The following is a 72,089-nucleotide window of genomic DNA, read 5'->3' as shown; positions in this document are numbered from 1 at the left end:
TCACCTATCTTTATTTATGACAAAAATGGCAAAATTTTGGTTATTTTTTGCAAAAAGAAAGGGCTAGACCCGACGAGGGTTGCCTATGTATCCCACATCCGGTGAGAATAAAACCTGCATAGTTCAGTCAATTTGTCGTAACAGGAAAGCATGACTTGTTTTTAAATGACTTTTCTCCTTTTTTTTTCTTTTTCCTTTTTTTTTCAAAATTTTGGCGGAGTTTCGGGATATTTTGAACACCGTGTTTTTTTAAAAAACGGGTAATTTTCTCTCTTACCTCAATTTGGTTTTTCTTGACATTTTCTCCCTATTCTAGAAGCCAGTCAACATGCAAACCGTAGCAAATAAATATACAAGTAGCACGTAAGAATGCATCAGGATGGTCTTTTTAATTTGGGTACACCTGTCCTAGACGGACCCAACCCCTATGTTGAGTCCCTAAAGTCAAATGCACGTGATGCAAATAAGCGTTCCTACTAAGGATACGGTATGGGGCTATGTTATTCTAGGTTAAAAACCTGGGTGTATTGTTCTAGACCTGGATTACTCGAGCGGACAACTTGAGCCCCGGGGGGGGGGCAACGTACCGGTAACCAAAAGGCAATCCAGCTTTGTAAGTGATCTGAACCTCGTTCTAAATTAGGGTATGACTCTAACAGAAAAGAAGTCACGCCATCGTGCACTTCCTAGAAGATTTAGAAGACTCAGAGAGAAGAAGGGTTTCGTAACAGTTTATATACAGTTCAAACAATATCAAAGCGGTAAAAAGCGGCATTTAGCACATTAGGCTCAAACATGTAATAAAATTAGATAATAATTAAAAGCCAAGTATAACAGTTATTCTAAGCTCAAACTCTGAACCCTGAACCAGAGATTCTGGGTCTTTTCCCCAGCAGAGTCGCTAGAGCTGTCACACCTTCTTTTTTCCGGGGGGGGGGATAGGGAAGTTTTTCAATTTAAGTGACGTTAATCGAAATGAGATTATTTTATTTAATTCAGAGTCGCCACTTGGAATAATTTATGGTGTCCCAAGTTACCGGTTTATTTTAAATCCCAAATCGAGGAAAATTGACTCTATTTTTGGTCCGCAAATATAGAAGACCGGGTAAGGAATTCTGTTAACCCGAGAGAAGGTGTTAGGCATTCCCGGGTTTCGTGGTTTTAGCACGGTCACCCAACTATTAATAATTGGCCTAATTATCTAATTTATTACATGTTTTAAACCTATTGTGCATTTTTAATTTTACACCGCTTTTAATTATTTATGGAGTTATTTCTAGAACAAGTTACGATTGTCGTACACTTGTTTATTTTTGCACATGTTGCGAATCATGTCACGAGCACTGTACCCATAATCTACAATATGTGTATTTTATTATTGTTCGAAGTTGTGGTCGGATCACATGAAATGTGCACCAGAATTTGAGAATTATTTATCACGACTATGCCACGGTAACCGTACCCATAGCCATGATGATTTACTTAAACGCGCCTAAAGCAAACTACGAATGTTTATGAGATCTTAAGTTACGGTATTTATTTAGGTTACGTTATGTATAATGAATTATCATTGAAACACTTTGTGAAGTAATTTGATTCTATTATTATGAAGAACGCGTCACAGAAGGAGTCTAAGTTCATCTCAACAATATCACCTTTAATAGATATGTCTAGCATTAATTCTGTTTTGGGACAAATGAATTGACATGGATACAAAACATGGATCAATGGTTTGGAAATGAATCTTTGGCATTAAATGCGTCCGAGCTGCAGTAGACTATACCAAGCCTTAATTGATACAATCAGAAGAAGAAACAGAGATGGGCCTCTATCAGAGCCCAAGCAGCATTCAAATAGGTTCCATTTTTTGGGACAACGTACTTCACCTAGGGATTCAAAAGCAATGATCATACAGAATCACATAGGCTTTGAAATAAATAGTTAAAACAAGAAATGACTAACCAAAAGAAAAATGTATAATATGGATAGAAACTCATACGACAGACTTCAATTATATTATAATTAATAATAAGAAATGACATTGCATAGTCCTACTGATTGCACTTGATGCACTAGATAAATTACATTTATGTGAAGTGTTATGGCCTGATTCTGACCCCGTCTGGGCTAATTGATTTAACCAGCAGGGATCCTGATACTCCCTTCATTACTACCCGGTTGGCTTGAAATCTAATCAGTGATAGATTTGATCAATTGGTGATCAAATTTAATTACTGCCTAGCTTTGACCTTCACATGCCAATATCAAATCAAAATTACACACTAATTTCATGAGCTAACACTCAAATAAAGCAATAGCATTATTTCCATTATATGCTTAACGTTTTCTTTTTTCTTAAAACAAATCTAGGTTTTGACTGAAGGAATAGTTTTGAAACACTCTTCATTATTAAATCAAGCAAAAATAATTTAAACCTAACAAAACAACCTTCAGTAGTGATACACCAACTTTAGCCACATGAAACCAAACTTGCACATCTTATGGACACAGAAAAAGGAAGACTCAGATTTTAGAAGTTCATAACTAAACTGACAACATGAAATATTCAATACTACACATAAACTGAATTTTAGTTGAAGACAAAACAGATTCACAACACCTTTTTATCATTAAATATCTGAAATCCACATGTGTCTCATAGGTTGGATAATAGAACCTTTATGTAGTTAATACATCAAACTTAAGCATTCAGCTTACATACAAAGAAGAAAAAGCCAAGCAAACAAGAACAATCCAACCAAAATATAACAGGTAACTCCAAATGGAACAAGCCTGATATTTTCATATAACTCAAAAACAGCAACAGGTTTACATACCTAAGAAACAGCAAGGAGCAAAAGAACACAAGGGCAAAAAGATAAATCTCTGAATTTGGGGACAACTAAACCCAGAATCTCACAACAGCTTGATTCAAAGAATAAGCAAACTCAACAACCAAAACAGTAAATTCCAGCAGAAATCTGATGTTAAAATCAGTAGAGAAGATCCAGATTGAATTCTGAAATTTTCTGTCTAAGTATTTGTGTGTGCCTATTTTGAGAGTGAATATGTTGAAAAGAATTCATCCCCTTATGAGTGAGGGTTATTTCTTTATATAGAGTGTAAGAAAAATGCATAAGGGTAGGAATAATAGAGAATATTTTCTCCTAAAAATCAGAAATGCCAACTGTAAATAAGAATAGTACAACATTTGTTTTCAACAGACTTGGAACAACTGTCCTTTTTACCAATTTTCAGCATCTATCCACACCAAAAAAAGGACAACTATCCAATACTAGAACCTTCTGATATTTTTACCTAAAGTTTATCTATTCTTACTTTCAAATTAACCCCTTTAAGTTCTGCTTAACACAAATAAACACCCTAGTTTTTTGTTTTATATGCCCTAAACTTCCTTATTCTCTTTTAGACCCCCTCTTTTGAATTTCAAAAATAACAGAGACTCAGACAAATCAGAAATCACAGTACAAAACAAATATTCAACTTTTAAAACTATTTTAAGTAATTAAATAATCCAAAAAATATATTGACAAAATAAAATAAACAAAAGGGACATTAATCTGACCGGATTTAACATCCATCCGGTCAGAATAGCAAAAAAGCAAAAGAAAAGGCAATATTAATCCTAAATTATTTTTCAACAATCATGCAATGAACGTTTTAACCTAATTATGCAAATCACAAGACCAAACCAATCTTTTAACATGCTAAACAGATTTTCTACCAAATCAAAACAAAAAGGTAAAATAACAGTTAACCAAAGGAAGGAAAAACGAAGGGCATATTTATTACCTAAGAATGATTTTTGACAAAAGCTTGGCCAAATACGAAGTCTGAACCTCTTCGAAATGGTCCAAAATTAACACTAATCAATTGTTAGCATAAGTTTCGAGCCAAAGACGAGTCTTGAAACTCGCCGAAAAATAAGAGGACAAGGAACTTGATTTTTCTATTTTCTAGATCTGATTTTGAGAAAAACCGGTGGGGATTTTGGGGAATATGATAGTGGCTTGATAATGAGGGGAGGTTGAGGAGTATAGGGTGTTGATTTGGAGAAGATTGGGGTAGTTTAAGGCGGCGCCATCGGCCGATGGAGGTGAAGGATTTGGGGGCGGATAGGGTTAGGAATTTGGTGAGGGAGATGAGAGAATTGAGAGGGTCTTTAGGGTTTTTTATTTTTGGGGGGAGGGGGAGGGGTTCAGACAGTTAAAAGGAAAAAAGTGAGGAGTTGCGATCCGTCAGATCAAAAGAATCCAACGGCTGGGATTAAAGGAGATGAAACGGCGTCGTTTCAGTAAGGGGGGAAACAGGCTGGTTGGATTTTAGTTGGGCTTGAGCGGGTAAGTGAGTAAAAAAAAGAATTGGGTCATTTGAAGTTATTTTTGGTGGCCCAAAATAGGGACCCAAGCCAATTTTCCTCCTTTTCCTTCTTCTTTGATTTTAAAAATCCTAACTTAATTAATTAAAAACCTAAATTAGGTCCTAAATCAAATCTAATTTGTGAAATAAACTTTATTAACTATTTCTAATGTTTGAACAATTAATCAACTTAAAACTAATGAAATAAAATTACTAATTTAAAGCTAAGGCTAAAATGTAACATGAGCAATATATATATTTATTTTTTGAATTTTTGTTTAATGAGTGCAATTAACTTATGCAATTAAATTCTAAATGCAATTAAAGCTTAAAATGCTATGTAATTATGATTTGATATTTTTGATATTTTTTATGATTTTAAAATATTAAATGTGCACAAAAATGAAAACAATTAATTAAGAAATTCCTACAAAATTCTATAAAATTGAAAATAATTTAGAAAACCCTATTTTTTTTAATTTTTGTAGGAGTATTTCTAGTCGGGCAAAAATCACGTGCTCACATCTAGTATTTCATGTTTCAATACTTCAAAATTATCATAAAGATAAGTAGCATGTTTTGAACTTCAGCACGGTGCAACTTGATAAGAACTTGACTTATGAAGAAGAGCCAATAGCTATTGTAGATCGGCAGGTTCAAAAATTAAGATATAAGAATATTTCTTCTGTGAAAGTTCTTTAGATAGGGCAACCAACTGAGGAGGCTACGTGGAAGTCTAAGACAGAAAAAAAAGAGTAAATATCCACATCATTTTTCCAGTTCAGGTACATTTCATGTCCATTAGAGGACAAACATTTCTTTTAGAGGTGAAGAATGTAAGTATACGATATGCCATTTTGAGCTCTAGATTTTTGTGTGGTAATTTGAGGCATTGAACAACTTCATTGATGCTTTATTAATTGTATTCATGGTTCGTTTCAATTTTCAAAAAGTTTAAATGTGATTTATTAGAGAAATTCAATTCTACAACTTTAAAATTGTGGGAGTTGACCGGTCAATATTCTTGGTAAACGACCGCAGATCGGTATTTTGACTATTCCGGTAGGTTCGTATGATAATTTTAGACTTGTGCATATATTTGGTTTGGTTCCCGGGGGACCCGAGGCCATTGTTGCGCTTATAGTTTAACGTTGAAAATTTGAGTTATGAACATGTGAAATTTTTAGTTTTGATGGTTGACTCTTAATTTTTTATGTTATTTTCATGTTTTGAGTTTACGAGCAAGTTTTTGTAAGGTTTATATACTTGTTCGAATGTTTGAATGGAGTCCCGAGAGATTGGGGTGAGTTTCAAATTGGTTTTGAAAGTTTTTGGAAAGTTTTTCCATTGTTAATGCTACAATCATAGCATTTGCGATGACCAGCTCGCAAATGCGAGGTTCGTATTTGTGAATGCTAACTCGCATTTGCGAGTTTTTTGGAAAGGAGCCTAGATTTGCAATTGCGAAGTTGGAATCGCAATTTCTATATATGTAATTGTGAACATTTAGTCGCATTTGTGACTTTAGTGTCTCAGGTGAACCTTCGCATTTGCGACTACTGGTTCGTATTTGCGAGCTTCAAAGTTACAAACAACAAGTCCCAGTTGCGATATTTGCAGCTAGGTAAAAAAGGAGCATTCCGAGATTAGCACATTTTACTCCATTTTTAAAACCTCGACTTCGTTAGGAGGCAGTTTTTGAGAAGATTTTATTCCTAACTTCAAAGGTAAGTAATTTTAAATTATTTTGATTAATTTTCATTACTTCCCATAGACGTTTACCCCTAAATCAAGGATTTTAAAGAGTAAAAATAGGGTTTTAGGATAGTAACTTAAGATACAATTTTTTTTTGAAGATTTAGACCTCGATTTGAGGTTGGATCTCGAAACAAATTACATATTTGGACTTGGTGATGAATGTGTAATCGAAATTTGGTCTTGATTTCGAATTTCATCCAAGTGGGCTCGGGTTGAATTTTTGTTGACTTTTCCAAATATGTTAAAGATCGAACCTTTTTAGACTTAGGAGAGTTCCTTAAGCTTGTTTTGACTTATTTTTGTATGATTTAATTAGATTGGAGTTGTTTGGAGGCTTGTTCTAAAGAGAAAGCGGTATTGGATTATTGATTTATTCCAGAAAGAGGTAAGTATTGTGATTAATTGTAATGACCCTAAAGGTCATCTCTTGTTTTAGAAGTAAAAATTGTGTTCCGAGGCCTTAAAAACCTCTTCTTGTCTCACCTTAATTTGCATGCTCAGTCCGGGCGCGTTTCCGAAAAGCTTTTATATGAAATTTAAGAAAAGTAATGAATTTAACCGTAAAAATTGATTAAAGTTGACTTTGGTCAACATTCTTGGTAAACGGACCCGGACCCGTGATTCGACGGTCCCGTAGGGTCCGTAGTAAAATATGGGACTTGGGCGTATGCCCAAAATTGAATTCCGAGGTTCCAAGCCCGAGAAAAAGAATTTGTAAAGAAAATTATTTTCTGGGAAATATAAAGATTTTTAGAAGTGAAATGATGCAGTTTCTTGATGGTATCGGGCCCGTATCTTGGTTCCGGATCCCGATACAAGTTTAAAATAATAATTAAGCTGAATTTGTGAAATTTGGTAAGAATCTTGGTTTGGTACAAATCGGACCTATAGTTGAGGAAATGAAAATTTCAATGTTCTTGGGTAATTTAATGAATTTGAGGTTAGATTCGTAGTTGTTGATGTTATTTTGATAATTTGATCATACGAGCAAGTCCATATGATGTTTTTAAACTTGTGTGCATGTTTAGTTTGGAGCCCAGAGGGCTCGGATGAGTTTTAGATAGGCCACTGAGTGAATTTAGACTTAGAAAAATAGTTGTTGCAGGTCCAGTGATGTTGCAGGCTCTGATCTCGCAATTGCGAGGTCAGGCTTCGCAATTGCGAGCCCAAAAGGCATGGCAATTGTGAGGGATTGATCGCAATTGCGAGGTCAGGCTTCGCAATTGCGAGCCCAACAGGCATGGCAATTGCGAGGGACTGATCGCAATTGCGAAAAATGCCCTGGCCAGCCTTGCTCGCATTTGCGAGCATTTCTTCGCAAATGCGAAGTTCTCAGAAATTCCCAGTAGTCGCAAATGCGAAGGTAGCAGAAATTCTCAGGGTTCGCAATTGCGAATCCCTGGTCGCAATTGCGACATCTGCACCTAATAAGTGGGATTTTTGACGGGATTTCATCCATTTTTCAAACTCTTTCAAACCCTAAACTCTCTTGGGCGATTTTCCAAAGAAAGATTCTTCTCCAAATCATTAGTAAGTAATTTCTAACTTATATTTTTCAATCTATAACATCTTTTTACATAATTTCATTTCAAAATCAAGGGTTTTTCATGGGAAATTGGGTGTTTTTGGGTAGAAGTTAAGTTTTTTCAAATTTTGGGGATTTGGACCTCGATTTGATGTCCGATTTCAAAACTAATTCCATATTTGAGTTCGGGAGTAAATGGGTGATCGGGTTTTTGTTCGAACTTCGAGTTTTGACCAAGCAGGTCGGGGTTGATTTTTGACGTTTTGGGGGAAACATTTGAGAATTCATATTCATGCATTAGAATTGGTTTATTTAACATTTATTGATGTTATTGAATTAATTATGGCTAGGTACGAGTGAATTGGTGGTGGAATCGAGAGGTAAAGCGGTAGTTGAGTGTTGAATTACCCGTGGCTTGAGATAAATGTTTGGTCTAACCTTGACTTGAGGGAATAAGAATCCCCGACTTATTTGCTACGTGAAATTTCATGTGTGTGGCATATAGGTGTGGTGACGAGTACCTATGCGCCACCAAAATTATCATGTTTAGTTGTTTCCCTTCCCCGTTTCCTATTATATCATTCCTTGTCTTAATTGTTACTTGCTTAATTGTTCTATGCTTTAATTGTTATTTGCCATAAATGTCTCCATGCCTAATTGTTTTATATTAACTGTTGCCCACGTACTTGGAGTGTCTAATTGTTTCATGGTTCCATCTAGTTATATTGTTATCTTGGGTTGAGTTGTTGGTGCCTTATGGTGGGATCGGGGTGCACACCGTATCAGTTATGTTTCTGGGCATCCGTGTCTGTTGAAAATCTATTACTGAGATATTGAAAAGCTCCTAAGGATTGGTTATAGCTGAAAAGTAGTAGTAGTACAGTCGGATTCCAGATTTATTTAATGTCAGTTATTATTTATGTACATTCTATATTTCCTTTCCATTTGGTATAAACTATTGCAGGTTGTTTATGTTGTATGCCCCACCGTAGCCTCATCACTACTTCGTCGAGGTTAGGCTCGGCACTTACCAGTACGTGGGGTCAGTTGTACTGATACTGCACTCTGCACTTCCTGTGCAGATTTCGGAGCTAGTGTCTGATCAGAGTTCGAGGGTGCTACCTTCAGTTTAGGAGACCCAAGGTATACCTGCAGACGTCTGCAGGCCTTGGCATCCCTTTCTATCTTTACTGTATTCTGTTTTTACTTTTCCTTCGGAACGGACGTATATTTTTCTTTCAAACCATTATTTGTAGTAATCGTAGACAGTTCGTGAATTGTGACTCCAGTTCTGGGTAAATGTTATTTTGGATTTTGTTAATATTCAAGTTAAGCTTTTAAATTATTTTCTTCCGCATTTAATTCTATTAATTCATCTTGCTAAATCATTTTTATCTAAAAGAAAAAGGAAAATAGAGCAATAAATTGTGATGTTAGCTTGCCTAGCGAGTTCAATATTAGGCGCCATCACAGCCCCGAAGGTGGGAAATTCGGGTCGTGACAAGTTAGTATCAGAGCTCTAGGTTGCTTATGTCTCACAATTCATGAACAAGCTAGGTAGAGTCTGAGGGATTGGTACGAAGACGTCTGTACTTATCCCCCAGAGGCTATAGAGTTTAGGAAAACTTCACATCTATTCTTTCTTGTCATGCGACTTAATTTCTCAATGCTAATTAAACTTCCACGTTGTTCTTTCGCAGATGGTGAGAACACGTACCGCTTTATAAGCTGATCAGTAGCCCGAGCCCTAGTGGTAGCCCCTACAAGTGGCAGAGGACGAGGCCGAGGCTGTGCTAGAGGCCGAGGCAGGGGACGGGCTCAACCCAGAGCTCGAGTAGCAGCACCAACGGCGAAGCCTCAGGTAGAGTTTGAGGATGAGGTTTCGGCCCAGATAGTTCCAGCAGGACCATCTCAGGTCCCAGAGGGGTTCATTGCCACCCTGGTACTCCAGGATGCTCTATTCCGTCTAGTGGGCCTTATGGAGAGTGTCACCCAGGCAGACTTACTTCCTGTAGCACCAGCCATCTATCAAGCTAGGGAAGGAGCACAGACTCCCGCTACCCCCACTCCGGAGCAGATGGCTCCTCAGTTTCAGACTCTAGTAGCTCAGCTAGTTGGAGTAGTGCAGCCGGGTGTGGTAGCTCAGACCGGTGATGGAGCAGTTATGTCTGCCGATGCTCTGTGGGGGTTGGACAAGTTCACCAAGATTTTCATACTACCTATGGTGGTACATCTTCAGAGGATCCCCAGTACTATTTGGACAGTTGCCATTAGGTTCTTCGGAACATGGAGATATTGGAGACCAATGGGGTCAACTTCGCTGCTTTTCGCTTATCAGGTTCCGCCAAGAAATGGTTGAGGGATTTTTGTTTGGCTAGACCAACTGGGTCGCCTGTTTTGACTTGGGATCAGTTTTCTCAGCTGGAGAAGTTTCTTCCTGTCACTCAGATGGAGAACTATCGGAGGCAGTTTGAGCGTCTCCAATAGGGTTCTATGACCGTCACTTAGTACGAGACCAGATTCATTGACTTGGCCCGTCAGGCTCTTCTTATACTTCCCACCGAGAGAGAGAGAGAGAGAGAGAGGGTGGGGAGGTTTATTGAGGGACTCGCTCAGCCTATCAAATTGCAGATGGCTAAGGAGACCAGGAGCGAGATATCTTTCTAGGATGTGGCCAATGTGGCCCGACGAGTTGAGGCAGTTCTATCTCAGGGGAGTGGTCAGGGGTCTGATAAGAGGCTTCGTCATTCGGGTAGGTTCAATAGTGCCTCGTTTGGAGGCAGGGATTCTTTTGGTAGGGGACATCCTCCCAGGCCATTTCATTCAACACTTCAGGCATCTCATGGAGCTTCAGGGGGCGTGGTTCTTATGTACCCCCTTCAGGATAGTCAGCTCCTATCAGAGCACCTCCTCTTCAGAGCTATTATCATGGTCAGTCGGCCCGCTAGAGTCAGTCTCAGTTTCCTCAGCCGCAACATTTAGGTAGATGTTTTGAGTGCGGTGAGTCTGGTTATATCTGGAGGGCTTGCCCGATATTAGTGGGTATTCAGTCGCAGTAGCAGAGTTCTCGTGCCATGATTCTAGCACCACTCGCCCAGCCAGATAAAGGCAGGGGTCAGGGAGCCAGAAGTAGGGGTCAGCCCGCTAGAGGTGGAGGTCAGACCGTTAGAGATGGAGGCCAGCTAGTAGGAGGTCATCCCAGAGACATAGTTCAGAGTGGTGGGGCCAGTGTTATGCTTTCCCAGCCAGGACTGAGGCCGAGGCATCTAATGTCGTTATCATAGGTATGATTTCAGTATGCAACAGAGATGCTTCAGTCCTATTTGATCCAGGATCTATATACTCATATGTGTCTTCTTATTTTGCTTCGTATTTGGTTGTGCCTCGTAACTTTTGAGTGCTCCTGTTTATGTGTCTATACTGGTGGGTGATTCTATTATGGTAGATCGTATCTATCATTCATGCGTGGTTGTTATTGGGGGTTTTGAGACCCGTGTAGATCTCCTACTTCTCGATATGGTAGACTTCGATGTCATTTTGGGGATGGATTGGTTATCCCCTTATCATGCTATCTTGGACTATCATGCCAATACCGTGACCTTAGCATTGTCGGGGTTGCCTCGTTTGGAGTGGAGAGGGACTCCTGGTCATTCTACCAGCAGGGTTATCTCATATATGAAGGCTCGGCGTATGGTTGAAAAAGGGTGTTTGGCCTATTTGGCGTATGTTCGCGATTCTAGTGATGATGTTCCTTCTATGGATTCTATGCCCGTTGTTCATTAGTTTCTAGAGGTATTTCCTTTAGACCTGACGGGGATGCCACCTGACAAGGATATTGACTTTTGCATTGATTTGGCTCCGGGCACTTAGCCCATTTCTATCCCACCATATCGTATGGCCCCGCCAGAGTTGAAAGAATTGAAAGAACAGTTGCAAGACCTGCTTGATAAGGGCTTTATTAGACCTAGTGTCTCGCCTTGGGGTGCGCCAGTGTTGTTCGTCAAGAAGAAGGATGGGTCGATGATGATGTGTATAGATTATCGGCAGGTGAACAAGGTCACCATCAAGAACAAGTATCCATTGCCGAGGATTGATGATTTGTTTGATCAGCTTTAGGGTGCCAAAGTATTTTTGAAGATTGATTTGAGATCTAGCTACCACCAGTTGAGGATTAGGGCGTCCGATGTCCCTAAGACAACTTTTCGCACTCGGTACGGGCATTATGAGTTCTTAGTGATGTCATTTGGGTTGACAAATGCCCCAACAGCCTTTATGGATTTGATGAACCAGGTGTTCAAGCCTTATTTGGATTCCTTTGTGATTGTCTTCATTGATGACATTTTGATCTACTCCCGCAGCCGAGAGGAGCATGAGCAGCATCTTCGAGTCGTTCTTCAGACTTTGAGAGATAGTCAGTAATATGCTAAGTTTCGAAGTGTAAGCTCTGGTTGAGTTCAGTAGCATTCCTGGGTCACATTGTATCAGCAGAGGGTATTCGGGTGGATCCTAAGAAGATTGAGGCAGTCAAGGACTGGCCTAGACCCACATCAGCTACAGAGATCCGGAGTTTCTTGGGTTTGGCGGGTTATTACTGTCAGTTTGTGGAGGAGTTTTCATCTATTGCATTTTCGATGACCAGGTTGACCCAGAAGGGTGCCCATTTTAGGTGGTCGGACGAGTGTAAGGCGAGCTTTCAGAAGCTCAAGACAGCTTTAACTACGACACCAGTGTTGGTTTTGCCCACGGGTTCAGGGCCATATATAGTGTATTGTGACACATCTCATATTGGACTTGGTGTGGTGTTGATGCAGAATGGTAAGGTTATTGCGTATGCTTCGCGACAGTTGAAGATTCACGAGAAGTATTATCCAGTTCATGATTTGGAGCTAGCAGCCATTGTTCACGCGCTAAAGATTTGGAGGCATTATTTATATGGAGTGCCATGTGAGGTGTTCATGGATCACAAGAGTTTGCAGTATTTGTTCAAGCAAAAGGATCTCAATTTGAGGCAGAGAAGGTGGTTGGATCTATTGAAAGACTATGATATCACCATATTGTATCATCCGGGGAAGGCCAATGTAGTGGCCGATGCTTTGAGTAGGAAGTTAGCCAGTATGGACAGCCTTGCGTATATTCCAGTCGGTGAGAGACCGCTTGCTTTGGATGTTCAAGCTTTAGCCAATCAGTTCGTGAGGTTGGATGTTTCTGAGCCCAGTCGTGTTTTAGCTTGCACAAACGCTCGGTCTTCATTATTTGAGCATATTAGAGATCGGCAGTATGATGACCCTCATTTGCTTATCCTCAGAGACATAGTGCGGTACGGTGGTGCCAAGCAGGTCACAATTGGAGATGATGGAGTTTTGAGGATGCAGAGTCGTATTTGTGTGCCTAATGTGGATGGACTTTGTGAGTTGATTCTTGACGAGGCCTATAGTTCCTGGTATTCTATTCATTCGGGTGTCGCTAAGATGTATCAGGACTTGCGGTAGCATTATTGGTGGAGGAGGATGAAGAAGGATATTGTTGCATTTGTAGCTCAGTATTTGAATTGTCAGCAGGTAAAGTGCGAGCATCAGAGACCTGGTGGTTTGCTTCAGAAGATTGAGATTTCTGAGTGGAAGTGGGAGCGTATCATTATGGACTTCGTTGTTGGACTCCCACGGACTCAGAGGAAGTTTGATGCGGTATGGGTTATTGTTGATAGGCTGACCAAGTGAGCACATTTCATTCTCGTGGCAGTCTCCTATTCTTCAGAGAGGCTAGCTGAGATCTATATCTAGGAGATTGTTCGTCTTCATGGTATGCTCGTGTCTATTATTTTCGACCGAGGTACGTAGTTTACCTCGCATTTTTGGATAGCAGTTCAGCATGAGTTGGGTACACGGGTCGATTTGAGCACATCATTTCATCCTCAGACGGACGAACAGTCTGAGCGTACTATCCAGATTTTGGAGGATATGCTTCGAGCATATGTTATTGACTTTGGATTTTCTTGGGATCAGTTCTTGCAATTAGCGGAGTTTTCCTACAACAACAGTTATCAGTCGAGCATTCAGAAAGCTCCTTATGAGGCATTATATGGTAGACAGTGTCGATCGACGGTTGGGTGGTTCGATCCGGGAGAGGCTCGGTTGTTGGGTATGGATTTGGTCCAGGATGCCTTGGACAAAGTTAAGATCATTCAGGATAGACTTCGTGCGGCTCAGTCCAGGCAAAAAAGTTATGTCAATCGTAAGGTTCGTGATGTGGCATTCATAATCGGAGAGCGAGTGTTGCTTCGGGTGTCGCCCATGAAAGGCGTGATGAGATTTGGGAAGAAGGGCAAGCTAAGCACTAGGCTCATCGGTTCTTTTGAGATTCTTGATCGAGTGGGAGATGTGGCTTATAGACTTGCGTTGCCACCGGGTTTATCAGTTGTGCATCCAGTGTTTCATGTGTCCATGCTTCGGAAGTATCACGACGATCCATCCCACGTGTAAGACTTCAGCATTGTCCAGTTGGACAAGGACTTGACCTATGAGGAGGAGTCGGTGGCTATTTTAGACCGACAGATTCGTCAATTGAGATCGAAGAGTTTCCCTTCAGTTCGTGTGCAATGGAGAGGTCATCCTGTTGAGGCAGCGACCTGGGAGTCCGAGTCCGATATACGGAGCCATTATCCCCACCTTTTCACCGACTCAGGTACTTTTCTATGTCCGTTCGAGGACGAACGGTTGTTTTAGAGGTGGAGAATGTGATGACCCTAAAGGTCATCTCTTGTTTTAGAAGTCAAAATTGTGTTCTAAGGTCTTAAAAACCTCTTCTTGTTTTACCTCAATTTGCGTGCAAAGTCCGAACGCGTTTCCGGAAAGCTTTTATGTGAAATTTAAGAAATGTAATGAATTTGACCCTTAAAATTGATTAAAGATGACTTTGGTCAATATTCTTGGTAAACTGACCCGGACTCGTGATATGACGGTCTTGTAGAGTCCGTAGTAAAATATGGACTTGGGTGTATGCCCGGAATCGAATTTCGAGGTCCCAAGCCCGAGAAAACAATTTTTAAAGAAAATTGTTTGTTGGGAAATATAAAGGTTTTAGAAGTGAAATGATGCATTTTCCTGATGGTATCGGGCCCGTATCTTGGTTTCGGAGCCCGGTACAAGTTTAAAATAATAATTAAGTTGAATCTGTAAAAATTTGGTAAGAATCGGAATTGGTTTGGTACAAATCGAACCTATAGTTGAGAAAATGGAAATTTCAATGTTCTTGGGTAATTTCATGAATTTGAGGTTAGATTCGTAGTTGTTAATGTTATTTTGATGATTTGATCGCACGAGCAAGTCCATATGATATTTTTAGACTTGCGTGCATGTTTGGTTTGGAGCCCCGAGGGCTCAGATGAATTTTGGATAGGTCACGGACTGAATTTAGACTTAGAAAAATAGTTGTTGCTGGTTAAGTGATGTTGCAGGCTCTGATCTTGCAATTGCGAGGTCAGGCTTCGCAATTGCGAGCCCAACAGGCTTGGCAATTGCGAGGGGCTGATTGCAATTGCGAAAAATGCCCTGGCCAGCCTTGCTCGCATTTGCGAACATTTCTTCGCAAATGCGAAGTTCTCAGAAATTCCCAGCAGTCGCAAATGCGACAATTCCTTCGCAAATGCGAAGGTAGCAGAAATTCTGAGGTTCGCAATTACGAACTCCTGGTCGTAATTGTGACATCTGCACCTGATAAGTGGGATTTTTGACGGGATTTCATCCATTTTTCAAACTCTTTCAAATCCTAAACTCTCTTGGGTGATTTTCCAAAGAAAGATTCTTCTCCAAATCATTTGTAAGTAATTTCTAACTTATTTTCTTCATTCTATAACATCTTTTTACATTATTTCATTTCAAAATCAAGGTTTTTCATGGGAAATTGGGTATCATTGGGTAGAAGTTAGGTTTTTTCAAATTTTGGGGATTTGGACCTCGATTTGAGGCCCGATTTCAAAACTAATTACATATTTGAGTTCGTGAGTGAATGAATGATCGGGTTTTGGTTTGAACTTTGAGTTTTGACCAAGCGAGCCGGGGTCGATTTTTGACTTTTTGGGGAAAACATTTGAGAATTCATATTCACGCATTAGCATTAGTTTATTTAACATTTATTGATGTTATTGAATTAATTATGGCTAGGTACGAGTGAATTGGTGGTGGAATCAAGAGGTAAAGTGGTAGTTGAGTATTGAATTACCCGTGGCTTGAGGTAAGTGTTTGGTCTAACTTTAACTTGAAGGAATAGGAATCCTCGACTTATTTGCTACGTGAAATTTCATGTGCGTGGCGTATAGGTGTGGTGACGAGTACTTATGTGCTATCAAAATTACCATGTTTAGTTGTTTTCCTTTCCCATTTCCTATTACATCATTCCTTGTCTTAATTGCTACCTGTTTAACTGTTCTATGCTTTAATTGTTATTTGCCATAAATGTCTTCATGCCTAATTGCTTTATAATAACTATTACCCTCGTACTTGGAGTGTCTAATTGTTTCATGGTTCCATCTAGTTATATTGTTAGCTTGGGTTGAGTTGTTGGTGCCTTGTGCACTTTGGTTGGACCTATTGTTTAGCCTTCATAGGTGAAGTTCGTAATCATAGTGATAACCCATTTATACGAGTTGAAGTGTAGAAATGTGAAAATTGAGTTAACTTGTGAAATTCTTAGTGTTTTCTCTTTGTGATTGGTGTTGATATATTTATAGGTTGGGATCGGGTTGCACGCCGCAACAGGAGGAATAACGGAGGAAAGTGATTGTCTGGTGGGATCGGGTTGCACGCCGCAATAAGGAGTAATAAGGTAGGACATGTGGGATCGGGTTGCGCGCTGCAACAAGGAGGAATAAGGGAGAATGTTGATATTGTTGTTGTTGAATATTGATATTGTTATTGTTGGATTTTTGTCATTGATGTTGTTTATATAGTGAGATCGGGATGCATGCCGCATCAGTTATATTTCTGGGCATGTGTGTCTGTTGAAAGTCTATTACTGAGATATTGAAAAATTCCTAAGGATTGGTTATAGCTCAAAAGTAGTAGTAGTAGTAGTATAGTCAGATTCCGGATTTATTTAATGCCAGTTATTATTTATGTACACTCTGTATTTCCTTTCCATTTGGTATAAACTGTTGCAGGTTGTTTATGTTGTATGCCCCGTCGTAGCCTTGTCACTACTTCGTTGAGGTTAGGCTCGGCACTTACCAGTACATGGGGTCGGTTGTACTGATACTGCACTCTGCACTTCCTGTGCAGATTTCGGAGCTAGTGGCTGATCAGAGTTCGAGGTTGCTACCTTCAGTTCAGGAGACCCAAGGTAGACCTGCAGACGTCCGCAGGCCCTGGCGTCCCCTTCTATCTTTACTGTATTATGTTTTTACTTTTCCTTCGAAACAGATGTATATTTTTCTTTCAGACCATTATTTGTAGTAATCATAGACAGTTCGTGAATTGTGACTCCAGTTTTGGGTAGATGTTATTTCGGATTTTGTTAATGTTCAAGTTAAGCTTTTAAATTGTTTTCTTCCTCATTTAATTATGTTAATTCATCTTGCTAAGTCATTTTTATCTGAAAGATAAAGGAATATGCAGTAATAAACTATGACGTTGGCTTGCCTAGCGAGTTCAATGTTAGGCGCCATCACAACCCCGAAAGTGGGAAATTCGGGCCGTGACATTAATCTTGATTTAAGGGAATTAGGTTGTAAATGTTTTACTTGCTATGTGCTAAATATGTTACGGACTGTGTATATGCATGGTGACGAATGTATATGTATTTGTCGTGGGTTAAAGCATGCAGGTAGAAGTAGTTTATCATGTCCTTGTTTAATTTTTGTGTTATTCTCTTACGCTGTGTTGGAATGTGAGACTCCTTGATTATTTACATGTTATTGGCCGTGTTTGAGTCTGTTGGAATATATGAGCTATTGGCTCTTGAAATATTGAATTGTCTATCATCTTTGTCATTTCCTTGGTATATTATGCTTAATCGTTTTGGGATCACAATTGAACTTATACCCTCTTTGCACAAAACTTTGCAAGCCTACCCACTTTATGATCAACTTCAGACTTATCCGGTCTGAAGTTCTAAAAAAAATAGTCTGAAGTACAATGCACTTAAGGCCAATTAAGTCTAAGGTGCAAAAATTGACTTAAGATGCACTAAAGGCCAAATAGATCTGAAATGCGACCAATATTTTCATGCACTTAAAGGCCAAATACGCCTGAAGTGAAAAAATTGCACTTCAGATGCATTTAAGGCCAAATAGGTTTGAAGTGCAACCAATGTTTTCATGCACTTAGGTCATGTAGGTCTGAAATGCAAATTGCCCAAAAATAGAAATTTGTTCATCGAATTTCAGTAATCTAATACACAATTTAACACCTAAATCTACTCCAAAAGAGCTCAAATTTGAAACATAACCTCCAAATATCATCAAAAACAAACTTCAATCATCAATTTGTCAAAACAACAATAAATCTAACCAACCCATTTTGCAATTAAGAAGAAACCCTAAGCAGTAGTAAAATATAAAGCGCCACAACAGCTCGCCACTGTAAAACACCATAAACTACCTTAAAATATGCTCACAAATACCATATGAATTCACCGTGAGGAGTCATCTAAACTTTGGGTACTAGTTTTAAAAAGTAAGTTAAATGAGGACGACCAAATAGGGCACTCCGTACGATTTTTACGACTATCCCTGCAATTAGCCCATGTCCAATTTGTCATTTCTCGAGTAATAGTAAAAACAAAAGTCACAACCTCAGTAATCTATTGTACTGATCTATATCTGCAATCTATTGTACTAATTTATATCTGCGCGCTGCTGTTGACGAGACCATGCTTCTACACTTCTGAGATCCGTTTAAGGGAATTCAACAAGAAAATGGATGTTGTCTTACGATCAAATACATGAGTTTTTTTAAAATGACAAAAGTAATGGCACTTTTATATAAAAGAAAAGCCAAATCTGCAGTCGTCAAGATTTAATTGAATGGATTTTTTAATTTGTGTTCTTCAAGCTTTCCCTGTCCTTTAGTGAAAAATGTTCTCAAGTTTCAGCACAATCAAACTTTTCAATTCAAATGAAAAAATTCAGTAATTTTCTCAATCAGCTCTATTAATATGCACAGAAAATGGATGCACAAAGTTAAATAGTATATGTTTTTGTATCAATGTGCGACAACAACAACAAACCCATTGTAATTCCACAAAGTGGGGCCTAGGAAGAGTAATGTGTACACAGACCTTCTCCCTACCTTTGAAGGTAGAAAAGCTGTTTCTGATAGACCCCTAGCAATGTGTGAAAAATGAACCAATAAAAGGGGGTAAAAGTGTCATGACAGATGATATCAAACGATATAAATGTATGGCAACACGGTTCCGCAATGTTTGGTGTTATGAAACCAATTGTAAAGAGGAACTGCTAACAAATACCAACACAACTATACATTAACAGCAACACGAGAATAACAAATCTGAGCATTCATAGACAAAAGCTAACCACTTAACAATTAAGGTAGAAATTCCCTAAGATAACAATTAAAATAGAAATTCACTACGATAACATTAAAGATATGACCTTTAAACGAGTATTCACTACCAGAAATAAACCAAGATAACAACCAAAGATATGACCTTTGAACGAGTATTCACAACCAGAAATACACCAAGATAACAGTTAAAGATATGACTTTGAACGAGCATTCACTATTAGAAACTAATTGTAATCTATTCTGCACAGTAGCACATTTCTATCTCCATTTGCTACATAAGATACAGTAAGTATAGATGCAAATGTAAAATCTGCAGAAGCTCTATTGCATCAGTGACATGAAGCCCCTGGATTTTCTCGAGTGGGGAACAAAACCCTCGAACAGTTTCTGAATATATTGCAAGTAGAAAAGACATAACAACTGATTCAAGTAAAGGGCGCAAAATAGGAAGAGGGCAAGAATCCCAATAAGAAATACTCTTTGAAGAGAGAGTTTATATATCTCAAGCGTGCACAAATCTTGAATGGCATCTAATTTTAGGACTCAGCTTCTAGATAAAATTCTATTCCCTCTTACTGCTACCATAACAGCCGTTGTCAAAAGCCTCCCATTCTCATTGAAACACATGAATATACCAAGATCTTCAATTGAGCATCAAAATGGACGTATCAAGTTCCTGAAAACTAGAAAACCAACATGGGGGAGGGGGTGCGATATGTTTCCTCGGACAATCCACTGGAGACCCTTTCTTCATCTCAAACCATAGGGAGAAAGAAAAAGAAGAAACACTATTGTCTGTACAAGAGCTTAGACAGTTGCAGAAATGCCCAAAAAATAGAGATTCTTGGTGTGAAGTAACTTCATGAAGTAACTATCCAACATGTTCCTACACAAAATATACAAAACTCATGCATAAGAAAGGTTGAATAGAATTATACCAAGACCACTCGGGGCAAATATCTTGCAAATTTTCTGATCTGATATTTAAGGATCACTTCATGTAGGCCCGCTTGAGACTTCACATAGATTGGCTTGGGATCCACTAGAATTGTCTGTTGATGAAGACCATTGATCTGGCACCATCAGAAAGTATGTCGACATTGCTTTCCTGAATCTCGTTTTGTATTGCTTTGGAGAAATCACTGTTGGGGATGAATTCTTTGGTCCACCTAGAATGCCTGAAGCCTTTACCCACGTCTCAAGATGTTTGTCCCATGTATACTGTCTCATGAAATCAATAATACCAAGCACCAGTTCGTGCTTTTCCTCATCCACTCCGACCAGTAACGAGTAATCCATCACGTCTATTGACTGCAAAATGGTAACTGTATCAATATAGCAGACCAGGGACTGGAAAATGCTCTGCATTTAATAATTGTGTTTGAAGAGCACGAAGTCACACTTTGGAGACTTCAACATATACTTGATGCTGGCTGGCATCGACTAACGAAGAAACGCTTGGAGAACGTACTAAAATAAAGAGAACTACTGCAGCGACAAAGTCAAGTGCATCTTGCAAAAGAAGGGAGAAACAATAAGAAACAACGTAAAGATAAGGGGTATGGTGAAGAGAGAGAACAGGGAGGCGTCCCTGAAATCATCTTATTTGATCTTTACTGGAGCAGAAATGATAAACTAGTAACCCCAGACAGAACTAAGAAATACAGAACGATGTATAGAACACAATGCAACAAAGTAACTAGTCATAATAGGATTCTGTTTCAAAGCTTACAGCTAGAAATGAAGTATCATTCCACACAGCTCTCAGCAGCAGCCGCTTAGCCTTCGTTCCCACAAAAATCGGAGAAGTTGGCATCGCTTCAATTAAGTTCTGATCAAGCAAAACTTTGTTACTTCCACTTGAATCTGGATTATAGCGTGATCGAGAAGACCCTTTGAGGTCATACAGTTTAGTGATGTTGCGCTTAAAAAGAAGATTTTCCATAACAAGCACATCCATTCTTGATTCTTTCCCCCCTTTGAGATGCTTTGATGTAACCTAAAAATAATATTGAAAAACGAAGTGAGCATCATGGTAAAAAGTATAAGGGGGAAAAAATGAACACATATAACTACCAAAATGCTGTTAAAGATTGGAGAAGAAAATAAATTTCAGAGAATCTTTTAAGGGAAGAGCAAAGTACAGAAGTTAGATCTGTCCTGCTGAACCAATTTAAATGACCTTTATGGGAACCTTTTAATTTCTTTTACGGTACATCGAGGAGCACCTCTAAAGCACAGGACTGACTATGTTGGAGAACTTAGCTCTATCAAGAAATTAGGTCCACATAAAATTTAAAATGGGAGGCTTAACAAAGATAATTTTACAAATTTTTCAAAGATTTTGACAATAAATGTTTGCTTCAGGAAGGTCAAATGGAGATATAATAACCCACAGATACAACCTTAGTTACAAACCTGGACTGGTTCATCGAAATAAAAGTTGCTCCACAGCACACAGATATCAGAAAGCTGAAATACCGACTATAGCAGTGACTTTGGTTAAATAGAAATAATATACAAAAAATGATACCTGGTAGATCCCCAAAATCTTTGCCAAGCAAGTTGGGCTCCCACTAGCTATCGATTCAGATAAATACTTAAAGTAAGCTGGTGCAAACTTGATAAATGAATCCAACTCTGTCTTTGTTACCTGCTTGATGATAAATCGGTCGTCCAAGGTTTTGGCAAAGAAAACATTGCTCTTGCCACCCTGTGCACCCCATTTTTTACATCGGCTAAGGGACCGTATGAAGTCTAATTCATAGGGGCAACAAGACTTTCTTAAGGTCTCAAAATGCTTTGCATAATAACAGGTGACTGTGTACTTAACCTTTCCCAGAGGTCCATCATCTGAGAAAGATATTCGGGCATGCAAAGCATTAATATATGCAGGTGGATCCATGTTTGAGTTGCGAGAACTAAAACTCGATGGCATGCTTTCATCTGTAAATCCAAAACTTCTTGAAGAGTTCGAAACAACTTCATCCACAGACGAGTGTGAAAGTAAATTTAATGAATCTAGAAACGGCAGAGACGCTGAAGATTTGTGATCTTTCAGATTTTGAGGTTCATCTGACATTTGATTGTGGTAATCTGGTGAGACAAGTGCATATGAGATAATACTTGTTGGCTCATCATCATAAACTGGCACAACAATGTCACTAACACCAACAGCCATCAGCAGCCTGGCACCACCTTGATGTAGCAATTCGCTAAATGACGAGATATAAACAGGATTATGCTCGCCCAATTTACCAACAAATTGTGGATCTGATGTGATATTCTTGTTGAAGGAACGATAGAAATTTGAAAAATGTGCCGTTGCCCAGGTCAAGTAGTCTGCATTATCAGACTTTGCAGATAAATGAGGTGTTACAGCCCCGCTTTTGCCACACATAGACCTTTCGACGTCTGAGTTTGCTGCAACTCCAGTCAAAGCAGAAGAATCTACAAGGAAAGAATCTGGAAATGCACTGTTATGCTCCTTAATAGCCAGGTGGCCTTCACCAGTCCATGCAGCATCAAGAGTGTCAGATAAACTTTCCACAGAAGGGAACTTTCCATCTGAAAGTACACTTCTGACATTTTTTCCAGGTTCCAGTACATTTCCACCTCCTGTAGTTCTTATAGAACAAAAAACCTCAGCGTCTTTCCCACGAGATAAGTTCTCATCAATATTCAATCTTTCATGAACCCCATGAGGAATCTGACTGTCTCTTCCTTCATTAGATGTTATTTCAGTCTTCACATTCTGAAGAACTGAATCGCAGCTACCTAAGCTTTTGCCAGGTCTCGGAATTGTATTCCTTTCAGAAAGTTCCTCGCTAGAGCTGAAGCATTTCTCCTTCAGTTGTGGTGTCAAACTGCCCTGAGTTTGGGAATTTTTACCATGAGAACTGGAAAGATGTATCAAGCGTCTGTCCCATAGATAAGCATGAAAAACCAACTGCCTTCTGAGTCGATTTATCTCAAGGATGTCAACTGCAGGCTGACCAACTTTGACCTCCCCACTAAGTGCCCTGCATAACAATCCCTGGAACAATGTGCACACCAGTAAGAAACAAGTCAAAGTCATTTGAAGCAACGTTGCAGCATTATCCAAAAGAAAATGGAAAGTGTAAACAGAAGAAATAAAAGACCTGCCCTTTCTTTCAGAAGGGAAGGAAACTCGAGGTCTGATGCCTTAATGACAAATACCATCTGGCACGCTTTCAATTAGACGAAAGAGTTCTATTTCGAGTGATGGATCCCTTTACACTAAAGCTTCCAAATCAGTACATCTACTGAGCAAATTAACAGCAATGATTGAAATGCGGCCCTGAGGAACACTCCACCAGTTGAAGGAGTTCCTAATTGCCCTGGCAGAAGGGGTAAGGTCAAGGACCTAGCCCTAAGAGTTGTATGGTGTATGGTCTCAATGGCTCACGAGGAAGATATGCGAGGCAAAGCGTGAGGAAACCTATCAAAAGGGAGGGTTCTATATCACACATTTAAAATGGAAGGTTTTCTCCCAACTTCTGGGTTGACCACCTAGTCAAAGGATTAAGCATATGGATAATGGAGTTACCAAAGTCGACCTCTAAGTTGGTATGGAAAGCTCCTTTCAGAACTTACTAGGGACACATGTTCATCTTGGGATTGATGTCTCTCTTCAGTCAATACACCTTGTTTCCCTCTCTGTCTCAGATGGTCTTATGTATTCTTACAAGTCTTTCTTGTTTTTACCGTCTTGCTTAGGGATGGAAAGACACGTCATTTTCTTTTTTCCTCCTCTAATCGGTCTGGAAAAACTTTTTTCTAGTTGCTACACTAAGGCTTAGCTCCTCTCATATTCTTTTTCTACTGCTACTTCTTATTAGAGAACCTTGATTATTTCTGTCTTCTCCAACTCGTTGCTGCATTAATTTTCACATATCTTAGAGTGAGAGAACGCACCTGTGAATTTTAAACACATACTTCACCAAAATTCTCAGTCCTAAAAAATTAGAGGTTTGAGACATGTTATCCACACCCTACAGAGAGAAATTACTCGGGCTGTCAACTTTACAAACAGTTGAACATCAAAAAGGTAACCAATATCTATCTTTTAGATCAGCCATACTGACAAATTTGTTTATACCTCACCACCAATGCAGATGATACAACTTAGTATCTAAACAACAGGAGGGGAAAATAAAAGAATCACCTCAAACTCAGTTTTCTCCTTCTCTAATATTTCTTCCATCGCTACAATCTGCTCACTTATATTCGGTGCTTTCAGGCTACTATCAACAGAAATTTTTTCCAACTTTGCATGAAGAGCTTTGGACACCTCAGCAAACAAAGCATTCGCCCTGCTGTGCACCTTTTCTTGCAGAAAATAAGTACATCAGGAAAGAAAAAAAAGAGTAAAATATGGAGGTAACAAAATTGAGGCAAAAATTCAGTCCAACTGTACCTCATCACCTTCTTTCTGAATCCACTCGTGATTATCATGGCTAAATTCTAGCTTTGGAGGTGGGAGAAATACAGAATAAACACCAATAGGAGCATATCGAAAACAAGCTACCATTGTCCCAAACCTGAGGCAACAAAACCAAATATCAAGTGCAGAACAAACCATTGCTAGGGCAACAAGGAAAAAAGAAAAAAAAAAACTTAGTGGTGCCATCACAGAAATAAATCCAAAAAAAAAAAAAGATTGGACCAGCAACACCAGTTAATTATACATGCACCATAACCACAATCATGCACAAGATAACACAACACCAACTGAGAATATTAACCCAGAACAGGGGAAACATCATCATTGAAGAACTGCAAGTGCAACAGTAGTAAAACTGACAAGAAAATCATACACCTGTAAGATTTTCCTAATATAGGCCTTTTCTGTGATGTGATTATTTTTTGTGTAACTTATCCATTTGCCAAGTTTTCTGGGAGCATCATCTTGCTGTAATGTTCTCTCTTATAATGATGTAATTCAATCAAAGGCAAGAAGAAATAGCATCACATGCTCAGTCAGAGAGCAACACAAGAAGTCCCCAATGTGAATCTCCTTCACAAAAACATTGGGAAACGACCAAAAATGATTCAGTAAAACCAAACACAAAGCCGTCACGATAGCTGATGCATGCTGATGAGCTACATCATCAGAGTATTCATGCAGACCACTAAAAGCTAAGGACCCATTCAAGTCAACAAACTTTCACATAAAGTGGGGTTAGGCACTGAATTTAACAATGTAGAAGGTAATATTCCCACTACTTTATGTGAGAGTCTGTTTATTTGTAAAATGTACTTGATTACAGATACCAACTTTAACCATATTGAGGAAACGCATCCCAGCTGATTTCATGATAATTTTTCTGATGCTTCAGGTTTCTGTCTCTGGATACTTTACAGTTTAAATGATATTCAGTAGTTGATTAAAGAAAATTAAAGTCAGGTGAAGGCATTATAATCCCAGTGTGAAAAGTTAATGCATAAAAATGCCATATAGGAAACAGAATACCCATAGAACCGGAGACAATCTCGGTGAAGAAGATGACCACAACTTGCGACCCTGCTCGCTGCTGCATGATTTGAAAAACTGAGTTCCAAAAATTTCCCAAATGACAATCCCCAAGCAGCATCAGACATCAATACTCTCCTGGTTGGAGGAGGGAAACCATTGGTCCGAGGACATCGCAGACACCTGTGCCACATCCATATCTTTCCTTCCCGTTCTCCTGGCAAGATACGTTCAGGTAGGTTCTTTACAGAAATTGTGAGGCTGCCTTGCCGATGAGTATAGCAACGAACATGTGCTTCTGGCGGCATTTCACATGAGGGACACCTATAATTCTGGTAAATGTATTACATATATCAGAAAAGATTACCAGAATAAACCACGATTGCAAAGAATGTATCAAGTGTAACTTTAAAAGAGGAAGAGAGATATTACCTGAGCAAACAGCTGGTCCCGTAAAAAACGGCCCAAAGGCATATCAGAGAGTCCATAGTATTTTATTCGAGAAATATGAGCGCGCTCACAAACAGTTCCTTTCCAAACACAGCGTGTTGAATGGGAGACTAAAATACTCTGCTGATCGGAAGATGAGGAAGGAAACTCTTGCTTCAGTGAGCCTAATTCCTCAAAGTAACTATTACCAAATTCCGGTAGCAACAATTCTGAAGTTAAGTGAGTAGTGCGTGAACTTTCCACAACATGAGAAAGGCTACCAGCATCCCTCAAAGCATTGCTAGGAAAATTCAGTATATAATCATTTCCTGCAACTTCACCTCTGTCCAGTGGAGATTCTTCATGAGGGTCATTTGGAGCCATTTTATTCCTCTCATCAGCTTGATCTGAGAACTGAAGCCTTGAATGATGAGAGGAATTAAGACAATCAGAAAGGTCTACCTTATTTGAGGCAGTTGTAGCACTAGCTAATGAGTTAGAACCTTCAGGGAAACTTGATTGTTCAACAAGCATTGGAGTATTGTTGGATGATGATGTGATACCAGACAACAAGTTGGTTGAGGAATGAGATGACATGCCAAGGCAATGGTGATCGAGCGGTCTCTGGGCTATGGGTAGAGAGAAACCAGGAATCATAGAAATGGATCTTTGAATAGTTGATGGTTTATCAGGCAATGCAACTTTAATTGGGGACTTCAAGGGGAGCTCTGGCAAGGATGCACCTTCATCAGCAAGAAAAGATGTCTCCAGAGCCAGGTGATAAGCAGCAAAAACTCCATACTGGATAACACGTTTTATCTTCTTCAAATCATCCCCGTTGGCGCCCTTGAGCAAAATCTGAGACCCACCAGAAACAAAAAGAGGAGATCAGCTTTCCACACTTCTGACACTTGCACCAGGAAACTGTTAAATTACAGAATGATAGGTAAAAGATTTCCTTTTATTTTTTTTTTAATGATGGTGGTGTCGGGACAGTTTGCGCTACCTCCCACCAGCATAGGAGCAACATTCACATTTTCTAAGATCATGCATAAACAGTACCTATAAGCTATAGCGGACATGTCTAAAGCCGAAGTTGAATAATTTTGAGCATAATAATTTACATACTGCTTGATGAACAAATCATATTCATAGCAAGTTTATTTAAACATTGAGATGAGTGGTCAACTGTAATATCATATCCTACCAGTGAGTATCTATACCAAAGCATTATTCTTTCTTCTTACATGGTTATATTTCTTCTTTGTAGCTTTAAACATTGAGATGAGTGGTCAACTGTAATATCATATCCTACCAGTGAGTATTTATACCAAAGTATTATTCTTTCTTCTTTTATCAGAATTTTCAACTAAGAATAGTTTTGGTTATTAGTTGTTAAAGCTACAAAGAAGAAATATAACCATGTCCGCCATAAAGAAATTGGGTGTAAACTAAACCTGTAGAATGTAGTATGCTACACAATTCAGATTTATTTCATGCTCCAGTTAACATACAACTGAGCAAGCCATTAAACATGTGACTTACAGTACAACCAAATGGTTTTGGGCATCCCTCGAAAAACATCAAGGTCTTTGTCAATTTTTTTCCAGCTTGCCCAGCACTACCATGCTCTTCTACGAACTTATCAACATGGAACGAATCACAGTACCCTAACTTTGGCGTTGTAAGATTATCAATTGAAGGGACTACTTGTGCACCTGTACAACGGGCAATACGCTCTAAAAGTGACCGCTTCACATTGAGAACCAGAGATATGTCTTTCGCAAGCAGGTATTCCTGCGCAAATCGAGATACTGACTTCTCTACTAACAGAATGCTTGGATGATGAGCATCAATCTTTGCAACAGCCATCTTTAGATGGTCCATTTCCTAGAAGAAAGAATGTCCAAGTAAATGTTATGAACCAAACAATGTGAATCCAAATAAAAGTGATGAACCAAATAATGCAATTGGGCCTCCCTAGTATGCCTTTCTCAACACCATGGATAACAAAAAGTTAAGAGTATTCCAGCTTACGAGAAACCAAAGAAACACCTCCAATGATCATAAAGGGCACCGTAGCCCCTAATAATCATTTCAGTTACTCCCTTGAAAAATATTTTCTCCCTATGGTCTCTATTGTATTACATTGGGCTGTTGTTGGTATCTATTGTATTATCCCGTGAATACTTAGAAAGTACATTGTAAAAGTCATCGCAAGAACCAGTCTACTATTTTGATGAAAAGAAAAACAAAATCAGAATAAACTGATACAGAATGAAACAGAACGTGTATATAACAGAATTTATAGAAAAACGTGAAGTACAATACCGAAACACTTGCACATAGAAGAGACCTCCTTGAGCCTACCCCCTGCACCATCATAGACTCACTAACCAGCTTCCCCTGACTTACATCCTCTCGTTTCCTCGTCCTTCTCATTCCCCAACTTCCCCATACTTATTACCTCCCCACTCTGCACTCCATCCAAGATCTTCCATCAGCGCAGACCATATTTTTCTATGTTACAACAGATACAATTGCAACTTCTCGTCAAATATAGATTAAGCTGATTGACAATACGCATTGGCCTAGAAGATTCAAATTTAGGTCTAACACTCCGTTTAACTCGAAAATGAGGGGAGACTTTGTGAGTTACTTCCATCAAGGGATGTATCTTATAGTCCCTTTCAGTTTTTCAGTACTAGCTGGAAAGGAACTAGTAAACATTTGCTTCTTCCTTTTTGTCCAATTCTGGAAGGATCAAAAGAATGATGATGAAAGGAAGTACGACCCTCCACTTTTACCTTTACTTCTCTTTCACTTGCTAATCAAACAAGGGAAAATACCTCTTACCTTTCCACTCTTTCTCCCCCTCAAGCAACTCTTCCTCTTTCCAGCCCAACCAAAAAAAAGACTAATCAAATCTAAGAATTTCCTAAAATTCAAAGTACTCCCAGCAAATAAATGTACAGGAAATGGTAAATTTTTACAGCACTTACGTGTTGCTGAAATCAATACTTTTCCTTGGACAATCAAAAAAAAAAATGTACAGGAAATGGGTCCTAGAAACTCAAAAATCTCTCCAAAGCAATAGCAATGATATTATACATATTCGATTGCCCAGCTTCTTTTAAATAGTTCACTTCAGAATCTTAAAGGAAACAATTCCATATGATGGACCAGCCATTATCTTATCCGTGTATTTCAGTCGTTAATTTTGTTTTCATGATCAGTATATGATACAAAACCACTTCAAACCTTTTCTATGAGGCAAAGGCTGTTTTATTAAGTAGATAGAACTATTAGTTTGAGTTGATGTGCAAGGAAAAAGAACAAGAGAGATGGTGCATTTTGCACAAAAACTTAATATGTAGACGAACTTCAAAAATGTCTAGTGAAGGACAAAGAGTGATAAGGAGGTATAGCTAAGAGACAAAACGACAACCAGGTGCTGAAAACGAAAAAGATCCTGCAGTCTGGGGCAGAATTGCATTTCCTCATCCTATCAACAACAACAACATACCCAGCGTAATCCCACAAGTGGGGTCTGGGGAGGGTAGTATGTACGCAGACTTTACCCCTACCTTCAAGAAGGCAGAGAGGCTGTTTCCGGAAGACCCCATTTCCTCATCCTATCAAGTAAATAAAAATTATCAATAAAGAATTTGATTGAGTGAAAACCTGCTGCAATAAAGTGTCAAAACTTGACAAATGGTTAGCCACCCGTTGATATTCCAGTGCTCCTCCAAGGAGTAGGAGTCTAGGCTTATCTATTTTTGAGGTCATTCGCCGGTGCGCCACATTTTTCTTACAAACAATGCCTTTAACCACCATACTAATAAATAGCATAAAGGAGAATTTTATCAGCAGAAGGAAAATAAACTTAAGAAAACTTGCAGAGTATGACCAATTATTTAATGGAAAAATAAAGCACAATGATGCCAGAAACCAAGTGAAAGAATCATTCAATAGGATTGCTCCCGATGTAAAATTAACATTAGGCACCAATTTAAACACATCACTTAGAATCAGTGCAAGCATAAAAACAAGCAACTCAAAAATCTGATTCCTGCATGATGGAGCCTGCAGTTATTTGGTTGACAATCAGAAGTAATTGCAGCACAGAATAGGAGTCTAATCAAAGACAAACGGAAAGTCTATAACTAAAATAAGCAAGAATCAAGTTTGAATGCAGGGGAAACACAATTGAGCTGCAACGATACACAACAGCAACATTTTGTTTAGGTGTCGAACGTTAGGTTTATTTGTAGTTCTTATATAGAGAAGATGAAAAGAAGTTATATGATAAAGTTTGTTAAGGTCAAAATAGGAAGCCATATAATCTGATGTAGAAAAACCTTTCTCTACGATGTCCACAGGCAATGCATTTAATCTTCACATATCCACAAGGATCCATTCCTCCATTTTGACTCATGTCAGGCTTTAGGAGTGTAGCAGCTTCCCAGGATAAAGATGTGATTATCTCCGACCAACTCTCTTTATTATCCTCCTCAGCTGGAGGAATGTTTTCAACTTGCAAAAGCTGCACAATCAAAGCTTTAAAATGTCCATCAACTACATTTTTCATGGCATTTCTATGCTCTTCGGTTGACCTATACCTACTATGGTACTCTCCACCAGCTAAGTTGCACGATGAATCCATGTAACCCCACTCCCCTTGGGCTTCTTCACCACCATCATCATCCTCGTCAAATAAAAGAGATTCTCTGTCATCCTCCTCTGTTTCTGGCTCTGGTGGCAACCAGAGTAAATAACTATTCTCAAAGTCAACAGGTGCATTATCTGTATCATTCACAACACAGGGAGGAGGACCTTCATGCCCGATACCATTGATACAAGTATCTGCTTCATTCCCAACCTCTTTCATCCCTTCTGAGTTATGCCATTCACTTTTCTCTGCCAATAATGAAGAATTTACACTATTTGATTCAATTTCAGCAGGTTGTGCATTGCTTGGTCCACAAATATTATTCATCTCCTTGTAGTTGAAAGCACCATAATAGACATCTGGTGGAGTAAAGTGCCTTGGCTCCGAATGTGATCCACAAACACCATAATTATCATCCTCATCATCACTCCTGCCATAGCAATGCTAAGTAAGATAGCTAATTGAAACATACACTGAATAGATGATATTTTCCAAGAAATAGTACATGAAATTATACGTAGGAGCAGGTAAAGTAAAGGTCTGATTTCAAGTGTCTCATCTATCGGTCATGATGATACTATACATGCTTGGCCCATACAAAATAATCCAACCTGCAACTCAGAGGGTGCTCCTCAAAAAATATAGCTCTCCCCTCCCGAAAATCCTTAAACTTGTAAACAAGGCAGAGCCACAAGGAAAAAAAAAAAGACCCTCCTGTTATGGGTCTTTAGTAATTGGATAGGTTATGGCAGGGTTATTATACCTTTGTATTATAATATCGGAGCTACGAGCGGCCTTGAGTTTCTATAATCCCTTAACAACAGGTTTCAAATTGGGAATAACCGAATAAAGAATTAGTCGCAAGAAGACTCTTGACCTAGAGATAACAAATAAATCACCCTTTTTTATTCCAGAAAGATTTTACTGGACTACAATATGATATAGCAGTAAATGAACTGACATATCTATTAGATAGTTATGTGTAAATAATCCTAGTCTCATATGTAGTAGGAGTAGAATATGTCCTAGTCTCATATGTAGTAGGAGTAGGATATGTATTATATATAGGACTCATTGTATCATTGTTAAAAAATATATTTTTCTCCCATGCATTCTCATATGATATCAGAGCTTCAGTGAGAAAATTATTGTTGCGCGTCATTCCAACGGAATCCGGGAAGAAAGATCTCGTCTCCATGCAATTTTTCGGCAACTTCGTCTTGTTCCCAGGGTTCATCACTGTTACAGTGATACTGTGCATATACCAGTACCACCATCAGATCCGAAACCCTTGTGCGACCAAACCCCAGGGCCCAGAAATCCCAGTCTCATCGGAACAGAAAAGTCAGTCACCGTGCGTCTTTCCAGTTGACGACTCAAGATTGATTTGCATTATCTCCTCAATGGTAAGTCTTGTGCGAAAACCAACACTAACATCTTGTTCGGAAAAGTTAGGCGACAAAACCCCGGTCAATCGCTCTAGCCGGAAGTCCCTCACCTGCCTCCACGCGCCACCAAAACTAGGGTTCCGGCGAGCGCGTCTAACACATGCGCCAGCGCGTGGAGCAATTTCCAAACATAATTTTCAAAAATTTCTTTAGGACAGTTGTTTCGTGGGGTGATTCCAAATCCACCGGGTATAATTTCCTATAGATTCTGAGAACTTTGGAATTTTCTGGCGAGCTACAGCAACTTTTCCGGCACGTGCGAGCCATTTCGGCCACTTTTTGACAAAACTTCTTCAGGACAACTTACTCTTCCAGTGATTCCGAGCCTAGCTATACAAATTACATCAAATTCTGACAACTTTTATTTTTTCCAGTATGAACAGTGCATTTTTCGGGCATGCAGTGATTTTCCGACCTGAACAGTAATTTCCAAAAAAGTTTCTATTTTCTGGTAGTGTTGAAGAACCTATTTTATAGTGTGGAATTCAGCTTAGTCTTACTAATTTCAAATTTCCGCCAAATTTTCGGCCAACTTCTATTTATCAGCAACCACCTGGTTTTGTTGCTAAGGGATAGTCTAGTGGCCTTGTATGTCGCTTGCGCCGGTTACTTGATGGTCTAGAGCAGTCTCCTCGAGTCTCGTTTGGTAAGTTCAGCACAGTTATCCGGGAGTTTGGCATGACTCGTAGTGAAGTCGAATGATCAGCTTACAAATATTTTCATCAAGTCCCTCATTGGTCCTCGTATTAGTTACATATGTAACAAGCTCGGTCCATATGATTTGTATGCACCGTTTGAGGGGGAGTGTTAGATAGTTATGCGTAAATAATCTAAGTCCTGTATGTAGTAGGAATAAAATATGTTCTAGTCCCATATGTAGTAGGCGTAGAATATTATATATAGAATCATTGTATCACGGTTATAAAATAGATTTTTCTCCCGTGCATTCTCACAATATCCAAGTAAAGCTTGCTCGGCTCCTACAAGCTCAAACTTGGGTCATTTATATGATTAAGAAACAGAGTAAATCCTATTGGCAAGCTCTTGTACACGGACTAAGGTACATAACTATATCCGATATGGGTCACTCACAAGTGTTCAGTACAGTTCCAGTTTTTGGCTAATTTTATCTGAATTAAGAACCTATTCCAATGTCACACCCTCTCAACACAGGTATATCAAGGCCAAAAAAAGATCCATGTTAAAGTTTATCAAACAGAACAAACTTGCAAAAGCTCAACCCATTTAATATTCGCGAAAACTCAGGATACTTTCCACTTTAGTGTTTCCAATTTGTCAACCCTTCCGGCTTCCGAAATCCAAAACCGCGACCACCGGGGCTCTCTTCTCTCCTCCTCCATTTCATCATCATTATTTCAATTAATCGTCTTCAACATCACCAGTGACCTCCACAGGCCACAGCTCCTATTAACCTAGGCCATATGGCCATCAGATTCCCCCTCTCCCTTTTTTTAATAATGTTGAGCTTCTGAGCAGCAAGTTCAGATCAAAGGGCCAGCAACTCCACTCACACAGTCTTCCTTATCTGGCGAACTTTGCTTCTCTAGTTCTCTTTTTCTGGAAATTCCATTCCTCATCATTTTCTCCGGTGAAACCAGCAGCAGGTAAACCCCAGCACCACCCCCACCACCGGGGGCAAACACAGGTTAGCTCTCGTGAGATTAAAACTGCAACCCCTTTCTTCCTATGGTTCGAATATAGATTTTTAACTGAGTTATTTGCCTATACGGCATAAATCCAACGACAACAACAATAATTAACCCTCAATCTCAAACTAGATGCGGTCAGCTATATACATCCTAAATATCTGATGCGCTCCAGTTGGACACATTCATTGCACTACTCCACAATGTGTCCTAAGATTATCTAAAACTAGGGATCCTCTAAATCTTAGACATATCCCTACATTTTCGTAGAATCTGCATTCAGGCTTAGTGTGCTTACAACGACTAACCTAAATTTCAAGTAGTTGGTGTTGCCTTTAAGGATATTTTGCTTCCAATATATTTTGTTCTTTGCTAAGTCCACATGAATTCTAAAAAACTGTACGTCTTTCCAGACATGCTTCGCCCAACATATAGGTCTATCCCATTGTTTTAAAATCTTCAGTCAACAGATGTCACACCTACGATCTGGTGTTGACATGGCATAAATAAAACCCTATTTCTAATTTGTCCAAATGACTTGATACCAACTAATTATATGAATGAGCTCGAGCTTAGTTTGTTATACAAAAGGCCGAGCTGAGGCGAGATTGAGCTCGTAAAAACTTAATCCAAACAAGGTTAAGCTCAATTCGAGCCTTGTATATATATGCTAAAACAAGTTCAAACCTTCAAAGCTGGTGTGATTCAGCTCATATCCAGCTCTAAATATAGCAACAATGGGGTGACATTAAGTTTCTTATTCTTTGTTCGGTTTACCAGATCAAGACCAGTATTGGATTTACCAACTGGGGTTTAAATTTGTTTAGCTAGAGAATACCTTTGATCAAGTTTACCAATCAACTTTTATCCCAGAAATTCTTTACATAGCACAATCAGCAACTAAATACTGATAGTTATTCTAAGGCAGTGAGGCTTTACAACTCACAAATGGACAGACAATAAATTCAAAGCACTAATAGAAGAGCCATAAATCAAAAAAACTAAAAATTGTTAAAAACCCTTGAAAAAGTATCTTTTGTTAATTGAAGTACTGTAATAAGCCTCGCTGCTCGGAAACACCCAGTGCTGACCACACTGAGAGACACGAAAGCGCAGGTAACGCCAGTTGGCGAAGTGGCGTTAAGCATCCCTAGCGGTACGAAAAGAGGGGTCGTGATGATATCATCTACGTCCGTACCGCTCCTCGTGGAGTAGATCCCGCATCCAACCAAGTCTTTGACCAGGGAACGGGAGAATTCCCACTACCGCTGGCAGGCCAGCGGGGCCGTGAGCGCGGCGGGAACGGGCGGTTTCTTAATCCAGGATCACATATAAAGATCAGCTAAAAGCTAGTGTCTGCTGTTCCATATGTGGATCTAGCAACATGCAAATTAGGCTTTTGATCATATATTAAATAAGATTGCAGCGATTACAACAACAAACCAGTATAGTCCCACAAGTGAAGTCTGGGGAGGGAGTGGGGTCTCGGGAGGGAAAGATTGCAGCGATTACGCAATTTAAATGTGTCAGCAAACTAGCAAGAGGGGCGTAAAGGAAATGAAATCCTGTTTATACATGTTGTTTGTCTATACATATGACACTAATAATAGATACCTGTAGCAAGAGACAAAATGACCAAAATCTGGATTCCCCGGAGATGTTTCTTGGTCTAACTGGAGAGCAGCAGGACCCATCTGAACTGATTGAGAAGCGCTTTCGCATGATCTGCATGTTACATGCTGATATGGCCCGGTAGGGTAAATAGTTGAACTGCCACTGCTACCACTGTTACAAGTACAGCCCGACTGGTTGCTGGCCAAACTTGTGGTAGAAGGAGATGGGCTGAGGCCTGGACTAGAAAGGTTCATCCTACTATCAACCGTGGCTAACCCCTGCTGCCACTGCTTAAAACAGAAGTTACATACTCTTATCCTGTCTCCATCTTCCCGGCCAGCCTTGGGCTCCTCATTTGGGATAGGAACAGAGTTTGATGCACATTTGGCACAGAAAACTCGGCCACAGAGACGACAATGATGCCTGCGGTTAAATACAGTAAACTGAGAGTCGCACTCGTAGCATACCCTACAGCTCTGGTCGGGCATCCAGAAATCCCTGGACACACTCACCTGCTCTGTCCTTCTCGGGATCCATGATTTTACTATGTCAACTATCTCATTGAGCTTCTTATTTTCAGGTGTATCCATGAATGCAACTTCCAGGATATCATGCTCATCATTATCTAATAATCATCTGCTACTGCTCGTGCTACTACCAATATGTATGTGTCTCCAATATATACTGCATAGAGAAAAAGGGAACTCAGCGCACATTCAGATTATCATACACATCACTGCCTACTATCATCTGCTAGAGATTATATAACTACCAATTCAAATATTCTCCAACATCTAAAGAAATGACAATCAAGCTTTAATTGGGATATCTCGTATCTCACAGCAGGTGTTCTTTTAGCTCAGACTTCTATTTTTTTGGCCATTAGTGGAGACTGTTAATATGAGACAAAGCAATCACAACCGAAAAAGGCAAAAGATAATAAAAATCTAGAAAAAGCAATCACAATTGGAAAAGGTAAAAGATAATAAAATTCTTAAATCACAAAAGAATATCAATCGATAAGCTACGCCTCAATCCCAAACTAATTGGAGTTGGCTATATGAATTATATACCTGCTCCGCTCTATTTGGACCTATTCATTCCAATACGAACTAATTCTCCTTTCAAGGCAAAAATCACAAAAGAAAAATGATAAGTACCAATTTTATTTTCTCCATCCCAAATCCTCACCACAGCACCTACAAGAAGTGAGTTTAACTCAAACCCTTTTCAAGATTTAGCTAAACTTTACAATGGAATTGCTACTTTACCATAAAAGAAACATCTTTTATTTTTGCAGCTCTCTCTTCAGCATCTTATATAGACTGAAACCCAAATTACTGCGGATAAATCAAACAACACAGATTCCGCTACACACCCAACAGTGTGGCCTAATGGTCAACGAAATGGGTTGAGAACCATGAGATTTCATGTTCAAATCTAAGCGTAGTCAAAAACACTAAGTGATTTCTTCTCGTTGTTATCCGTACGTGTGCTGGTACCTGTGGAATCGGTCTAGGTGCGTGCAAACTAGCCCGAACACCACGATTATCAAAAAACACGGATTACACTGTTTCCTTACATTACATAACCATTAGATATTACTATACTACAAACTTGAAGAGTACAATAGCAATTCAAATAGACATTAAATCAAACAAATGAAGTGTACCTGAAAATTGCTTTACTAATTCCAGCAGTTAACAGAATATAACCAATTTCAGATCCTCTATACACCGAACCCACCACCGGCCACCGCCTCCTTCTTCTTCTTCTTCTTCTTCTTCTTCTTTAAACTTGTTATTTCAGTTAAAATTTCTTTCTGATATTTTGTTTTGGGTTGTAGAGAAAATAATAAGAATGTGGAATTAAAGTTGTGGCTGATAAATTGGAGGCAGTGATTAGGATTAAATTAGATGTGCATGAAATACACTAATCATTTTGATTTTTGTTAAGGAGAAAAAAAAAAGCACAAGAAAGTTAAAAAAGAAAAAGAGAGTCACGAAAATAATATGAGAGTAAGACAAAGACACAAATAAAGGTAGTGAGGATTTTGTGTGCATGCATTTCTTTGAATTCTTCATCTTTCAGTTTCTTGCCACGTGCCCACTTCAATTTTTTATTTTTTGCTTTTTTTTCTTTCGTCTATTTAAAAACAGGAAGAAAGAATTACACGTACATCATTGTAAGTATCATATTTAGCACATCTTATCTTCTTTGGAAAATGACTTTCCTATCAATTAGTATTGTGACATGAAATGAAAGAAAAAACTATATTATAAAAGTATGTAATATTTTAATAGCATATTGTGGTATAATTTTTTCAGAGGATAAATGAAAGTAGAGACATTTATGTATATACATAGTTGAAATTACTTAGGATATATGCGTAAATATCTGAAAAATGTGAATAGTTCTCTTTAATAGTGTTATTGTTGTGCTTTTTGTCTCGCTAAACCACTTCGAAATTTAACTGCTATTCATTCTATTTTATCTTACTACCTAATCTAATTATTCCAAAAGAAGAAAAAACCTTGAAGTGTTAACTTTGTCCACTTATTTATTATTGAACAAAATATTCATCGAATCGTTAGAATCACGATTACTTGGTATAAACATATATGTTTGTTTGATATAAAAAGATGTTACTTGTGTGCAATTAATTGTCAAATCTATATCTATTTATATCTTTCTATATCTATTTATCTATTTATGGTCTATTATTTCTCTAATATTTAAGAATACTTATTTAATTAATTTTCTACTATTTAGAAATAATCATTTAATTATCTCCTAATATTTAGAATTTTGATTTTTCAATTCCCTTTCGGTTCTTTAGAATTTGAAGCACTTTCAGTTTGTACTAGGACTTGGGTAGGTGGGGCTGGGTTTCATGTCCTTGGCAGGCTCGACCATCGGAGATTTGTTCATTGCGAACGTTTTCTTCTCGATGTGGACCAAGCTCCGGCTTCTTTTTTAGCTTTGGCTCGGAAGAGGTCGGCCTTTGAGCCCGTATTGGAAGGGAATCTTATTTTTTCTTTTTTATTATAAAAGAAACCCCAAGAGTTACGTCTTATTCCCGAGGAGATGTTTGATCTCCCTAGTCCAAGGACTTCTTGTAAGGGCCCCTTATTTACGTAATGAGTAAGGTGTTGAAGGATAGCTTAGGTACTACAGTTGGTTTGGAATTAGACTAACTTAATATCAAATATCAGAGACAACACATATCCAAGTCTAAGACTTGAGTGATAATGCTAGAGAACGTATCCTTCTTGGCAATGCAAACAACCTTTGCCAAGGTTCCGAAGGAAAGATAGATCTGAACTAACACAATCACTATAATCATCCCTCTTGTATGTATATAAGTTTTTCGATAAAAAGAGGGGATTATGACCCTAGGAGCGTGTCAGAAAGATGGGTTCGCGATCGAAGTGAGTAATGGTTAAATTCTCTACCACAAGTCCTCTGAAGCGAAGATGCACACTGCTTTAAATAGAAAGTACAATGCAACATTTTCGAACGTCAGGCCGTATAATATTACTAATTTCGTCAGATCGAACGGTTACCATGATTCTTTCTTTATTTTTGTTTGAATAAAAAATAATACCTGCAGTAGAAAGAGTAATTAGTTATTTCTTTCATTCAAACCTAGCAATGGAGGGAAAGGGGAGCGGGTAGTGGGCTCCTTTCACTTGACTGGTTAGTTAGGTTAGTTAGGAGTATTCTTTTTTCACATATCTCTACTCTTTTTCTCTTTCAAACTAGGTAGAGTAGCTAGGCTGGGAAGTAAAACTAATCCTTGTTCAAACATAGTCTTCTCTGATACGAAATGGGCCACTTCAAATATGTAATCAGATATAATTTGAAGGATCTTGTAGGTTCATTGATCAAGGTTTGACGGAAGAACTTTATAAGTTTCCAAACATTGAAGATACAGATCAATAAATTAAATTTTAATTATTTGTGGAAATATATCAATTGGTCGAACCATTGATAAAGGAAAGAGATGTTGTGTATGAACCACTCACATATTCTTTTTAATTATACGTATCCGCGAGATTAATTTGGAAAACACTAGGGAGGTGAAAAACTCACGTACGGTTCTGTAATAGTGACGGGCACAATGATATTATCATCGATTATGATTATTTAACAGTTCAAATACAGTTGATAATAGTGGAAGCACAGTCAAAATATGATTTTTGGGAATAGAATTTGTGGCGTCAACGCATCGGATTTATCATTTTTTTAATTTTTTCTCTAGCTGAGTGTGAAAGATTACTACCCTTTTTAATTTAATTTAATTTAATTACACGTCATAAATCTATACAACAAGAATTATAATTATTGACCAAAATTCTTATATTCAAATTGTTTCTCAATCCTTTACTTGACCCTCAAAACTCACTATGGAGTTGTAACCGAAGCAGATCAAGAGAAGAGACAATGCCCAGATGACAGATTTGACCCAATGTCAATCAGGCCAAAGACTCAGAATGAGACGAGACAGGGATCCAAAATGACTTCATTGACTGATCACCGAGCAAGAAAGACAAGCCGATGTGCACTATAATGAGTTCAAATGCTTTCCTTTCTCCATATCTCCTACCCTCTGAACTTCCTGAATTGAGCTGGTCCAAAGTGTTTCCGGCAAAACTAGGAACGTGCATCAAACCTTTCGGCACCGTGTTAACCATATAAAAGAGACGATTCGTTTTATTCCCTCGGTTATATTTGACTAAAACCTATAGGATATCCCAAAGTGGGCATTCGGGCTCATCCCACCCTTCACTGTCGCAGTCCTCTTAGCCATAGAGTTTTCTTGCTCGCTTATAACTCCTCTGTTGGCATTGGTTCATTCTCGATATGGCTACTGAGGATTTGATTCAATACAGCGGATGAGGAAAATCCAGCGAGCTTAGACAAGATAGAAGGTAAGGAAAATAGAAGGTGAGTTGCGAGGGAGAAATCCAATAGCCTACACACTTCGTTGACTTTTATTCCAGTAATATTTAGGAGTATTAAATTTCACTTCTTAGGTTTAGGATATTTATTCTTAGTTAATAAAGTTTTGACAAACTAATTCATACTAGGAATTAAAAGCACGAACGCATAAAATTTTGAGAAATTAATTCAATCTAAGTCTTATTAGTTAAACATTATTTTCCCTATGTTATATAATTAATAATAATACTAAGAGTCTGTTTGGAAAGCAACTTAGGAATATAATTGAGTGTAATTGGATGTAATTACACAGTTTGACATGTTTGTCCGGCCAAGTAATTATTTGGTCAGCATTAAATTGGGTGTAATTGGAGAGGTGTAATTACACTTTCCAATTTTCAAGGGGATGTGAGAATTGGTGGTAATTACACTATGTAGTTACAAGGTTACTTTTTGATTTCTTTCTTTTTTGCTTTTATTTTAATTTATTTTCTTCGTAACTTTTTATTCCATTAGTTTAATTTCTTTTTATTTTATTTTTTCTTTTTAATTTTAAAATATATTTTTCTTTGTACATTATTTGTCTTTTATTTTTCTACCTTTACTTCTTGTGATTCCATATAATTGATCGTATATTTTAATTCTTATTTGTCTTATTTTCTTCATTTAGCGTGATTGTGTAAGTATTCTAGTTTTTTAAACTACACCTTCTAATATTAGAAATAATGAGTCATTAACAAACTTGGCATATAATGAGTAATGTCATTAAAGGAGAATTTTGTTGTTGAATGAGGTTATAAACTTAGAATGTTTTCTAATCTTAAGTTGTATTGGAACTTATTTTTTTATGTTGGAATTTGACATATGTTAATTTATTTTTTTTGGATTTTGAAATTGTGTTATATTTTTTATTCTAATTTACATGTTTTAGTAGTATTGATTTGTTATTTCACATTGCATGTTGTTCATTATTTAGTTAGAATTAATAGATTAATTTTATCAAATATTTGAATAATGTTATGACGTTATATTTATAAATATTAACTTATTTTATCAAACATGCATTCCCTGATGTTCTTATAAAATGTATGTTTTTAGTTTTTTTAATTAATTAAATTAAATATTATTAGTTTAGAAAATATATATCAATTATTTTTACAATATTAGCTATAAATATATGATTACTAATTAATGTATATTTAAGAAAAAATATGCATCTTAAATACCAAATCTAATAGCATTTATATGCATATATTTATTATATTAACTTTTAAGTTTTGATAATTACTTCATTTAAGATTTAATTTAATCGTGTAAATTAAATACAATTGTGCAACCAAACAGTATGCTTGTAATTACATTGTGATTACGTTATGACAAACAAACAGGTAATTACTATATTGTGTAATTTACTACCCTAGTATTTATACCAATTTCAATTACCGGGTTGCTTTCCAAACAGACCCTAATATTTAGAACTTTGGAATTAATTAAAAATTTGGCTATTCTATATTCTTTTATTTGAATTATATGAAGCACACAATATTTTACTTATATTCCTATTAGAAATTCAAAATTGTGTACTCTTGTGTCAATCACGAAAGAAGAATACGTAGTTTTTTTTTTGGCCATAAAAAAAAATCTGTAATTCAATAGAAGAACTCTAATTTAGATTTACTGCAAAATGTTGAAAAGCCCTAGCTAGCACTTTAGTCGCATCAAATATGTAACCGAGGAAGAGGAATGTATATGGGGGAAGAGGGAGGGCACCGAGCTGGGTAGGAGATAAATAAGGGGTATTATCACTTTTAATCCGCGCCAGAAAATTATTTACATCCGGTAATCGAAAAAGTATATAAAATTTATATCATTTTTGTATATAACATCCATAATGTATATATATACACAAAAAAAATATACAAATTTTATACATTTTTTCGGCTATTATTTTTACAGCGGCTATATAGTGCAATTTTTCCGATAAATAAAACACAAAAGGCAGGGGATCTAAGTTTGGATAGGAAGTTTGAAAGGCGGTCAGCCTAGGTTGTTGTAGCTCTATCGTCGAGTTGTATGTCAATTAAATCATATATTACGTGTATTTATGTTGTCAATTTTGCATTATTGCCTTGGGGTCATTTACTTAAACTTTTTTTTAATTGATGTAGACTGCATAGCATTATGATTAGGTAATATGTTTGATTCTATTTTCAATTATACTGACATATTTTTTTGATAATTTGATACATATGTTGTGTTGTGAGTTGGACTGTTTGTTTGAATAAGTAAATGATGAGCCACAATTTAAAAATCTGTAGCAGTATTCTGAATGAAGACATTCAACTTTGTTTGTGAACCTTTCTTTATGAATCTAATTAGCATGGTTGATTTCGGCATCGGCCGATCAACAAAAATAATATAAGTCCGTTAGGTGTTGCTTTGTGCTCACTATTGTCTGACAAGAGATTATCTAAAAGTTTTTATGACTTTGATCTACTGATATAATGCCTTTGTATCTTGATTAGCATTGCTGGTTTATAATTATTGAGCGCATATTAAATTTGTTGACAAGCATCATATATGGGTTGCATATTTTTGGACAGCAAATAAGAATTTACTACATATGTGTTTCATACCTCTTTTATTATTTTATATTCTTTGATTTCTATGACAATTATAAAAGTGAAACGCTCAAAATAAAAAGCTAAAATGCCAAAATGTTCATGTACAGATGAATGATCTTTTCACCTTTCATGCAAACACTATTCCTAATGTTTTTATACAATGTATCATACTATCATGTACTGAAATGGTGAAATGGTTCGAGGCTGAGATTGTTTGAGCAAGTGAAAAGGAGAGACATAGATGTTTTCAGTCAGGAGGTGTGTGAGATTGTTCATGGCGGGTCTCAGAAAGGGAAAGCGTTGGCCTAAGAAGTATTGGGGAGAGGTAATTAGGCAGGACATGTCAATGCTTCAGCTTACTGGGGTTATGACCCACGATAAGAAGGTGTGAATGTCGAGGATTAGGGCCGTAGGTTGACAGATAGTAGTGTGTTCCTCCTAGGCCGACTAGTAGTGCTAGGACTATTTTTGTAATTTCCTATTTATAATTCTTTATTATGCATGATGGGGTTGCTCTGGTGGTAAGCAACCTCCACTTCCAACCAAGAGGTTGTGAGTTCGAGTCTCCCCAAGAGCAAGGTGGGAAGTTCTTGGAGGGAAGGATGTCGATGGACTATTTGGAAACAGCCTCTCTACCCCAGGGTAGGGGTAAGGTCTGCGTACACATTACCCTCCCCAGACCCCACTAAGTGGGATTATATTGGGTTGTTGTTGTTGTTGTTGTTGTTGTTGTTGTTGTTGTATTATGCATGATGTGGCATTCACACTCGTTACCATGTTACATTGTTGCTAATATTCTTTGCTACTTGATTGCTTTATTTTCACTGTTTCTTGAGCCGAGGCTCTATCGAAAACAACCTCTCTATTTCTATGAGGTAGAGGTAAGGTCCGCGTACACACTACCCTTCTCATACCTCATTTATGAGATGATACTGGGTTTATTATTGTTGTTGTTATTGTTTTTGTATCATGTACTGAAACTAAAAGAAGAATGATTAGACCCTAAACATGATTATATTATTTTCAGGAACTTGTGATGCTTTGTTAATTTTTATTTCTATTTTAAAAAAGCAAACACATCTTTTAATATTATTATTTTAACTTTAAAAAGTTTGTTCTCGTTGATACAAAGTACACACGCAATACCTTAAGACTAATATATCGATAATTTTATAAGAGAATATCTTACAATTCACTCAAACTGCCTCTATTATGGTAATCTACTAGTATCAGAATCTTTACGTCACAAACTTTTAACCTAAAGTACTATTTTAGAAAGTCATTTCATAATTATAAGAGCCACTGTTCAAATAATAAATTTGTATTTAAAATACCCTCTTTTGTAGGCTAAATAGTAAAAAAAAGTTATTTGTAATTTTAGGGGACTGATATCTTCGACTCTTATTTTTTTAAAAATGTTTTAGAAATGTATCAATTGCTGAAACAATTTTGAAAAGTGATTATTTTAACAAATTAAATGTTACCCCCACTAGTATATATTATAGGACACGCATTTTTTGTTTACTTTGATGATCACATGATCATATACAACAACAACAACAACCCAGTATAATCCCATTTAGTGGGGTCTGAAGAGGTTAGTGTGTACGCAGATTTTACCCCTACCCTAGGGTAAAGAGGTTGTTTCCAAATAGACCCCCGACATCCCTCCCTCCAAGAACTTCCCACCTTGCTCTTGGGGAGACTCGAACTCAGAACCTCTTGGTTGGAAGTGAAGGTTGCTTACTATCACATGATCAACAACAACAACAACAACAACAACAACAACCCAGTGCAATCCCACAAGTGGGGTCTGGGGAGGGTAATATGTACGCAGACCTTATCCCTACCCGAGGGGCAGAGAGGCTGTTTCCAGGAGACTCTCGGCTCAAGAGAGCAACAAGAGACAATATATTAGTACTATCAATAGACTCATAGTAAATAACATAAAATACATAACATAAAATAAAAAAATAATAACAATATAAGAAATATAGGAAATACGAAAAGGATGGAGAAAAGGATGTAAGGTATACTAATATCCAACAGATACAGTCCTGCATCAGTAGCTGATCAGTAACATCCTAAGACTTAACTCCTAAATGGCTAGTTTCACTCTAGTGCGCTGTAGTAATATTCACAAACTACCCTCTAACCTACAACCTTAATGCTCGACCTCCACAATTCCCTGTCAAGGGCCATGTCCTCAGAAATCCTAAGTCGTGTCATGTCCTGCCTGATCACCTCCCCCCAATACTTTTTAGGTCTCCCTCTACCTCTCCTCGTGCCCACCATAGCCAGTCGCTCACACCTCCTCACTGGTGTATCAGTGCTCCTCCTCTGAATGTGCCCGAACCATCTGAGTCTCGTTTCCCGCATCTTGTCCTCCATGGGGGCCACGCCCACCTTCTCTCGAATATCTTCATTCATAATCTTGTCCATCCTTGTATGCCCGCACATCCACCTCAACATCCTCATCTCTACTACTTTCATCTTCTGGATGTGTGAATTTTTAACCGGCCAACACTCGGCCTCATACAACATAGCAGGTCTAACCACTGCTCTATAAAACTTACCTTTTAGTAACGGTGGCACTTTCTTGTCACACAAGATTCCCGCTGATAACCTCCACTTCATCCACCCCACCCCTATACGATATGTGACATCCTCTTCGATCTCCCCGGTCCCTTGAAACTACCCCTCTTAGGGATGACTTGAGAGTCGAGCCTCACTTCCACTCCTGCTTCCGTCGGCTCGGCCCCAAATTTGCACTCGAGGTATTCCGTCTTCGCCCTGCTCAGCCTGAAACCTTTAGACTCAAGGGCATGTCTCCAAACCTCTAGCCTCTCGTTGACGCTGCGTCGTGTCTCGTCAATTAGGACTATGTCATCAGCAAATACATGCACCATGACACCTCCCCTTGAATATGATGCGTTATGGCATCCATCACCAGGGCAAATAGGAAAGGGCTGAACGCAGACCCTTGGTGCAACCCCGTAACAACCGGAAAATGGTCGGAGTCGCCTCCTACTGTCCTAACCCGAGTCTTAGCTCCATCATACATGTCTTTAATTACCCTAATGTAGTCAACCGGGACCCCTTTAACCTCTAGGCATCTCCTCCCTAGGAACCATGTCGTACGTTTTCTCTAGATCGATAAACACTATATGGAGATCCTTCTTCTTATCCCTGTATTGTTCCATCATCCTCCTAATAAGGTGGATAGCTTCTGTGGTAGATCGCCCCGACATGAACCCGAACTGGTTATCTGAAACAGACACCGTCCTTCGCACTCTCATTTCTACCACTCTCTCTCAGACTTTCATGGTATGACTCAGTAATTTGATACCCCTATAGTTGTTACAGCTCTGAACATCGCCTTTGTTCTTATACAACGGAACCATTGTACTCCACCTCCACTCTTCAGGCATCTTATTAGTCTTGAATATAACATTAAACAACCTAGTAAGTCATTCCAAGCCTGCTCTACCCACACACCTCCAAAGTTCAACCGGAATTTCGTCTGGCCCGGTAGCTCTGCCCCTCCTCATCTTACGCATTGCCTCCATGACCTCATTGACCTTAATGTCCCTACAATCACTTAATTCATGGGGGCTGTTGGCATTCCTCAATTCACCTAGCACAATATCCTGATCCCCTTCTTCATTTAGAAGTTTATGAAAGTAGGTCTGCTATCTCCTCTTAATCTGGTCATCCCCCATCAAAACTTTGCCGTCATCATCTTTTATGCACCTCACTTGGTCCAGGTCCCGAGCCGTCCTCTCTCTCACCTTAGCGAGTCGGAATAACTTCTTCTCCCTTCCTTTGTTCTGTAGTTCCTCATACATACGAGCAAAAGTTGTCGTCTTAGCCTCCATTACTGCCATCTTCGCTTCCTTCCTAGCTACCTTATATCTCTCACTGTTCGCTCTCTTCTCCTCCTCTCCAGAGCTCCCTACGAACCGCAGGTACGCCGCCTTCTTCGCTTCCACTTTATCTTGGACAACTGCATTCCACCACCAGTCTCCTTTGTGGCCACCGGTGCGGCCCGAAGATATCCCTAACACCTCTCTCGCCGCCTTCCTTATACAATCAGTCATCGTCGACCACATAGTGTTTGCGTCCCCACTACTTCTCCAAGCTCCCATTGCCGATAACCTTCCTTCCAACTCCCGAGCTTTATCCTTAGTCAAGGCGCCCCACCTAATCCTCAGACAGCCTCGTACTAACCTCTTCTTCCTCCTTATCCTAATACCAATGTATAGGAATAAACTCCATTGCATTATGAATCCATATGACTTGGCAAGTTTTACATTAGTAAATGACTAAAGTTTCAAGTCATGTGATTTCCCTCATCCTTTCCTCCTATTTTAGTGATTTCTAAATAGTTGTTATCACCCTTACTCTTCTCCAAGATTGTTCTATTAGCCAAAAGTACTCAAATGTTAATGATATTCTACTATTAGTTGAGAATAGGTGTGCATAACTTTGAATGTCTGTCACGGTAACAAGGTCCAACAATGAATCTAACATGAAAAATGGACCAATGGCTCAGTCAATGCCAAGTTCTTGCCACTATTTTGGCTTCGATGATTCACCCCACTCACGTCACTAGTCGCTACTAATCACCAAAGTTCTCTATTTAACCAAATCTCCGATGGATGTGATTAGCAAATAGATGAAACCATCTGGGCTTTATAACTAATGATGCAAATACTTCGAACCGAAATCTAAACATTTTTCAGACATATTGGAATTTCCGGTTTATACTGCGGTCAGTTGACCAACAAATCTCTATATAATCACAAATTCTGAAACATAAAAATAAGAATCTGTATATTTCCTTTCTTTTCGTTCTGCTTATCGATTGTTCGTGACTCATGCTGCTTAACCATTTGTGAATCTTACTCTTAAATTTGTTGTTTTGCATTTGTGATTATTCTTCTAAGATAATGTGGGCCAATATGACCAAAAGAGAATCAGCTTTTGGCAGTCTCTAATCTTACAATAGTTTTTGGACTCCTTTCAATCAAGCAGATATAAGTCAATCATGCAAATGTGGTCAATCCGGTAAGTCCTGGATTGTTCACTTATCTCTAGAGCAATCTAATCATTATCTCATCAGTGGAAAAAGTGCAATAAGAATCTTAAACATGTACCCTTCAATTATTATCACCTTTTTTCATCAACAGAAATGAAAAAGTTCATGAGACAGGAATACGCTATTCCTAAGCTATCTACCTACAATTTCAACAGCTTGATGTTCCTGCTATTGAAAGAACCATACCAGAACTGCTGCGTTTTCATGTTATGTTCCTATTTTTCTACAGGAGAGTTACAGTTACCTCTGCCAGCCTGCAACGCTTGCCACATTAGAAGTCATCTACAGCAACAACCACCAATTTTAGCACTTACCAGTTCCGTCATACCCTAGCAGTCTATCTGATAAATATCCATACCATGAAAATTAACTCCAAATTATCAGAATCATAACAGTATATTGCAACTGCTATTTATGTACAAGTATATTGTTTATGTACAAGGGAGAGAAGCTATTATCCTGGTTCGAAAGCACATTCCTCTACCCTATTAAACCAAATACTTCACATTTCTTCCAGTATGAACAAGGGACTGCAAGAGCCAACACATCTCACCATTTTAATCATGGACTCCTTTCAAGCGTAGTGGAAAGCTTTCATATAGGTCTCTGAGTGCAGCATACAAGGGTTCTCCAGCTTTGGGTCTCTCCACTGTCCCAAGAAGGATGTCAGCTGTAGTAAGGTACGGATCCCCATAGAATCGGAGATTTGTATCCATCCGTGTCGTGACGATGTTCCCCTCAAGTGAGACTCCCACAAATGCACCTGAAGCACACAAGTCAAACCCAACGAGAATTAAGCCATCACAGTTTTGCTGATAACCCTCCCTGGTGCAGGAGACAGCCACCAAAGAGACAAAACGGTAGTAATGTGCCTGCCCGCTCCGTTTTTTAAAGAGTCATCAGCATACTTTGGACTAATTCATTTGAATCTCGATATATCTATGGATACAAAATAAGTGCAATTTGCATGAATAAGAGGTCTTTTATTGTATGACTTTGGATTTTATCTTTTCCTAAGAGTTTTCACATAGGCACTGGCTTGTGAGGTCGCCCTTACTATTTTGACAAACTTCTGAAACAAAATTCCAGACACAGTTAAAACAAAAATGAGACTCGTGTCCCTTTTCATATTTTCGAATTTTAACATATGAATGACCAAAGATTATTAATAGCTCCCATGTCTGCACATGATTATATCAAGTAATTGTTGTATGACCCAAGTCATGGCACAAGGCCAACCTTGAATAATGGAAATTCAAAACAAACTTTCATGATATGTTACAGAAAAGCTAGGCCCAGAAGAAGCTACTTACCTTTACTACAACTGTAAGTATAGCATATGCCAGAACCTCTCTCTCCAGCTCGAAGATCTGCCTCCACAGCTCTCCCAACTGGACCAGCTGCAGCACTGCAACCAGCACCAAGAGAAAAATGCATGCGGCTGCAAAATGTCTTCACAGCCTTAGAGTCATGTAGCACAATAATGAAGTCCGTCAACTCGCCTCCAATCTACACAAAGACAAATATCAATCTTTTGGACAAAGGATGATGAAGACAAATTTAACAAAAAAGTAGCAAAAACCAAATCCAATAAATATGTGCTCTACTATTCAGTTAACAGGAGAATAAGCCATTCATTTTAGAAGAGAGAAATGGATCAAATTCTTAATTCCGGAAAAACCAAAAAGTGTTTGTCAATTAGGGTAAAGAAAAATGCCGATTACATGCCCATGGATCTTTTTGTTCCACTTTGACATAAAATACTTACAATTCAGACCCAACCTTTGGCAGAAAACAGAAAATGAATCTGATTAAAGACAGCATGGTCAATCACTCAATTCATCTGAATTCCGAAAATTTAGTATTCTATATTAGCTAAACTGACTGCATTCTCAAACCTGAAAAACACTGTCACTAGCAAAGACCGTTAATTTAGAGTATACCTGCGCACCCCATCCCAAACCGGCTGATATTATAGCAGATGGTGCAGACCATGAACCATCAGACCTTCGTGCAACCACCAGGCCAGTACCAAGTTTATACGTAAGCAGCACCCCAGCTTTTGCAACCGTTAATATTGCCAGACCTTTAGCTCCTTTGAGAACTGCACCAGGTATGGACCTCTCAGGATTCAACCGAGCAACCTGTGCATTACAAGATTTAGTCAGCATCACAAGGCAGAAGTTGCACGATAGGGACAGCAAGTCAAGCACAAACGAATCTAAAGATTCTGATAGGATCTTCTATCAGAATCTTCTGGAACTAATTCCATTCCTGTATACGCCTTACAGGAAGAGAGGGACGACGGAATGCCATATGAGCTCTCTGTGTGTGTGTATGAGAGAGAGAGAGAGAGAATATCCAAAGAAAAGAAAAAAAGTTGTCAATATTCATCTCAATAGTAACAAAAGGCACAGTGCTGATCTGAGGTTAGAGCCAACAGAATTAGGAAAAGAAAAAGTAGTAAATATAATAGACCTGTGCATAAGTCCTCAATGTGTTTGATGACTTGTATATCTCATACTCCATGGATAAACCCACTGGAAGATTCAACCAACCTCTCGTACAAGTCCAGTCCATAACATCATGCTTTGCGGCCTGCACAGCATTGCTGATGGTGTTGATGAGAACGCCTTGCACTGGATCAAGCCTATCATAGCAGGAATCACACACTCTCTGGGGGTTCTTCTCCCGAAACTTCATGGGCAACAGGCACCTCCCTTTTGTACATGTCCTACAAAAAACCCCTCCGCAAAACCGACAATGATGTCTTCCACGAGTAAACGCCGTGAAAGGCGCAGTGCACTGCATGCAAACAGTTGTAGAACTGTCTGGGAGCCACTCTGGAGGCTCAGCTTCCAACACATCCTTGTAAGCACTATAGTTAAATGCACTTGGTTCAACTAGTGGGGGAGCACTTGGTATGTAAACTGATGAGTGCAAGAAAGTATCTCCATTCTTACTAGATCCAAGAAATGAAACATCAGAACTAGGCAACTGAGGAACTGCATCTGAAACATGACCTTTATTCTGCCCAGTTACGATAGCAACTAGCCCACTCAAGACATTTTTTAAATTGACCTCGGGAGGACGATTTTGTGGCACAAAGTTATACGGGTCATTACCAGAATCGTATCCCCTATCCAATACATCATCAGATTCGATCGAAGGGTACCCACAGAGATAATTTTGACCTGCAGACTGAGAATCTTCTGGGAATCTCCCCCATGAATCCTCATCAACTTCGTCTTCAACAAACTGAAATTTCACATTGTCCTTTTCCAAATTAGCAAGCGAAGAATATGCAACTTTGCCTTCTGATTTCACCATGCTTCCAGCATAATCAGTACAGCATATCAACAATAGATGGGCTGCAAATAGGTAACATGACACCAGTCAAAAGAAAATTTAACAAGAAAATTCAGAAGGAACAGTCAAAACTTCAACTCTGTTATCTAACGAGATACTCATAATAGCCATGAACCACTTTAAAGAACCCCATTCGCCCTAAAATGCTTCTCCTGATTTAAATTGAAGGTTCTAAAACATTTTAAATACCGTAAAAAGTTTTATGATACGCACTTTAACTACTCACATTTTTATCCCCTTTTCCATTCTTCTAAAATGTTACAGAAAATATATACCCGGGCATGTTTCTACACATTCCGTTAATAATTGTGGCAGGCCAAAAGTTCACAAGCAAATAGGGAGGACAGTAGCCCAATTAACAATCAAATCAACTAAACCTCAATCCCCAAACTAGTTGGAGCTGGCCCCAATTCCAGTACTAAAATTGAACTTATTCACCCAAAAGCAAATTACTTCCAGCCAGTAATGAGAATTAAAGCATTAATTAGAATAGTAAAAATGAAGAATCAAGTCCCATAACCGAAAAATGCACCCAAGGGTGTGCTCGACAATAAAGTGGGAGGACCACCATGAAGTTTCAGGTTTAAATCCCAATGAAGTCAAAAAGCAATAGGTGATTTATGCCTATCTACCTAAACATGGGTTGACAGAGTTACCTACCCGATACCGGGTGGGAGATAGCATGTACCCAATAGAATAGTAATGTGGGCACAAGCGGGTCGAAAATATCACAAAAATAAGCAACATTACACAATCAAAGCAATAAATAGAAAACCCAAAAAGCAAATCGCAAAGAAAAAGAGATTTGCACAAAAGTACAGCCCAACACACTATATTGCACGCCATGTTTTAAAGTTCACAGCCGAATAGCCCATTATTTTTTTGCAACAGTGTTTACACCAAGTATACAACTTTATCCACTCATTATAATTGTATAATGTCGTATAATGTTGCATACAAAATCTGGCTTTCGTCTCCTATGAACTTCAACTCACGAAAAATATCACCGCTCAAATCTTCACCGAATAGCTTCAAATTTTAACCACAACTTAAAAATGACATCCCAGCGAACCCAATCTTCAATTTGTCAAAAACTTCAACAAATCACAAAACCCATTTATGAGTTTAAGACTTTAAAAACACCAACCATTACATTTTAAATTTTCACTTTAGTTCACCCTACAATATTTAAATTTGTGATGATAAACATAAATATCACCTCAAACAGTTTCTAACACAGATCTTAATACAATTACGTCGTTAACAGTTGAAAAGAGGTTTCAAATTATATACAAAATAAGCTAAATTAGGTAAGAAAAAAGAATATAGGCTATAATTGGTTGGGGAAGTATACTTTGCCGTAATTGTTTTTAAAAAAATACTAATTTGGAGAAACGGAATCCTGGGTTTTCAGCTCTTTGCTGATATGTATAAAGCGAGAGCTTACTAGCTAACTACTAGAAAACTTCAAACAATAGGGAGGGAAGTAGTCATATTAACAATCAAATCAACTAAAGCCTCAAGCCCAAGCTAGTTGCTGCCTGCCCCAACTCCAGTATTATAAATGAACTAATTCACCCAAAAGCGAATTCCTTCCAGCAGAAATGAGAACTTAAGCATTATTGAGAATATTAAAAAAGAAAAATCAATCCGAGAACCAAAAATACCACAAAAGTAAGCACTTACAGCAGAACATACACAATTAAAGCAATAAATAAAATCCCAAACAGCAAACAGCTAGAAAATAATAATTTGGAGAAACAGAATCTAGGGTTTTCAGCTAATAACTGATGTGTATAAAGCTAGCGTTCACTAGCTAGCTACTACAACACTTCAACCTACAAAATAGCATTCCAATATCAACTTTCTCTATATCTAAGGTTATCTTGTATACCAAAAAATTCATACACACAGAGACAAAGACAAAACTGAATATTGAAGAGAGAAATTAATCAATTATACTGGAATTCGATCGGAAGAAGTTCGAAAAAAAAGGAGTAAAATTACCGGATCTTGTCTGTTGTCGGTGAATTTGTATAAGGGTTGAGTTTGTGGGAGGAAGGAAGAAGGCGATAAGTTTGTGGTTTCGTGAATTCTCTGTTTGCTTGGGAAACCGGACAGACGCTTCGGAGATATCACCCTTGTTTGGATTGGGGCTATTCTAAAAAATATTTCTGTATTTATACTTTCGTGTTGAAATACTATTATCTATTTATATTTATACCTATTTATCTATTTATATTTATACTATATTAAAAACACGAAATCCTTAGCAAAATGTATTCGTATTTTTTTCGCTTTAAAAATATAATTTCGCACTAGACAATATAGTCATTTACTTATTTTACTAATTTTTAGGACTTGGTAATCAAATAAAAATTGTCTTATTAAATCATTAGTAATTTGATTTTGATTCGTCCACTACTATTGCATGTAGGTTATTCAATTTATTATATTCATTATTTTCCTTATCAAATTTTACTTTGCCAAGAATTTCGTCCAACTCATTATCACGTAAACTTGGTTTATGTTGGAACAATTTCTTAAAACCTCTTGCTTCTAAGATTATGTTGGAAAGATCTTCTTAAAACTTCTTTGCCTATCTAAATATCCATACAATAATTTTGCAACATAAAGATGTTAGTATACAAAGACTAAATATAATTAAGCTATGACTTGATGATCAACAAAAAGGGAGTAATAAGAGAAAGAACATGAGAAAACATGCTAATTAATTTTATGGTTATTAATTTGCCTATTTCACTATTCACGACCCAATTTTCGAACCAACAAGTATATTAATTAAATACATTATATATTGATCATTTTTTACTATTTAAAAATAAAATATGACTGAATAAAATAATAATTACTAAATACTTGAAATTTGGGATGAGCTAGCGTTAACTATTCGAATCAACAAGAAAAAAAATATTTTCTAATGTGAGAATAAATAATTAATCTTTAGATTAATTAATTATTTATTAATTCATCATATATATAAAATTATTTTTTAAAATACATAATAGGCTACATAAATTGTGCCCTTAAAAAAGAGAACCAAAAATTAAGGAATTCAAAAATAAGAAAAATCAGTTATAGTATGATATGAAGAGTTAAATTGCTATTCATTTAACTAAATCAATATTCTTCATTTACCTAACACGTTTTTTTACTTTCTTTTTTTTAACCCAAATATAAATTCTTAAGAAAATACTTATGATTTTAAAAAAGTTTATACTCATTGAATTAGGTACACGTGCAACGCATGTAGCCTAATACTAGTTATTATTGTGAGCACTTAATCTTTGACTATATTTGAGTTTTTTATCATCTTTTAGTATGTAAATATATTTTAAATTTAATCTACATAATTTAGCTCTTATTTATTCTTTTATATATTTTACTTAAAGAAAATTGAAAACAATTAAAAAAGAGACACATTTTTAATATAAGTTTTATCTTCATTTACAAATAAAGAAATGTTTTTCAAAAAATATATTAGTTTGATAAGTAAATTTTGAGTGATTAGTATTTTATCTTGCTATTCAAGTTTATGAGTAGTATTTTTATTTTCATCTATTAATCAATAAAGAAAATCAAAATCACAAAAAAAGATTTAATTTGGACTAGTTCTCCTAAAGTCTTGCTTTGTTCAAATGTCAAGTCATGACCCAAATTGGGCCAAACTTGAGCCAATAGCCAAAAACACATCAGATATTCATCCCCCCTCCCCAAAACCCTACACCTTTTTTTATATCTCATTCTCTCGTGAAAAGAGAAGGCATCCCCTTCCCAAAAAGAACACATTCGATGCCTTCATTCCCTCGATCAACTCCAACACACCGTCATCTTCCTTCTAAAAAAAACCTCCGTCAAAATCAGCTTGATTTCCACTCCAAAACCCCAGATAACAACCCCAAACCATAGCTGAAAAAAAAGTCCTTAAACACCCGTAAACCCACCTCCAAATCACCCCCACTTCAGCTCTAAAATCTCACGTTTTTTGCACCCAAAACATCCCCCAAAACGACTTCAAAACAATCTCAAAAAATGAGCTGAAAACTTACCACGAACCAATCCTAAAAACGCACTAAAATCCAGCTCAAACCCGCCATAAAAGCCAACCGCTAAAGCTTCCCGAAAAAGTCCAAAAATGCAGCAAACAAGCTGCGAAATAAGACCAAAAATGAGCTGAAAAGAAGACCAAAATACAACTCTAAATAGCAGCAAAACCAGATGCGAAACTGCTAAGAAACACCCAAAAATCTCACCCCAAAACAGCCACCGAAAAGCCATGAGAATCGGCCCGAAAACCAGCTGAAACGACCACCCAAAACTAGTTGGAACGCAGCACCAACCACCCCAAAAACAGTCCTCGTCACACCATATTTGTCGATAAGTAGAGCTTCGTTTCAATTGTGTAAGACCACCCATGTTTAGTTGATTTTTTTTTTTGGAGTCGAGTTCAAGTCTTCCGGAGCGAGTTTTGATTTGTGGTTCCTTTGGTGCGAGAATTCAGGAGTTTTCTTTGCTCATGTAACTGAAGAAGTTTCCATCTATACAAAGGTCATTTTTCTCTTTATATTATTGTTTTAATTGATACTTTGTTGTGATTGGCCTAGCTAAAAGTTTTCAACTGCTTTGTTTGTTTACATCTCTAAGAATGTGTGTCGGATGTTTGTTTTGTTTGCTAATTCTTGAGAAGAAGAAGTATGACTTGAATCTTAATCCTTCATAATGCATAAGTTTAGTATTCTGTTTGTGAATTCAAAGGTTTAAGTGAATGGAATTTTGTGTTTTTATGAGAAACATGCCATTATGTTTGTACCATTTTAGCTTGAGTCAATATTTTAAGAATGGCAAATTTAATGTGAATTGCTGCGAATGAGTTTGGAACGCGGGGTGCACTAGGAAAATTCAAATGGGCCATTTGATCGACACTAGGCCGATAAAAAATTTAGTCTTGCATAATATAGTTGGCCCATCTTTCCTCGCCTTACAATAATCTCAAACCTTAGGGAAAAATAAATAATTCATAAATAATCGTAGTTTGCTTTAAGCACGATTAATAAATTATCGTGACTATGAGTATGGTTCCCGTGGTATAGTCATGATACGTAATCCCCAACTCGAGTGTGCGTTTCACGTGACTCGGCCATAACTTCAAATATTAATAAAAATAAACATATTGTAAATCACATGAGGATTAGACAAGTTGCAAATGCGATAAAGCTTATGTATTTCTGGTACGCTGTCACCCTTCGGTTCGAGTTGTCTGCTCGGGTAAGCCTGGTCTAGAACAATACATCTAGTATTTAAACCTAGAATAACATAGCCTCATGCCAGATCCCTAGTAAGAACGTTTGTTTCCATCACGTGCATTTGACTTTGGGACTCAATATAGGGGTTGAGTCCGTCTAGGAATGGTGTACCAAAATTAATAAGATCGTCCTGATGCATCTTATGTGCTACTTGTACATTTGTTTGATCTGATTTGTATGTTGACTGGCTTTTAGTATAGGAAAAGAAAATTGAAAAAGAAAAGAAGAAAAAGAAAAGAAAAAAACCAAGAGAGGGAGAATAAGAGAGTGAAATTCACCTGGTTCTCATAAAATCATTGTGTTCAAAAATCGAACTGTGTCTGGTTTCACTCAAAAGGTGTTGAAAAATAGACTAAGATTTTGAAATATTCCCCGCTTTGTGCCGAACTACGCGGATTTGATTCTCACCGGATGTGAGATACATAGGCAAATCTCATTGGTTCCAGCCCACCATTTTTTAAAAATCCAAAAATATTTTCTTTTACTTCCTTCTTTAGAACGTCTTTCTTTTAGACCCCAATTTTTAAAAATATAAACATATTTTCTTTTAATCTCTCTTAAAATCCAAAAATATTTTCATTCTTCTTTCGAAAATTCAAAAGAAAATTCAAGATCAAAAAATATTTTCTCTTTTCTTTCGAAGTATTTTTTTCATAAATTTAAAGTAAAAGTCCAAAAATCCAAAAAATATTTCCTTTCTCCTTCAGAAGTTTTTCTTTCAAAATTCCCAAAAAAAGGAGTTAAACTTCAAAAAAAAAAATATTTTCTTTCTTCTTTAGAAGTCTTTATTTTCAATAATTCTTACAAAAAAAAAAGAAAAAAAAATCAAAATCCAAAAATATTTTCCTTCTTCTTTATAAGTCTTTCTTCAAAAATTCAAAAAAAGATTCAAAATTCAAAAAAAAAGAGTTAGTTTATTTACTTTATTCCCGATCTTTCTGAACTACGCAAGATCTGATTCATGTTCCCACATGATACGTAGGCAACCCACATCAGGTTCGATTGAATGGTTTAAAAAAATAAAATGAGAAAATAAAAGAGAGAAAAGAAAGAAAAAAAAGAGAAAAAGGGAAAAAAGAAAGAGAGTGTTTTTTCTAACATGCTTGTTGTTTTGGAATAAAAGCTAGTCAAAGGTAGTTGGTTTGTTGGTTTGCAATGGCAAGGCACAAAAATAACCCAAGATCTCTCGGAAAAGGCATTGTTGAGCACCATTGTTGTTGATCCAAGGTAAAAATCAGAGGGTAAAAATCAGAGGGTCCGATTTTATGGTCATTATGACGCTTTATAAACACGTCTCCAAAGGCTCGAGGCAAGGGTCGAGGTTCAACCCTGAAGGGTCCTCAACGTTCGACCTTGGAGTAGTGCAAATCGGTAGTTATAATGGAAAAACAGGAAGTTCCCAAGGCACGTGATTAAGGCTGACCCAGTCTATTAGGCTAGCACGAGCTTGTACCGTGGCATTAAATGATTGTACCGGCCATATATCTTTGTAATAAATGCATTTGTATTATGTTGGGATTCCCCCTCACATAAAAAGGGGACCCTTGTCATTTTGTAAAGACACACAATATTCAATACAAGAACATTCTCTGCTCTCTAACTTAAACATATTCCCTCTTAATTCTATTACTTATATTTATTGCTTACATTTATTGTGTTTCATTAATTGTTCTTCATTTATTACCCATTATTAATCGTAAAAAGCTCTTATCAAAGCTCTTAGAATTGTTAGTCCTTCATCGACTGTCCATAACCTAACGTTTGGCTCGACCCCGAGGCCCCGTATACCCTGGCTCGAGGCCCCGATTCTCAATCACTCGATTTGTGCATCATACTACCTTCAAGCTCTTATCCTATTTTCTAGTCTCACACTTAGCATCCACTGCCTAACAACTAGCATAAAAATAAATCACATATTTTTAGAACCACAAAATCAAATCTAATTGTAATTACCATTTTCAAGGTAAACAGTGTGGCGCCCACCGTGGGGCTAAAAATAATAGTGATTGTTTTCTTGCTGGTTTACTACGTAACACAAGTTATCTTTCATATTTTTCTTGTCTAAGAATCATTGATTTCAGGTCGAAATGTCTAACTCAGTGAACGCACATGAAAACAACGGCCTTGAGGACCATGGAGAGAATGGTGTAGTTGTTCCAGGTATTGGTGTACCACCACAAAACCCTGAGGATGCACCAGAACCAATTCCCGTGGATGTGGTCTCACGTAACGCCTAACACGTCGATACAAACTCCCACAATAACAGGAGTATACGCCAAGAAGACCAATAAGAGGCTCAGAAAACCCTAGTTCGGGAGGAACGAGAGGTTAGCCTCCACATCATTTTTGAAATATTGCAGGCACAACAACTAGCAATTGCTCAATTGCAAAGACACCAAAAAACTCCAAGCACTGTAGCACCGGAAACGGTTCCTCGAGATGAACATGTACCGAAAAGATCGAGCAACAATGGGTTAGTAGATGACCCCGCTATTATGAAGATGCTCGAGGACCTCACAAAGAGGATCGAGTCGGGCGAAAAGATTATAGAATCCAACGACAAAAAGGTGGAGACCTACAATTCAAGGGTCAATAAGATTCCGGGCGCACCTCCGATCCTGAAGGGTGTAGATTCAAAGAAGTCCGTGCAAAAGCCATTTCCACAAAATGCCGCTCCAAAGCCCATCCTGTAGAAATTCAGAATGTCCGATCTTCCGAAGTACAATGGAACCTCAGACCCTAACAAGCACGTCACTGCTTACACTTGTGCGGTGAAGGGCAACGACCTGAGGGACGACGAGATCAAATCCGTCCTGCTAAAATAGTTCAGAGAAACACTTTCGAAAGGGGCCATGATGTGGTATCACAACCTAGCTCCGAATTCGACAGACTCATTTGCCATGCTGGCAGATTCTTTCATAAAGGCACATGTCGGTGCCATCAAGGTGGCTATAAGGAAATCTGACGTCTTCAAAATCAAACAAAGAGAAAACGAGATGCTGCGGGAGTTCGTATCTCACTTTCAAATGGCGCAACTGGAATTACCTCCAGTCTCCGATGACTGGGCAGTGCATGCCTTCACCCAAGGTTTGAACGAACGAAGCTCGGTGGCTTCGAAGTAGTTGAAGCAGAATTTGGTTTAATATCCTTCCGCGACTTGGTCGGATGTCCATAACCGATACCAATCAAAGATTAGAGTCGAGGACGACCAACTAGGAGCCCCCTCGGGCTCAGTATATCCTAGCAGGCTTCCGGCAAAGGAACCAAGGCCAAACAAAGAAAGGTACCAACCATACACCGAAGATAGGAGAAACGCCCCAAGGCATAACATACCCCGAAATAATTGAAGGACAGATCGAGGTCAGAATCCTCGGGACTCGTAAGCAGAGCCGTATTCTACAGACACGTAGGACCGATGGAGGCACCCCGCTTGTCCGAATACAATTTCAGTGTTGACGTTTCAGACACCGTATCTGCCATCGGTAAAATCAGAGACACAAGGTGGCCAAGACCTGTACTATCTGATCCGTCACAGAGGAACCCTAACTTAGTGTGTGAATTTCACGGCACACACGGTCATAGGACCGAAGATTGTAGACAGCTCCGAGAAGAAGTAGCCCGGCTACTCAGCAAAGGGCACCTCCGAGAGTTCCTTAGCAACCGAGCCAAAAATCAGTTCCGAGAAAGAGAGACGAGTAGGAAAAATGAAACAGATAAGCCGCAACATGTCATCCACATGATCGTTGGAGGAATCGACATCCCACAGGAACCCATTGTCAAAATAACAAAAATATGCATCACCAGGGAGAAGCGAACTCAGAGTTATATACCTGAAGATGCTCTCACATTCAGCGACGAGGACATCAAGGCCCTGTCTCAGCCTCATAACGATGCCTTGGTAATATCTTTTCTTATGAATACATTTCAAATTAAGCGTGTGCTTATGGATCCAGGTAGCTCGGCCAACATTATCAGGTCGAGGGTGATGGAGTAGCTTGGACTGCTCGACCAAATCGTGCCCGCCTCTCGAGTCCTCAACAGATTCAACATGGCGAGCGAAACAACAAAAGGGATTAAATCACCCTCCCAGTCAATGTGGCCAGCACAACCCAAAATGTTAAGTTTCATGTCATCAAAGGAGACATGAGGTACAAAGCCTTGCTCGGGAGGCCATGGATACACTGCATGAGAGAAGTACCATCCACTCTTCATCAAGTGATGAAGTTTCCGACAAAGGATGGAATAAAAACTATGTACGGAGAACAGTACGCAACAAGAGAGATGTTTGCGGTGCACGACGTGGCACTGGAATCGACGCCTTCAACATTGAAGGAGACAAAGGATAAGCAAACAGTGAAGTAGCAATCACGAGACACATTCTCGGCTACACCCGAATAAAACAAGCAAAGGACCGTGCCGCATCCCCTGAGCAAATGTTGGAAGCATATCGAGGCTCAAAGCGCTATCACCGCTAAGGTATAACCGTCTCCCTTTTTATTTACATCTTACACTAACCTTTGTGCAAGTTTCTGATCAGAATAGTCGAAGCGCTGTCCATCTTGAAGACCTTAGGTTTCAAAGCATACATTGCACTATTTTCCTTCGATCGGGTTTTATCGGCAAGGTTTTTAACGAGGAAACATCTATATGCTACCTAAGGAGAACTTAACATGTATTCAATGCTTCTCTTCAATCAACCTCGAACACTGGGGGCATCCCCCCGGAAGATCACCTTCTCAAAAAAGTCAAGATGAACCAAAAAGGGTCTCGATAGGAAAATGATGTATCGGGCCAAACGATTGAATGGACCGTTCCCACATAGAATAATTGAACCCTTGACAACGAAAACATGTATACTTGTACCAAGTAATCAAAGAGTATTTTCCCTCCATCAAAACGCTTTGCGCTTCAAAGAAGTATGCTACTTTTACGAGAAACGGCCCAGAGCCCAAAAATCTCCCGAACACTCGGGGACTGACATCAAAACTCGAAGCCCTATGGCCTCCGGGTCGGAAACTTCGAACTCGTAAGTCCTCAATAAGGAAATACCAAGTTTACAAAGAACTACTCCAGAGCCAAAAATCTATCGATGTCTCGGGGACTGTCGTCGACTTTCATCCCATCGAGCTATCAGAAACTCAAGGTCGTGAGACCCAAGCGGGCAACCTCGAGCCCGAAAGCCCTCCATATGGCAATACTAGAAAATGTAAGACCTTCACGAGGCATTATCAATAGTATAAGACCTCTATAAGGCAACACCAAAACTGTAAGACCTCAAGCAAGACATGAGTTACACTTGTACCAAGTAACCAAATCTGTAAGACCTTAAGTAAGGCATGTTAAAAATTAGAAGACCTTACAAAAGGCATAAATCTTGATCTTAAAGTTAAGGCTATACATTTGAACTTGTAAGACCCCTAAAAAGGCATACCCTCGATGTAAACAACGAAACTACTTCACTCGGGGACTGAAAGGCTATGGCCGAACACAATGACTACGGTCACAAGGCTCCGGCCAAACTCACGCGACTCGGGTATGCCTGACCGTCGCTATAAAATCACAGGCCTTCAATTACTTCGAAAAAACTTCGAAAATAATCGGTTAATCAGGCTACCCTCGGCATAAGCAAAAGAGCTTCGATCATATTAGCTCCAAACAATAGGCTTCGAAACAATTCAGCCATCGAGGGAAACCTCCCGACGTGTTCGTTTATCGCTACATAACGACTCACAATTGAGGCTCTTATCGAGCCGTCAAAGAGTCGGGAGAACACAAAAACTTCAAAAAGTCTTTAATGAGGAAAAATAAAGCCCATATTAGAGATTGTACCGACCCAATGCATAAGAGCCACTGTCGCCAGCTTAAAAATAAAGGTCCTACCGACCAAACTCATAAGAGCCACTGTTTCCAACTTAAAATTAAAGGTCTTATCGACCAAACGCATAAGAGCCACTGTCGCCAGCCTATTTTAAAGGTCCTATTGACCCTATGCGTAAGAGCCTACGGGCCAGCCTAACAGGCCTCAGGGCCGAATTATAAACCTAAGGGTTTTTACTCGAAGGCCAATTCGTCTAGCTAATCATTAACAAACGCTAAAACTCAAGACAAAGAAAGACATACACAAGCAAATGGGAATTTATGAAAGGAGAAAACCGAAAGGTTTCTTTTATATGCGTATATGAAACAATGGAAGGCTACATTTGCAAACGCTCTCTAAGAGCCCTGTACAAAGAATCAAAAAGAAAAAGCCTAGTCTACTTTTCCCTCGGGGACTGTGGCCCGTCGGCCTCTTCCTTATTATCTTCGGCATCAGACAAAAAGAACTTGGCGTCATATTCGTCCGCCTTTGCTTGCTTTATCTCTTCCAAGAGATCGAAGACCCTAGCATGGATCTCCTCGAGGGTTTCCCTCCGAGATTTGCACCGGGCATATTCGTTACTTCTGCTCTCTCTATCAGAAGCCCCCCTCAGCTCAGCTCGAGCATCAGCAGCGTCTTTTAAATAGACAACCACTTTCTTGTCGGCCTTAGCCTGAATCTTTTCACCTTCAGCCCGGGCGTCCACGACCTCGGCTTTCATCTCCAAAAGGTCGGACTCGAGCCTTGCAATCCTGCTCGCTGAACCGAGCTATTTTTACGAGCGTTCTGGAGCTGTACCTCGAGGGCAGAAACCTTGGCCAAAGCATTCTTCTTGGCCGCAATATGGGCATCTATCTGAGCCCTTAACTGTCATAACCCCAAACCGGACCCGGTCATGATGACACCTCTCGTGAAGACAAGGCCAACCGACACAATCCCCAAGTTCATTCCAAAAGTTTTAATAAGTCAATTTAAGCCTTTTTAGTTAATCAGGTATTGCATAATGTAACTTTAAAAGAACAATGCAGAAATAGATATAGCCCGACATCGGGGTGTCACAAGTCACGAGCATCTACTAAGGTCTAAAATACAACGGAATTTCTGTAAATGTAATAAATACAGTCTAATGACATCAAAGGGAGAAAAGCAATGCTGCGGACGTCGGGCAACAACCTTGCTAAATTCCAAAGACTCTGCTTTTGATCAACCAATACCCACTGCCGGGTGCAGAAATACCTGAATCTGCACACAAGGTACATGGAGTAAAATGAGTACTCCAACTCAGTGAGTAATAATCATAACTAAAGACTGGGTGATAGGAAATCATGAAAAGTACATCAACATGCTGTATATAGTAGTACAAAACCAGTAAGAAAGCAATGAAGCTGTGAAATCTATTAAGCATCTTAGCTCAGTTTTAAACTTCTTTAAAAATGACTTTTTAACAGTTAAACAATTGAATGCAAAGCAATTAGAACAGATAGGCACAGAAAATCTGCCCCTCGGGCACAAATACACAATTAAACAGGTAAATGATAGATAAATACATAAAGGATTGCCTCTCGGGCACAATGTCAACAATACTAGCCCCTTGAGATATATCTCACATCACAATGGGTACCCGCGCTCACTGGGGGTGTGCAGACTCCTAGAGGGGGGCCCCTTACGGCCCAAGGGCAATATCAAGCCATCTCGTGGCACATCACTAGGCCCTAGGCCTCATATCAACAAGCCACCTCATGGCGTACATATCTCAGGCCCTCGGCCTCATAATCATAATCAGTGTATCACCGCTGCGGCGTGCAGCCCGACCCAAAAGTATCCTCATAGCACAGGCCCTCGGCCTTAGTCAAAATCACATAAGCCACTCGGGCAACAGTAAAACATGATGGTCAGCCCAAAATATTATTTGAAATATAATTTGATATATTAAAACAGAGTAAACATGGCTGAGTTATGAAAACAGTGAAATATAGTATGACTGAGTTCAAGTATAAAGTCAAGATAGTGAGGAAATATCAATAAAAATCCCCTAAGGGTTCAAATAGTTGGCACGAAACTCAAATATGACATTCAACCCAAAACATGATGATAGCAAATAGATTTCAGTCAAATACGCAGTAAAATAGTCATTCGGGACGGACTAAGTCACAATCCCCAACAATGCACAACCCCACGCTCGTCATCAAGCATGTGTGTCACCTCAATATAGTACAACGATGTGCAATCCGGGGTTTCATACCCTCAGGACATCATTTACAATCATTACTCATCTCGATCCGGTCCAAACTCTAGTCTGCGATGCTTTTTCCCTCACAAATCGATCTCCGGATACTCCAAATCTAGCCACAATCAGTACATAATCATTAAAATATGCTAAGGGAACAAAGCCCACTCGAAAATATCCAATTTACATAAAAAATTCCGAAATTGCTCAGACCCGGCCCTTGGGCCCATGTCTCGGAATCCGATAAAATTAACATCAATGGAATCCTCATCCTCTCACGAGTTCTTACATATCAAGAATACCAAAATCCAATCACAAATGACCCCTCAAATCCCTAGATTAAGGTCTCCAATTTCCAAGCCCTAAACCCCCAATTTTGCTACTGATTTTCCATAGATTTCACGCTTAAAATGTTAAAATTCATCATAGAAACAAGTTTAGGGTCCAAAAATCTTACCTCCACGAAATCCTCTTGAATTCCCTCTTCAATTAGCTCTTCCAAGCTTTCTCCCAAATGAAATATGGTGAAAACCCTCTCAAAATCGCGAAGGGTGAAATATATACATTCTGACCCAGGCATTTTCACACCTGCGGTCAATCCACCGCATCTGCGGTACCGCTTTTGCGGTCCAAGAGCCACTTCTGTGGTCTTTCACTTAAGTTACCAAAAACTTGTCACGACCCGGATTTTCCACACTCGGGAGTCGTGATGGCGCCTACTAGTGAGAGCTAGGCAAACCAACCCTTAACTACCTTTTTCATTAACAAATTATTTTTTTTTCAATTACCAGCGATAACATGAAAATAGCGGAATTAAATAAATAAGCGAAAGTCAACAATTTTTATAACTCAAGACTACGTCTCTTACAATTTTCATAACCTCAATACCTAAAACCTGGTGTCATGGTGTCACAGTGTCACAGTGTCTAAGAGTCACTACAAACAAGGCCTGAAGAAAATACAATAAACTGTTTCTAAACGAAAGACAATGAAACAAGGAATAGAGATAGAGGGAGACGCCAGGGCCCGAGAACGCCTACAAGTCTACCTTGGGTCTCCGGGTGGACTGAAGGAAGCCCTCCAACTGCTGTCCATAAGCTGCTCCAGGAACTGCACACAGTGCAGAGTGTAGTATCAGCACAACCGACCCCATATGCTGGTAAGTATCTAGCCTAACCTCGACGAAGTAGTGACGAGGCTAGGACCAAACTACCAAATAAACCTGTACAATTTAAATATATACAACGGAAAGGAAAATGCAGAAATAACCAGTAAATGTGGGAAGGGGAAACATGCTGTGGGAGAATAACGATTCCGAATAGAAAGCATCAGGTAAGGAAAGTAACAACATAACTAGAATATCATCAAGAATCAGAAATCAACAATTTGCACGGCATCACCCTTCGTGCTTTTACTCTCGTTCTCACCAAATCAATCATATAATAACAACGTGCACGACATCACCCTTTGTGCTTTTACTCTCGTCCTCACCAAACAATATTTTATAACAAAACTGTACACGACATCACCCTTCGTGCTTTTACTCTCTTTCCTCACCATATAGTCAATGATAATTGGTACGGAATGGTACATCGTACGGTACGACATCACCCTTCGTGCTTTACACTCTTTCCTCACCATAGCAACAATGCACAACATCACCCTTCGTGCTTTAACGCTCTTCCTCACCCAAACAACAATCACAAACAAAGGGGTAATGGAGTAAACAAATAACAATAGAAATCCCGTAAAGGGAACACAATTAAACAGTTAAATCCCGGCAAGGGAACAATATCAATAATCTCAGCATCCCGGCAAGGGATATAATCAACAAAGCAACAAACATCCCAGCAATGGAACAATTTAATAACTCTTTTTCTTTCTTTCACTTTTACTTCACAACTCACTTTACCATTTGAGCCAATGCTCCAAAGTGTTAAATCATCTCATATACTTTCACACTTTGTAATATAACTCGAGTCAATGCTCCTCGAAGTTCAAAGGTCATAATTTCTTTCACAAGCTTTTCACAACATAAAGAAATCATCACTAAGGCATGAAAGACACAACAAAATCAGGATATTCACAACATAAAGACTCACGGTCATGCTAGACATCAACGTATAGATACTCATCACCACGCCTATACGTCGTACTCAACAATTATCACATAGCAAATAGGACTCAACTCTTAATCCCTCAAGCTAAGGTTAGACCAAACACTTACCTCAAGCTTCCACGGCTAATACATTCCTCAATTACCGCTTTTCCTCTCGAATTCAGCTCTAAATCGATTGTATCTATACACAAATGACTTCATAACATCAATAAATGCTAAACAATTCGAATCCAATGCCTAATTATAACTTCCCAAGTATTCTTCCCAAAATCCCAAAAATTGACCCCGGGCCCGCTTGGTCAAAACACTAGGTTCGAACCAAAATTCGATAACCCATTCAACCACGAGCCCGAATATATAATTATTTTCAGAATTCGACTCCAAAACGAGGTCTAAATCACAATTAATTAAAAAGCCCTAACTCTACCCAATTCCCTAATTTCTACCTTTAATTACATCTTTTAGGCCTAGAAATTCAATAGATGTTGATGAAAATGGAAGGAAATAAGTTAAAGATTACTAACTCAAGAGTTTATGGTGAAAGGATGCTTCAAAAGTCGCCCTAGAACTTTGGAGAAGAAAGAGTTTGTGAAATATTGGTGAAATCCCGTAATGGGTTCTGTTTTGGGACTTTAAAATAACTGGGCAAAATCCTTCTTTGTGTTCGCGATAACCTCAACGCGTTCGCGATGAGTCAGGTCTGAAGACCTTCGCGTTTGCGACACTGGGCTTGCGTTCGCGATGCTTTAGCACCTCGAGCCCTCACGTTCGCGGGCCAGTGGCCGTGTTTGCGTAGAACAAACTGGTGGCCCCTCCCCTGAACCCTACACGTTCGCGAGTGGAAGGATGCGTTCGCGAAGGGTCTCCCCTCTGAGCTTCGCGTTCACGTCTCAACCTCCGCGTTTGCGAAGAAGAAACTGGGCACCTGGGATCTTTGCCTTACGCATTCGCAAGTGAGACCACGCGAACGCGAAGAATAAAATCCCTGGACACAACAACAGAAAATCTGCAATACTTCTAAAGCCAAAAACCATTCCAAAACACCTCCGAAACACTCCCAAGCCCTCGGGGATCCTAACCAAACACAAGCACTAACTCAACAACATCATACGAAACTTATCTGTGCGATCAAATCGCCTAAATAACCTCAAAATCAATGAATCAAACTTCAAAATCAAGAATTTTTCCTCAAACTTCATCAAGTTTCCAATTTGGAAATTTAAGTTCGAAACACGTCAAACGACGTCCTATTTCAACCAAATTTTACAGGAAGAACTTAAAACATATATAAGACCTGTACCGGGCACCGGAACCAAAATACAGGCCCGATACCATCGCTTTCTAATCAGATTTCATTTCCAATTTCCTTAAACATTTTCAGAAAACAATTTTACTTAAAAATTCATTTCACGGGCTTGAGACCTCGGAATTCGATTCCGGACATATGACCATGTCCCATATTTTCCTACGGACCCTCTGGGATTGTCAAATCATGGGTCCGGGTTCGTTTGTCCAAAATGTTGACCAAAGTCAAACTTATTCATTTTAACATCAAAACTTAGCTTTTTTCACAAAATTTCATATTTAAGCTTTCCGGCTAAGCGCCCGGACTACGCATGCAAATCGAGGCGACTCTAAATGAGGTTTTCAATGCCTCGGAAGCACAGAATGGATATGAAAATAGGTGATAACCCCTTTGAGTCATCACATTCCCCACCTCTAAAATAATCGTTCGTCCTCAAATGGACAGAAGAAGGAAGTACCGGAGTCGGGGAATAGATGAGGATAACGGCTCCACATATCGGACTCGGACTCCTAGGTTGATGCCTCAGGAGGCTGACCTCTCCACTGAACACGAACAGAAGGGAAACTCTTGGATCTCAACTGACGAACCTGCCAGTCTAGAATAGCTACCGGCTCCTCCTCATAGGACAAGTCCTTGTCCATCTGGACAGTGCTGAAATCTAACACGTGGGATGGATCGCCGTGATACTTTCGAAGCATGGACACATGGAATACTGGATGCACGACTGATAAGCTCGGCGGCAATGCAAGTCTATAAGCCACCTCTCCCACTCGATCAAGAATCTCAAACGGACCAATGAACCTAGGGCTAAGCTTGCCCTTCTTCCCAAATCTCATCACGCCCTTCATAGGCGACACTCGGAGCAATACCCGCTCACCAACCATAAAAGCCACATCTCGAACCTTACGATCTGCATAGCTCTTTTGCCTGGACTAAGCTGTACGAAGCCTATCTTGAATGATCCTGACCTTGTCCAAGGCCTCCTGAACCAGATCCGTACCCAACAATCGAGCCTCTCCCGGCTCAAACCATCCAACCGGAGATCGACACTGCCTACCATATAAAGCCTCATAAGAGGAGCCATCTAGATACTCGACTGGTAGCTGTTGTTGTAGGCAAACTCTGCTAAAGGCAAGAACTGATCCCACGAGCCTCCAAAGTCAATAACACAAGCTCAGAGCATATCCTCCAATATCTGAATAGTCCGCTCGGACTGCCCGTCCGTCTGAGGATGAAATATTGTACTCAACTCAACCTGGGTGCCCAACTCTCGCTGAACTGCTCTCCAGAAACGCGAAATAAACTGCGTACCTTGGTCCGAAATGATAGATACCGGCAAATCATGAAGGCGAACAATCTCCCGGATATAGATCTCAGCTAACCTCTCAGATGAATAGGAGACTGCCACAGGAATGAAATGCGCTGACTTGGTCAGCCTATCAACAATGACCCAAACTGCGTCGAACTTCTTTCGAGTCAGCGAAAGTCCAGTAACGAAGTCCATAGTGATCCGCTCCCACTTCCACTCAGGAAGCTCAATCCTCTGAAACAATCCACTAGGCCTCTGATGCTCATACTTAACCTGCTGACAATTCAAACACCGAGCCACATCTGCAATAATATCCTTCTTCATTCTACGCCACCAATAATTCTACCGCAAATCCTGATACATCTTTGCGGCGCCCCGATGGATAGAGTACCGGGAACTATGTGCCTCCTCTAAAATCAACTCCCGAAGCCCATCCATATTAGGCACACAAACTCGACCTTGCAATCTCAAAACTCCATCAACATCTAAGGTAACCTGTTTTGAACCTCCACGCTGGACCGTGTCTCTAAGGATACACAAATAGGGATCATCAAACTGCCGATCACGGATACGCTCCAATAACGAAGAACGAGCGACCGTGTAAGCTAATACTCGACTAGGATCAGAAATATCCAACCTCACAAATCGATTGGCCAAAGCCTAAACATCCAGAGCAAGCGACCTCTCACCGACTGGAATATAAGCAAGACTGCCCATACTGGTTGACTTCCTACTCAAAGCATTGGCCACCACATTGGCCTTTCCCGGGTGATATAAGATAGTAATATCATAATCCTTCAACAACTCCAACCACCTCCTCTGCCTCAAATTCAACTCCTTTTGCTTGAACAAATACTGAAGACTTTTGTGATCAGTGAACATCTCACATGCCACGCCATACAGATAATGCCTCCAAATCTTCAATGCGTAAACAATGGCTGCCAGCTCTAAATCATGCACCAGATAGTTCTTCTCATGAATCTTTAACTGCTGCGAAGCATAGGCAATAACTTTGACATCCTGCATCAACACTGCACCAAGCCCAATGCGAGATGCATCACAATAAACGGTATAAGGCCCTAAACCTTTGGGCAAAACTAACATCGGTGCCGTAGTCAGAGCTGTCTTGAGCCTCTGAAAGCTCGCCTCACACTCGCCGACCATCTGAACTGGGCACCCTTCTAAGTCAACCTGGTCATCGGGGCTGCGATAGATGAGAACCCCTTCACGAACCGACGATAGTAGCCTGCCAATCCCAAGAAACTCCGAATCTTTGTAGCTGATGCTGGTCTAGGCCAGTTCTTGATTGCCTCAATCTTCTTCGGGTCAACCTGAATACCCTCTACTGATACGACATGACCCAGGAATGCAATTGAACTCAACCAAAACTCACACTTCGAGAACTTCGCATATAGCTGACTATCCTTCAGAGTCTGAAGAACCACTCTGAGATGCTGCTCATGCTCTTCCTGGCTATGGGAATATATCAGAATATCATCAATGAAGACTATCACGAACGAGTCCAAATAAGGTCTGGACACTCAGTTCATCAAATCCATAAAAGCTATTGGGGCATTTGTCACCTCGAATGACATAATCAAGAACTCATAATGCCCGTATCGAGTGCGGAATGCTGTCTTAGAGACATCAAATGCCCTAATCCTCAACTGATGGTAGCCAGATCTCAAGTCAATCTTTGAAAATACCTTGGCACCCTGAAGCTGATCGAACAAATCATCAATCCTTGGCAGTAGATACTTATTATTGATTGTAACCTTGTTCAACTGCCGGTAATTAATGCACATTCTCATCGAACCATCCTTTTTCTTAACGAACAACACCGACGCACCCCAAGGCGAAACACTGGGTCTAATGAAACCCTTCTCAAGCAAGTTCTGCAACTGCTCCTTCAACTCTTTCAACTCAGGCGGGGCCATACGGTATGGCGGGATAGAAATGGGCTGGGTGCCCGGGGCCAAATCAATGCAAAAGTCAATATCCCTGTCGGGTGGCATACTCGGCAGGTCTGAAGAGAAAACATCAGGAAACTCACGAACAATGGGCACAAAATCAATAGAAGGGACCTCAGCACTAGAATCACGAACATATGCCAAATAGGCCAAATACCCCTTCTCGACCATACGCCGAGTCTTCACATGTGAAATAACACTGCGGGTAGTGTCGCGTCCCCTTTTTCTAAAAGCAAAATCGGGTTCATGACATTTGGGAGGACAACTCGTTCCCTCTTGGGAATTGGGTTTTTTGGGTTGAAGAGTGGCCACCTAATGATTAAAGTGCATTAGGACACTAAAGAAGAATTTGAGTTGGAAAACCAGAGTTCGGGTAAGGGCTAGAAATTATCTCGATGGAAAGGTGTTAGGCACCTCCCAAGATCTACTAG

At 39.0% G+C, this 72,089-nt stretch overlaps 2 protein-coding genes across 3 annotated transcripts; both read right to left on the bottom strand.

Annotated features, from left to right (window-relative positions):
* Positions 1-19,376: 19,376 nt before the first annotated feature.
* LOC104217585 (1-phosphatidylinositol-3-phosphate 5-kinase FAB1B-like) lies at positions 19,377-37,512 on the bottom strand. Of its 2 annotated transcripts, none has more exons than XM_009767869.2 (12): positions 37,181-37,512; positions 35,509-36,192; positions 30,469-31,209; positions 29,792-29,945; positions 27,653-27,997; positions 26,111-26,965; positions 25,679-26,010; positions 24,623-24,746; positions 24,371-24,529; positions 21,716-23,218; positions 20,915-21,181; positions 19,377-20,493 (listed from the first exon to the last, which is right to left on the bottom strand). In XM_009767869.2, exons 2-12 carry the CDS (start codon positions 36,096-36,098, stop codon positions 20,179-20,181), a joined length of 5,385 nt encoding a protein of 1,794 aa, XP_009766171.1. In that variant the 5' UTR covers positions 36,099-36,192; positions 37,181-37,512; the 3' UTR covers positions 19,377-20,178. The 2 variants fall into 2 exon arrangements, with proteins under 2 accessions (XP_009766171.1, XP_070019139.1); XM_070163038.1 differs by lacking the exon at positions 37,181-37,512 and having other exon boundaries at positions 35,509-35,931; positions 36,021-36,109.
* Positions 37,513-48,554: 11,042 nt separating this feature from the next.
* On the bottom strand, positions 48,555-53,692 carry LOC104228943 (uncharacterized). Its single transcript, XM_009781500.2, has 5 exons — positions 53,554-53,692; positions 50,656-51,548; positions 50,121-50,321; positions 49,491-49,686; positions 48,555-48,940 (listed from the first exon to the last, which is right to left on the bottom strand). Exons 2-5 carry the CDS (start codon positions 51,505-51,507, stop codon positions 48,735-48,737), a joined length of 1,455 nt encoding a protein of 484 aa, XP_009779802.1. The 5' UTR covers positions 51,508-51,548; positions 53,554-53,692; the 3' UTR covers positions 48,555-48,734.
* Between the last annotated feature and the right edge of the window lie 18,397 nt (positions 53,693-72,089).

This window comes from Nicotiana sylvestris, chromosome 11 (genome assembly GCF_000393655.2).
Source record: "Nicotiana sylvestris chromosome 11, ASM39365v2, whole genome shotgun sequence".
In the NCBI taxonomy this organism is placed as follows: Eukaryota; Viridiplantae; Streptophyta; class Magnoliopsida; order Solanales; family Solanaceae; genus Nicotiana; species Nicotiana sylvestris.
This window is presented reverse-complemented; position numbering and strand designations above follow the sequence as displayed.

Coding starts and splice junctions, on each gene's coding strand:
- LOC104228943 (XM_009781500.2), bottom strand. CDS start 51,507: ATGGTGAAATCAGAAGGCAAAGTTGCATATTCTTCGCTTGCTAATTTG. Junction 50,322..50,655: donor CATTGAGGACTTATGCACAG/GTCTATTATATT, acceptor TGTAATGCACAG/GTTGCTCGGTTGAATCCTGA. Junction 49,687..50,120: donor GTTTGGGATGGGGTGCGCAG/GTATACTCTAAA, acceptor GTCTTTGTGTAG/ATTGGAGGCGAGTTGACGGA.
- LOC104217585 (XM_009767869.2), bottom strand. CDS start 36,098: ATGGATACACCTGAAAATAAGAAGCTCAATGAGATAGTTGACATAGTA. Junction 31,210..35,508: donor CATTTTGTCTCTTGCTACAG/GTATCTATTATT, acceptor TTGCTATGGCAG/GAGTGATGATGAGGATGATA. Junction 27,998..29,791: donor TTGACACTTTATTGCAGCAG/GTTTTCACTCAA, acceptor TCTTTCTTCTAG/GAAATGGACCATCTAAAGAT.